The sequence below is a fragment of the Triticum aestivum genome, chromosome 1B (genome assembly GCF_018294505.1).
Source record: "Triticum aestivum cultivar Chinese Spring chromosome 1B, IWGSC CS RefSeq v2.1, whole genome shotgun sequence".
NCBI lineage: Eukaryota > Viridiplantae > Streptophyta > Magnoliopsida > Poales > Poaceae > Triticum > Triticum aestivum.
Genome location: NC_057795.1, coordinates 106,415,519 through 106,487,607, shown reverse-complemented (window position 1 = coordinate 106,487,607; position 72,089 = coordinate 106,415,519). Strand labels below are relative to the sequence as shown.

The window sequence follows — 72,089 nt, the reverse complement described above, 5'->3', positions numbered from 1 at the left end:
AGTGTTCCTCCGGTAAACGGGAGTTGCATAATCTCATAGTCATAGGAACATGTATAAGTCATGAAGAAAGCAATAGCAACATACTAAACGATCGGGTGCTAAGCTAATGGAATGGGTCATGTCAATCAGATCATTCTACTAATGATGTGACCTCGTTAATCAAATAACAACTCTTTGTTCATGGTTAGGAAACATAACCATCTTTGATTAACGAGCTAGTCAAGTAGAGGCATACTAGTGACACTATGTTTGTCTATGTATTCACACATGTATTATGTTTCCGGTAAATACAATTCTAGCATGAATAATAAACATTTATCATGATTATAAGGAAATAAATAATAACTTTATTATTGCCTCTAGGGCATATTTCCTTCAGTCTCCCACTTGCACTAGAGTCAATAATCTAGATTACACTGTAATGATTCTAACACCCATGGAGCCTTGGTGCTGATCATGTTTTGCTCGTGGAAGAGGCTTAGTCAACGGGTCTGCAACATTCAGATCCGTATGTATCTTGCAAATCTCTATGTCTCCCACCTGGACTAGATCCCGGATGGAGTTGAAGCGTCTCTTGATGTGTTTGGTCCTTTTGTGAAATCTGGATTCCTTTGCCAAGGCAATTGCACCAGTATTGTCACAAAAGATTTTCATTGGACCCGATGCACTAGGTATGACACCTAGATCGGATATGAACTCCTTCATCCAGACTCCTTCATTTGCTGCTTCCGAAGCAGCTATGTATTCCGCTTCACATGTAGATCCCGCTACAACGCTTTGTTTAGAACTGCACCAACTGACAGCTCCACCGTTTAATGTAAACACGTATCCGGTTTGCGATTTAGAATCGTCCGGATCAGTGTCAAAGCTTGCATCAACGTAACCTTTTACGATGAGCTCTTTGTCACTTCCATATACGAGAAACATATCCTTAGTCCTTTTCAGGTATTTCAGGATGTTCTTGACCGCTGTCCAGTGATCCATTCCTGGATTACTTTGGTACCTCCCTGCTAAACTTATAGCAAGGCACACATCAGGTCTGGTACACAGCATTGCATACATGATAGAGCCTATGGCTGATGCATAGGGAACATCTTTCATATTCTCTCTATCTTCTGCAGTGGTCGGGCATTGAGTCTTACTCAATTTCACACCTTGTAACACAGGCAAGAACCCTTTCTTCGCTTGATCCATTTTGAACTTCTTCAAAATTTTGTCAAGGTATGTGCTTTGTGAAAGTCCAATTAAGCGTCTTGATCTATCTCTATAGATCTTAATGCCTAATATGTAAGCAGCTTCATCGAGGTCTTTCATTGAAAAACTTTTATTCAAGTATCCCTTTATGCTATCCAGAAATTCTATATCATTTCCAATCAGTAATATGTCATCCACATATAATATCAGAAATGCTACAGAGCTCCCACTCACTTTCTTGTAAATACAGGCTTCTCCGAAAGTCTGTATAAAACCAAATGCTTTGATCACACTATCAAAACGTTTATTCCAACTCCGAGAGGCTTGCACCAGTCCATAAATGGATCGCTGGAGCTTGCACACTTTGTTAGCTCCCTTTGGATCGACAAAACCTTCTGGTTGCATCATATACAACTCTTCTTCCAGAAATCCATTCAGGAATGCAGTTTTGACATCCATTTGCCAAATTTCATAATCATAAAATGCGGCAATTGCTAACATGATTCGGACGGACTTAAGCATCGCTACGGGTGAGAAGGTCTCATCGTAGTCAATTCCTTGAACTTGCCGAAAACCTTTTGCGACAAGTCGAGCTTTGTAGACAGTAACATTACCATCAGCGTCAGTCTTCTTCTTAAAGATCCATTTATTCTCAATTGCTTGCCGATCATCGGGCAAGTCAACCAAAGTCCATACTTTGTTCTCATACATGGATCCCATCTCAGATTTCATGGCTTCTAGCCACTTTGCGGAATCTGGGCTCACCATCGCTTCTTCATAGTTCGTAGGTTCATCATGATCTAGTAGCATGACCTCCAGAACAGGATTACCGTACCACTCTGGTGCGGATCTTACTCTGGTTGATCTACGAGGTTCAGTAGTATCTTGATCTGAAGTTTCATGATCATTATCATTGGCTTCCTCACTAACTGGTGTAGGTGTCACTGAAACAGTTTTCTGTGATGAACTACTTTCCAGTAAGGGAGCAGGTACAGTTACCTCGTCAAGTTCTACTTTCCTCCCACTCACTTCTTTCGAGAGAAACTCCTTCTCTAGAAATGATCCATTCTTAGCAACGAATGTTTTGCCTTCGGATCTGTGATAGAAGGTGTACCCAACAGTTTCCTTTGGGTATCCTATGAATACACATTTCTCCGATTTGGGTTCGAGCTTATCAGGTTGAAGCTTTTTCACATAAGCATCGCAGCCCCAAACTTTAAGAAACGACAACTTTGGTTTCTTGCCAAACCATAGTTCATAAGGCGTCGTCTCAACGGATTTTGATGGTGCCCTATTTAACGTGAATGCGGCCGTCTCTAAAGCATATCCCCAAAATGATAGCGGTAAATCAGTAAGAGACATCATAGATCGCACCATATCTAGTAAAGTACGATTACGACGTTCGGACACACCATTACGCTGAGGTGTTCCGGGTGGCGTGAGTTGCAAAACTATTCCACAGTTTTTCAAATGTACGCCAAACTCGTAACTCAAATATTCTCCTCCACGATCAGATCGTAGAAACTTTATTTTCTTGTTACGATGATTTTCAACTTCACTCTTAAATTCTTTGAACTTTTCAAATGTTTCAGACTTATGTTTCATTAAGTAAATATACCCATATCTGCTTAAATCATCTGTGAAGGTGAGAAAATAACGATATCCGCCACGAGCCTCAATATTCATCGGGCCACATACATCGGTATGTATGATTTCCAACAAATCTGTTGCTCTCTCCATAGTACCGGAGAACGGTGTTTTAGTCATCTTGCCCAAGAGGCACGGTTCGCAAGTACCAAGTGATTCATAATCAAGTGGTTCCAAAAGTCCATCGGTATGGAGTTTCTTCATGCGCTTTATACCGATATGACCTAAACGACAGTGCCACAAATAAGTTGCACTTTCATTATCAACTCTGCATCTTTTGGCTTCAACATTATGAATATGTGTATTACTACTATCGAGATTCAATAAAAATAGACCACTCTTCAAGGGTGCATGACCATAAAAGATATTACTCATATAAATAGAACAACCATTATTCTCTGATTTAAATGAATAACCGTCTCGCATTAAACAAGATCCAGATATAATGTTCATGCTCAACGCTGGCACCAAATAACAATTATTTAGGTCTAATATTAATCCCGAAGGTAGATGTAGAGGTAGCGTGCCGACTGCGATCACATCGACTTTGGAACCGTTTCCCACGCGCATCGTCACCTCGTCCTTTGCCAGTGCCCGCTTATTCTGTAGTCCCTGTTTCGAGTTGCAAATATTAGCAACAGAACCAGTATCAAATACCCAGGTGCTACTGCGAGCTCTAGTAAGGTACACATCAATAACATGTATATCACATATACCTTTGTTCACCTTGCCATCCTTCTTATCCGCCAAATACTTGGGGCAGTTCCGCTTCCAGTGACCAGTCTGCTTGCAGTAGAAGCACTCAGTTTCAGGCTTAGGTCCAGACTTAGGTTTCTTCTCTTGAGCAGCAACTTGCTTGCCGTTCTTTTTGAAGTTCCCCTTTTTCTTCCCTTTGCCCTTTTTCTTGAAACTAGTGGTCTTGTTAACCATCAACACTTGATGCTCCTTCTTGATTTCTACCTCCGCAGCTTTCAGCATTGCGAAGAGCTCGGGAATAGTCTTGTTCATCCCTTGCATATTATAGTTCATCACGAAGCTCTTGTAGCTTGGTGGCAGTGATTGGAGAATTCTGTCAATGACGCAATCATCCGGAAGATTAACTCCCAATTGAATCAAGTGATTATTATACCCAGACATTTTGAGTATATGCTCACTGACAGAACTGTTCTCCTCCATCTTGCAGCTATAGAACTTATTGGAGACTTCATATCTCTCAATCCGGGCATTTGCTTGAAATATTAACTTCAACTCCTGGAACATCTCATATGCTCCATGACGTTCAAAACGTCGTTGAAGTCCCGATTCTAAGCCGTAAAGCATGGCACACTGAACTATTGAGTAGTCATCAGCTTTGCTCTGCCAGACGTTCATAACATCTGGCGTTGCTCCAGCAGCAGGCCTGGCACCCAGCGGTGCTTCCAGGACGTAATTCTTCTGTGCAGCAATGAGGATAATCCTCAAGTTACGGACCCAGTCCGTGTAATTGCTACCATCATCTTTCAACTTTGCTTTCTCAAGGAACGCATTAAAATTCAACGGAACAACAGCACGAGCCATCTATCTAGAATCAACATAAACAAGCAAGATACTATCAGGTACTAAGTTCATGATAAATTTAAGTTCAATTAATCATATTACTTAAGAACTCCCACTTAGATAGACATCCCTCTAATCCTCTAAGTGATTACGTGATCCAAATCAACTAAACCATAACCGATCATCACGTGAGATGGAGTAGTTTTCAATGGTGAACATCGTTATGTTGATCATATCTACTATATGATTCACGCTCGACCTTTCGGTCTCCGTGTTCCGAGGCCATATCTGCATATGCTAGGCTCGTCAAGTTTAACCTGAGTATTCTGCGTGTGCAAAACTGGCTTGCACCCGTTGTAGATGGACGTAGAGCTTATCACACCCGATCATCACGTGGTGTCTGGGCACGACGAACTTTGGCAACGGTGCATACTCAGGGAGAACACTTCTTGATAATTTAGTGAGAGATCATCTTATAATGCTACCGTCAATCAAAGCAAGATAAGATGCATAAAAAGATAAACATCACATGCAATCAATATAAGTGATATGATATGGCCATCATCATCTTGTGCCTGTGATCTCCATCTCCGAAGCACCGTCATGATCACCATCGTCACCAGCGCGACACCTTGATCTCCATCGTAGCATCGTTGTCGTCTCGCCAATCTTATGCTTCCACGACTATCACTACCGTTTAGTAATAAAGTAAAGCATTACATCGCGATTGCATTGCATACAATAAAGCGACAACCATATGGCTCCAGCCAGTTGCCGATAACTCGGTTACAAAACATGATCATCTCATACAATAAAATTCAGCATCATGCCTTGACCATATCACATCACAACATGCCCTGCAAAAACAAGTTAGACGTCCTCTACTTTGTTGTTGCATGTTTTACGTGGCTGCTACGGGCTTAAGTAAGAACCAATCTCACCTACGCATCAAAACCACAACGATAGTTTGTCAAATAGACTCCGTTTTAACCTTCGCAAGGACCGGGCGTAGCCATACTTGGTTCAACTAAAGTTGGAGAGGCAGTCGCCCGCAAGCCATCTCTGTGCAAAGCACGTCGAGGGAACCGGTCTCGCGTAAGGTTGGTCCGGGTCGTCTCGTCCAACAATACCGCCGAACCAAAATATGACATGCTGGTAGGCAGTATGACTTGTATCGTCCACAACTCACTTGTGTTCTACTCGTGCATATAACATCAACATCAATAACCTGGCTCGGATGCCACTGTTGGGATTCGTAGTAATTTCAAAAAATTTCCTACGCACACGCAAGATCATGTGATGCATAGCAACGAGAGGAGAGTGTTGTCTACGTACCCAACGCAGACCGACTGCGGAAGCAATGACACGACGTAGAGGAAGTAGTCGTACGTCTTCACGATCCAACCGATCAAGCACCGAAACTACGGCACCTCCGAGTTCGAGCACACGTTCAGCTCGATGACGATCCCCGGACTCCGATCCAGCAAAGTGTCGGGGAAGAGTTTCGTCAGCACGACGGCGTGGTGACGATCTTGATGAACTATAGCAGCAGGGCTTCGCCTAAACTCCGCTACAGTATTATCGAGGAATATGGTGGCAGGGGGCACCGCACACGGCTAAGGAATCGATCACGTGGATCAACTTGTGTCAACTTGTGTGTTTAGAGGTGCCCCTGCCTCCGTATATAAAGGAGCCAAGGGGGGAGGAGGCGCCGGCCAGGAGGAGGTGGCGCAGGAGGAGTCCTACTCCTACCGGGAGTAGGACTCCCCTCCAATCCTATTCCAACTAGGATTCCCAAGGGGGAAAGAGGGAGAGGGGTGGCCGGCCACCTCTCCTAGTCCTAATAGGACTAGGGGAAGGGGGGAGGCGCGCAGCCCCCTTGGGCTGCCCCTTTCTCCTTTCCACTAAGGCCCATGATGGCCCATATGGCTCCCGGGGGGTTCCGGTAACCCTCCTGGTATTCCGGTAAAATCCCGATTTCACCCGGAACACTTCCGATATCCAAATATAGGCTTCCAATATATCAATCTTTATGTCTCGACCATTTCGAGACTCCTCGTCATGTCCGTGATCACATCCGGGACTCCGAACAACCTTCGGTACATCAAAATGCATAAACTCATAATATAACTGTCATCGTAACCTTAAGCGTGCGGACCCTACGGGTTCGAGAACAATGTAGACATGATCGAGACACGTCTCCGGTCAATAACCAATAGCGGGACCTGGATGCCCATATTGGCTCCTACATATTCTACGAAGATCTTTATCGGTCAGACCGCATAACAACATACGTTGTTCCCTTTGTCATCGGTATGTTACTTGCCCGAGATTCGATCGTCGGTATCCAATACCTAGTTCAATCTCGTTACTGGCAAGTCTCTTTACTCGTTCCGTAATACATCATCTCACAACTAACATATTAGTTGTAATGCTTGCAAGGCTTATGTGATGTGTATTACCGAGAGGGCCCAGAGATACCTCTCCGACAATCGGAGTGACAAATCCTAATCTCGAAATACGCCAACCCAACATCGACCATTGGAGACACCTGTAGTACTCCTTTATAATCACCCAGTTACGTTGTGACGTTTGGTAGTACCCAAAGTGTTCCTCCGGTAAACGGGAGTTGCATAATCTCATAGTCATAGGAACATGTATAAGTCATGAAGAAAGCAATAGCAACATACTAAACGATCGGGTGCTAAGCTAATGGAATGGGTCATGTTAATCAGATCATTCTACTAATGATGTGACCTCGTTAATCAAATAACAACTCTTTGTTCATGGTTAGGAAACATAACCATCTTTGATTAACGAGCTAGTCAAGTAGAGGCATACTAGTGACACTATGTTTGTCTATGTATTCACACATGTATTATGTTTCCGGTAAATACAATTTTAGCATGAATAATAAACATTTATCATGATTATAAGGAAATAAATAATAACTTTATTATTGCCTCTAGGGCATATTTCCTTCAAGCTTGTCTTCTCGCGCATCTTTGCAGTGGACTTGGGCCAGACACACAGCAACATCTGCACCGCACCGAGCCGAGGACTTTTTCCACTCCTGCACTCGACCAGGGACTGTGTTCAAGCGAGCCATCAGCGACTCGAGGTCGTGCTGGAGTGTCTCCCCGGGCCAGAGCGTTGAGTCGATGCGAGATGTGGCGACCTTCAGCCTTGCGAGATAGTCCACGACAGCTGCGACACGGGACTCTAGTCGGAAAACATTCATGGCAACTTCGTCGTCCACCGGAGAATTGACGGGGTCAAGGTTTGGTTCCAGCCGGCTAGTCGCTTCTTCAAAGTCTTGACAAAATTCTGCAAGGGCGATCACCGAGTCAAGGCAACGGTCGAATGGAAAAATCATAGTTGAAAAATTGTTGAGCATAAAGGTTTACCTTCAAGTATAAGAAACAGCTTCTTGGCAAGACCACTCAGGAAGGCCTCCAGATCATTTTTCTTCCCAAGAGCAGCTTTCAGATTGGTATTTTCTTGTTCAAGCTTGGTGACTGAAGCTAACTTCTCGTCAGCAAGCTTGATCTTCTCAGCTAGTTCAAGGTCTTTTTTCTATTGGGCCTCCTTCACCTTACCTGCAAGTTACTGCAAGATCAGATTTTGAAACAAATAAAGGGAAAAGCAGTCGTCGAGGTCTCACCAAACATACCTTTGGTCTCCTCCTTTGCCTTCGCCAGATTCTCCTGAGCCAGCTTCAAATCCAGCTCAAGCTGAATGTGCTTGTTTTCCAGCTCAGTGTAGCGAGCCGCAAGGTCACAGGATCTCTGCGAAGAATCAATCGACTAAATGTCAAAGATAATTCACTTCCGAGTGGAACAGGAAAAATCATGCGTTTCTAAGACTACAGCCGAATACAAGCATTCGACCGTAGTCTCGGGGACTACACCTAGTGGGTGCACTCAGCGTGCCCCCACTAATCCTATTGAAGACAGAGTCGACCAGTCGACCTCAAAAAAAAACAAGATGTATTCTTTAAGACTGTAATCGACTGCAAGCAGTCGACCATAGTCTCGGGGACTACACCTAGTGGGTGCACTCAGCGTGCTCCCACCGGTTTGCGAAATCCATTCGCCATAGTCGAATGACGGAAAGACTGAACTTATAAAGCCTAAGGCCGACTGCCAGTAGTCGACCTTAGCCTTGGGGACTACACCCAGTGGGTGCACTCAGCGTGCCCCCACCGGTTTGCGAAATCCATTCGCCATAGTCAAATGACGGAAAGACTGAACTTATAAAGCCTAAGGCCGACTGCTAGCAGTCGACCTTAGCCTTGGGGACTACACCCAGCGGGTGCACTCAGCGTGCCCCCGCTAACACGGAGTTTAAATCGACACACCCACTGGGTGATTACTATAAATTCTGGAAAGAAAACAAGCGGTGGTCGACTGACCTGAACATTGCTTTGAAGGGCGGAACTGGCGTCGTAAGCTGCCTGGCTCGCATCCCGGATGGTCTTCAACTGCTCCATCATGATCCCTGCCTGACGTATCGCCTCCTTCGCGGCGCCAGCTTGGTCCTCTGGGACGTGGTGCGTCGTGAAGAGGGAGGGCTGCAGAGCACTCGTCAGTGGATCTGCGAAGGACACAGTGTGTCGAGTGGTGTTCTCCTCCTCCGCGACCAGAGTCTCAGGCACCGTCACATCCTGGGGCACCCTGCCGGCAGACGCTTTCCTACTCCTTCTGTGCTTCAGCGGTTCCTCATCTTCATCATCATCAGGGAGAGTGATAACGACATTGGATGGAGCTACAGAAAAGAATCAGAGTTAGAGATCATGAGTCAGTCGACTAGAAACGGTGTTAAGAGTATAGTACCAGGTTTTGAGGTTGCTGCGTCCTCCATCTCATGGTCGTTAGCCCGGGCTGAGGTCTCAGAAGTAGCAGCACTGCAACTCCAAAGAATCAGTCGACTAACTCCAGCGCCAACCAGAGATAAAGTTCGCACAAAACAAGAAGACTTAAGCAGCATGATTACCCTAATATGGTGGGGATGGACACCTTCATCTTCGGCAGGAGCTTGGTCGGCTTTGATGGGGCCGCCCTGGGCTGCTTCGACGCCTTTTCAGTCGGTGCCGGAGAGGTGGTCCGAGGGCGCTTGGTCGACTGTGTGACAGTCGTAACCCCCTTGCCACGTTCAGTCGCAGGGTCATGGACAAGCTTCGACCGCCTTTCCGAGCGCGGTGGTACAACCTCCTCCTCCTCCTCCTCTTCCTCGTCCTCATCATCATCATCATCGTCATCATCATCATCATCCTCAGCGGCGTCCGAGTCCCACTCCTCCTCCTGGCTCTCACCCCCGCTCGCTTCTCCCTCCTCAGTCGGAGCCTGTGCTCCATTGGGCATCGAGTACAGCTCAGTGAGGGCCTGATAGACAACAAGACAAAGATCAGTCGACCGATCGGCAGAGAAAACAGAAATAAATATGACAAGAATACAATGGGAAGTGGAGCAGGCATACCTTGTTTGGATCACTGTGGTGGTCGAGCGAAGGAATCCTTCTGGCTCCGCGAGGGTTATCCTTGTTCCCAGTAACAGCGGCCATCCACCTTTCCAGAGTGGCATCGTCGACTGCTTCTGGATTGACCCGAGTCCATCCTCAGTCCCGCAGTACAACCACATGCAATGGCTCCGGAACTGAAGAGGCTGGATACGACGCCTAAGAAAAACCTCCAGGAGATCCATACCCGTCACTCCCTCCCGAACCAACTGAACTACACGCTCCATCAGCATCTTCACGTCAGCTTTCTCCTCCGGAATCACCTTCAGAGAGGAGGGCTTGTTCACTCGGCCCATGGTGAACTGAGGGAGTCCACTCGACTGCCCCGGCGTCGGCTGATCCTGGCAGTAGAACCAGGTCGACTGCCAGCCTCTGACTGACTCGGGAAATGTCATGGCTGGGAAGGTGCTCTTGTTCCTCACCTGGATCCCCAGACCCCCACACATTTGGACAACTTGGGTTTTTTCGTCGCCTGGGCTCGCCTTCTTCACGGTCTGAGAGCGACACGTGAATATGTGCTTGAACAAACCCCAATGCGGTCGACAACCCAGGAAAACTCTCACACATGGACACAAACGCGGCAAGATAGGCGATAGAATTCGGGGTGAAGTGGTGGAGTTGCGCTCCAAAGAAGTTCAAGAAACCACGGAAGAAAACGCTCGGCGGCAAAGAAAATCCGCGGTCGACATGGGTAGCCAGAAGCACGCACTCACCCTCTTCCGGCTGGGGCTGCCACTCTTTCCCCGGAAGCCTTGCAGCTCCATGAGGGATCAGGCCCTCGTTGGCCATGTCGAGGAGATCCGTCTCCGTGATGGTCGATTGGATCCAATCTCCCTGGACCCAGCCTTTCGGCAGGCGAGATCTAGACGAAGACCCGCCACGACTGGTGGATCTCCCCTTCGCCTTCTCCGTCGCCGACGCCTTCTTCGCGCGTTCCAGCACCGCCGTCTTCTCCTTGACCATGGCTGCCGGCGAGACGCGCGAGGAGAAGTTGTGCGGAGGCGAGAGCGAGCGCGTTGGGCGAAGACGAAGGGAGCAGAGAGAGAATGCTGAAGCACTGCTCAAAAAACCCTCGCCGGGCGCGTTTATAAGATCCCTTCCGAGTGGATGACAGGTGGGCCCGGTCGATCTAATCATATCCTGAAACAGTTGCGCGGACGCGATACGTGGTGAAAAAAGCGGCGCGGGGATCGAGGCGTCTATGCCCTGTCCCATCCGAGCGCCGCGGTCCGCTCCGCTTCGCGCGCTTCCCCAAATTTCGTATCCCGCGGAATCCGCGAACGACAGATCGGTCTGCCCGACGCGGGATTTCTTGCGATCCGTCGCTCGGAAATCGGCGAAGTCCAAAAGATCACTTGACGAAGGAAAAGAATGGATCGAGTCGACCGAAGAAAAGTTGTTCACTATCAACAAAGAGATTTTTTGGTTCAAAACAACGCACGGCCAGTATGCGAAGGCTAATCGGAAACAGCATCAACTCCTTCATCACTCAAGCCTCAATCCATTCGGGGGCTAATGATGGAGTCATGTACCTAGGGTAGGGTCACAGACCTGATCTAAGTACCCTGCCCAAGGACACCCTTAGAAGAGATCACCTTCCAGTCGACCTACGAGGGACTCACTCGACTGACTTGAAGGACTCGACCACGAAGACTCACTCGACCACCAGAAGGTCAAGAGGCACTCTGCACTGCAACGGTCTGTAATTAAGTAGACTTTATGATAGTAAAGACACTTTATGTGGGGCGTTACCAGTAACGCCCCGGACTTAATGTACCTTAAACCCTTCATTACGTGGGTTGGCTGGGGTCCTGGCGCACTCTATATAAGCCACCCCCGTCCACAGGCAGAAGGGTTCGGCACCTTGTAATCCATATACACATAATCCACTCGATCGCCTCCGGGCTCCAAGACGTAGGGCTTTTACTTCCTCCGAGAAGGGCCCGAACTCGTACATCTCTTGTGTTTACAACGTCTCCATAGCTAGGACCTTGCCTCTCCGTACCTACCCCCCACTCTACTGTCAGGTTTAGATCCACGACAACCGGCTTCCAGTGGTGCTCCCCGACAGGATCTCACAATGTTGTCCACGGCTCACGGGCACCGCGTGCATCTCATCCGGCCACGGTAGCCAGTCCAAGATCTCCGACGATGCCAATGACTAGCAGCGCCGTGCATTTCATCCGGTGCGGTAGCTGTTTTAGGAATCGATGCCAATAAGCAACGATCTGATCGTTTGGTCCAGGTTGTGATTTTATTATTTTGTACAACCTTGATGGATGAAGCTTTCTTCCTGGATTTCTCTCTTGTTTTCTGCAGGTTACAACAATGAAGTCGAGCGGCCGGGCGTCCTGTCGACAAATGGGTGACGCAGCCAGCCAGCGGCTCCATGATGAAGAGGAGATGCAGGCAGCCGGCGGTGGCCAGAGGTACGACATGAAGTCGACATGGAACCGTGGACGGCGGTGCGGCCATGCGTAGTCAAGCGACTTCATGCATGCAGCCATGCACGATACCCAGAGACTCATGTGGACATTGGTGCAGTCCAGCTTTCCTTGCATCAATCTTCTCTTCTGCTAATCTAACATGTACGATGAAAGGAACGTGTTGTCACATGCAAATGAAAGTCAATCTGGACATTGGTGCAGTCCAGCTTTCCTCGCATCAATCTCCTCTTCTGCTAATCCAACATGGACGATGAAAGGAACGTGTTGTCACATGCAAATGAAAATCAATCTGCATCCAATCAATATGTATATACTTCTTTATGGAGAGCATATACTTTTTGAGAGAAATCCTTATTTAACACTGTCTAAAAAATTTGTTCCTTATTTGACACTGAAAAAATATTTCTTCCCTATCTAACACAACTTTTAAATTTTATTTCCAATATAACACTTCCATCCATTTTTTGTGCAAATAGTGTTAAATGGCACGTAAAATGACAATTCTGCCCTCAGACATCTATTCAATCATTTTCTTTATATTAGACTTAGGTTTTCTAGTTCTAATCAAGTCTCTGATAGTGCATAGACGTGCTTACTGTCAAGACTGCTTTGTGCTTACCGTCAAGACTGCTTTGTACAACAGAAAAAAGATTGAGAAGTGTAAAAAAATGCAGGAGCGACATGACCAACAAATCTCTTCGACCTGTTTGTTCTATTCACCAAGCTAACGCAAGCAAGACTCAACGCTCAAGTACGTACGTACATACGCGGCTAGAGACAAGCACGTTCTGCATCTAGGAAAAAATTAATCAAGCTGCATGTATTTCTGAGCTAGCATTGCACGTACGTGCGCTGCTTGGGTGAATCGACTTGGCATTCTAAAACTGACACTTCACCACGGGCTCACGCAAACACTCATCCGCTCCTGTCCGCTGCGCCTTCGACGTCCCCACCACCATGTCTTGAGAAGTTTTTCAGCCAGAACCAGGGGTAAATTTGTCATTTCACGTGTCATTAAACACCGTTAGGTCAAAAAATGTACGAAAGTGTTATATTAGGAATAAAATTTAAAGTTGGTGTTAGATAGGGAAGAAATATTTCTTCAGTGTTAAATAGGGAAACGAAATTTAAAATAGTGTTAAATAAGGAATTCTTTTATACTTTTTTTGCGCTATGTGTATTCCTTGGTCCATCCAACTATCAATATGTATATACTTCTTTATGGAGAACATATACTTCTTTTTAGGTTGTGTGTATTATTTGGTCCATCCAACTATCATATATATACTTCTTTATGGAGAGCATATACTTCTTTCTGGGCTGCGTGCATTCTTTGGCCCACACGGTATATACTACATGCAAAAGACCAAGAAGTATGATGCAAAAAACGAAAGACCAAGAAGCATACACTCCATACAAAAACATGTATTTACACTTAATTTAAGTAGATGATGTCTCATTTTGGATTCTTGACACTATATACCACTTGAATGGAAGAAGTAGTATATATGCTAAAAAGAGTAGTATATATACTACCTATGAGAAAACCAGTATGTACACGCCACATAATTAAAGTAGTATATATACTACCATACATGCACAGTGAAGTATATACTATCTATATACATATACTCCGTCACAAAATAATGTGGCACATACCACACCACAAAAATGTAGTACTCCCTCCAGTCCTTTTTACTCTGCACATTGAATTTGCCGAAAGTCAAACTTAGCTAAGTTTGACCAAATTTATATTAGAAATTATTAGCATCTATAATATCTAATAAATATAATATGAAAATATATTTCGAGATGAATCTAATGATGTTGGTGTTGTTATGTAAATGTCAATAATTTTTTACATAAAATTGGTCAAAGTTGGATGAGATTGACTTCAGACAAACCTAATATGCAGAGTAAAAATGACCGAAGGGAGTACATACTCGCATCTCCAAGCATGTGGCATATACTTTATTGCAAAAAATGAATATACAGTTTATTGAAAAATACGGTTTGTACGACATCACAGAATATGGTGTGTACTTTAGTACAAAAGTTGCACTCCACAATGCACAAAATTAGTATATACTTCGGGCGCATATACTACAACCCTTAAAGGTATATACTTGGAGTATCTTTTGGCGGGGTATATAGCGTATGGATAAGCACGTGATCCCAATCCTTAATTCCAGGATTAAGCACCTAGGCACGGTGAAAAGGGAAGTAGTTCCATGTTACACGCTGGCTAGAAGGAAGTCTATGCATCGGTTTGTTCTCTTTTTTCTTTTGTCTGTTAGTTTGTTAGACCGGTTAAGGGTGGGAGTATGTACTCTTAGGAGTATAAAAAAAGAGTCATATATATATATATATATATATTGGGTCTATTATGATATAACATCCTTAAGAGTCTTATTTTAATAACATTATGCTTATTCTGCTAAGACTTTAACACTGCGCGAAACATCAAACCGAACCACATCAAATAGAAAAAAGCCCACGCCCCACCCACCTCCTTCCCCCACTCCACCCCAAACCTCTCTGCCACATCAACCCACTCCCGACCCACCTCCTTCCCTCGTTCTACCTGCCGGCGGTGGATCCGGGCAGCGCGCCTACCGGCAGCGGATTTGGGCCAGCAATCGCCCCATCGTGCCTCCTGTGGCGCATCCGGGCCACCAACTGTCGCCGTCCTCCCCTGCCTCTCGCCGGAGCACCACTGCCTCCCCTACCAGAGTACCACCGCCACCCGCCCCTCCATGCCCGGCCTGCGGCCTTGCTCCCCTCACAGGCGAGCCGCGAGGTCCTCGCACCCCCAGGCCACCTCCCAGCACAAGATGCCGCCGGATCAAGGCCGCAACGGCACCCCGCGATGGCTCGAACCGAATCCAGGCCGCGGCGGCTCCCCTCGATGCGCCGCCGGATCCAGGTCGTGAAGGACCCTCCATGTCATCCCGTCGCCGGATCCTGGCCGCGGTGGCCCCCGCTGCTTCCCTTTCACGCGGCCCCTACCACGGGATGGCCTCCAGCCATCCCCCCTTCTTTGTCTCCACACCTCCTGCTGGCCGCCACGGCTGGATCCATCCTTCCCACTCCCGGATCCGCGGCGGCCCTGCAGCTCCGACCTCCTCCTGTCCCGTGCCGGCGCCCTCGGATCCACACCTTCTGGATCCACCTGCCCCGCGACCTTCCACCATGTGAACGCCGCCAGGGGCCAGGGCCTTCCTCTCCCTCTCTTGCAGGGCGGCCCCATCGAGCAACTCCCCTCTTCACGGGTTGCTATTGTCGGCGTGGCTGCAGTACACTCCCCGCTCGCTGGAGCCCGCATGGTGGTCTCCGGTCTGCGGCTGCAGTGCACATCACCGTGAGGGTGCGGTTTAGAAGAGTTTTTTTGCTTTTTTCTAGATTTTGCTTATGCAATTCTGCCGGATCCCGCGAGCAGTGCGCCGCACCCCCGATGTGGTTCATCCATGGCCACCTCGCATAGTCTCTATCGCTGGCGCCGGGACTCCGAGCGGATGGCAGGTGGAGCTGGCAAACCTTGCAATTCAGCATGGTGTTTCGGTTTCCGCCACGGGGACTTGATCATCCTATGATCCCTTTTCCTTTCTTTTAGTTACTGTGCAGTTAGCCCGAACGCCCCTCGCAGCTCTCTCCTCGCCGGAGAAGTATGGTAGCGTGCCGGCTTGCAGTCCGGTTCTTGAGGAGAATTGTGACGCCCGGATAATCAGGCTACAGTAATCCCACGTTAGCGATGCCATGTCACCCCGGTTTCTATGCTAATATCGTTTTAGTTCGAAACCGATCCAAATTAAAATTTAAAATAAAAACAAACGACAAAAGTTTTCAAACGCTAAAAACTAAAATGTTCACAATATTGCAAAAATTACCAAAGCTGTTATAAAAATAAAACCAACACTTTAGAAGCTCCAGAAATGCCCCTAGGAATTAAAACAGTGGACCAACAGCACATCACTTGGCCTTTTCACTATCTAAAAATAATTAAACCTTTTCGGAAGACCTTCAGCTTTTTGTGGCATTGTTGCTATATAATGCAATGATGTTCATGTGACAAGCTACATGATTTACAAAAGTCTTTTGGTGGTTAAGCAATTAACAAACCAGAGCAAAAATAAAATAAAAACTATAGAAAAGGAAAAAGAAATAAAAGACACCCCCCCCCCCGACTGGGCCTTAGCCCAGTTGGCCGAAGGAGCCAGTCGGCCCAGCCGACCCACTCCCGCACCCCCTGGCCTACTAGGCCTCCTCCCCTCCCCGTGACCTAGCGCCACCCCCCCACTACTCCCACTCGTCCCCACTCCTTCCCCCTCGCCCCCTCCTCTGCCTTCCCCCGATCCAGATCGGATCGGCGCATGGGGGCCCGACCTCGCCGCCTCATCCCTACGCCCGTCTCCGCCGGCGCCTCTTCGTCTCCTCCCCACGCCGGCGCCTCCTCGTCTCCTCCCCATGCCGTCCTCCCCATGCCGGACCTCCTCGACCTCCTCCCCAACGGCCTCCCCAAGCCACGTTGCGCCCCGTCGCCGCCCCACCGCCTCTTCCTCTCCGGACCGCACCGAGCCTCGCCGGCCACTGCTTCCTCGTCTTCGTTGTCACCGTCGCCACCTCGAGCCCACTATCGCACACCTGCAGGGCCCAGTGAGCATCGCCCCTCTCCTCTCCCCCTCTGCTTCCCTCACCGGAACCGAGCGCCCCCGTCGTTCATGCCGTGGCCTGCTGCCGTCCCTGATGGCTACCGGCCTCGTGCTGCTTCGCCACTGCCCGCGCTCCTCTCGCGCCCATGCCGCCGCGTCCGCCTGGCCGCACCCTCTTTGCCCCAGCCCTGCTCGAGTCGCCACCCGCGCGGCCCCTGGCCGCCGGCGCTCGCGCCCGCGAGCCCCGTGGCTCCGCTCCACTCCCCGTTAACCCGAGCCCAGTGTACCGCGCCCGCTTGGCCTTTGGGCCAATGACAAATGGGGCCCACGTCCCTGAGAACGAAAATGGATTAAAAAGAAAAGGTTTTAGAAAATGATAATAAGAAATAAAATATATTAATTAATTAATTAATTAACAAATTATTTAACTTAATTAATCTAGTTTAGTTAAACATAACTAATCCGGCTTAATTAAACCCTAATTAACATGTTTAGTCTATGACAGGTGGGTCCCACTGGACCCACACGTCAGTTTGACCCAGTCAACGTCCCGTTGACTGCTAATGTCATGCCGATGTCAGCATGCACTATTCTGGATAATGTTAGAATTAAATAGATAATAATTTAGAAAATGTTTTGAAACTTTAAAAATTAATAGAAAATAAACCGTAGCTCGAATGAAAATACTTTGTACATGAAAGTTGCTCAGAACGACGAGACGAATCCGGATACGTAGCCCGTTCGTCCGCCACACATCCCTAACCTATCCAACTCGCGACTTTCCCCCTCCAGTTCATCTGTGCGAAAACGCGAAACACCGGGAATACTTTCCCGGATGTTCCCCCCTTCACTGGTACAACCTCCCACCGCATTAGGGCACACCTAGCATCGTTACTTGTCATGTCATGCATCGATATGCATCTGTTTGCATGGTATTCATTGTTTCTTCCCCCTCTTCTCTCCGGTAGACTACGATACCGATGCCGCTGCTGCCCAGTTCGACTACGGAGTTGACGACCCCTCCTTCTTGCCTGAGCAACTAGGCAAGCCCCCCCTTGATCACCAGATATCGCCTATTCTCCTCTATACTGCTTGCATTAGAGTAGTGTAGCATGTTACTGCTTTCCGTTAATCCTATTCTGATGCATAGCCTGACATTGTTGCTACCTCTGTTGATACCTTACCTGCAATCCTAAATACTTAGTATAGGATGCTAGTTTATCATCATTGGCCCTACATTCTTGTCAGTCTGCCTTGCTATACTATTGGGCAATTATCACTCGGGAGGTGATCACGGGTATATACTATACATACATACATACTGTGCAGATGGTGACTAAAGTTGGGTCAGCTTGATGAGTACCCACAAGTGATTCTGATGAGGGGGCTGAAAGGACAGGTGGCTCCATCCCGGTAGAAGTGGGCCTGGGTTCCCGACGGCCCCCGACTGTTACTTTGTGGCGGAGCGACAGGGCAGGTTGAGACCACCTAGGAGACAGGTGGGCCTAGCCCTGTTCGGCATTCGCGGATACTTAATACGGTTAATGAGATATTGGTATTTGATCTAAGTCTGGCTACTGGCCTATACGCACTAACCAACTACGCGGGAACAGTTATGGGCACTCGGCGTCGTGGTATCAGCCGAAGCCTTCTTGATGTCAGCGAGGGAGCGACGCGCGCCGGATTGGACCGCGTAACGTGACTTCCTTTGTAATGGAGGTTGCTAGGTCTGCTTCTGGCCACCCTCGCAATGTGCAGGTGTGCAATGGGCGATGGGCCCAGACCCCTGCGCGTATAGGATTTAGACCGGCGGGCTGACCTCTCTGTTGTGCCTAGGTGGGGCTACGACGTGTTGATCTTCCGAGGCCGGTCATGACCCAGGAAAGTGTGTCCGGCCAAATGGGATCGAGCGTGTTGGGTTATGTGGTGCACCCCTGCAGGGAAGTTAATCTATTCGAATAGCCGTGATCTTCGGTAACAGGACGACTTGGAGTTGTACCTTGACCTTATGACAACTAGAACCGGATAGTTAATAAAACACACCCTTCCGTGTGCCAGATACAACCCAGTGATCGCTCTCTAACAGGGCGACAAGGAGGGGATCTCCGGGTAGGATTTTTGCTATGCGATGTTACTTGGAGGACTTCAGTCTACTCTCTTCTACATGCTGCAAGACGGAGGCTGCCAGAAGCGCAGTGTTCGACAAGATTAGTTATCCCCCTCTTATTCTAGCATTCTGCAGTTCAGTCCACTGATATGGCCCTTTACACATATACCCATACATATGTAGTGTAGCTCCTTGCTTGCGAGTACTTTGGATGAGTACTCACGGTTGCTTTCTCCCCCTTTCCCCCCTTTCCTTTCTACCTGGTTGTCGCAACCAGATGTCGGAGCCCAGGAGCCAGACGCCACCGTCAACGACGACTACTACACCGGAGGTGCCTACTACTACGTGCAGCCCGCTGACGACGACCAGGAGTAGTTTAGGAGGATCCCAGGCAGGAGGCATGCGCCTCTTTCGATCTGTATCCTAGTTTGTGCTAGCCTTCTTAAGGCAAACTTGTTTAACTTATGTCTGTACTCAGATATTGTTGCTTCCGCTGACTCGTCTATGATCGAGCACTTGTATTCGAGCCCTCGAGGCCCCTAGCTTGTATTATGATGCTTGTATGACTTATTTTATTTTAGAGTTGTGTTGTGATATCTTCCCGTGAGTCCTTGATCTTGATTATACACGTTTGCGTGTATGATTAGTGTACGATTGAATCGGAGGCGTCACAAGTTGGTATCAGAGCTGACTGCCTGTAGGAATCCCCCTTTCCAACTCCTTGGCCGTAGTCGAGTCTAGACGTTGCAAAAACTTTTACTAACATGGTTGTGTGTCTTACCGGCACATGTCGCCATTGGGTGGTAGTAGGATCTTTTATTCCTCGACCTATACTCTGGGACTCTGACATCTCTTCTATTCGGGTTAAACGATTTTACTAACTCGGACTCTAGGTCCTCGATAATACTTTCTCCCGGAGAGCCCCTTATTACAGATGATCGTCCGCTGCACCAGAAGATTTCGAAGATACTCTCCGATTTTCTCTCCAGACCTTGTGCCCGTTGCTTTTGCAATTCCCTTCCACCGAAATATCCCTATGGATAAATACTTACACCTATCGTGCTTACTTTTATTCCCAGTCGATCTTGTTATTACAAGATACCCCGAGAATATTTTGTGCCTACTGCCTTGCAGTTCCTTGCCACATGAACACCCCTAAGAATAATTTCTCGCACTTTCCGAGTATCCGCTCATCCCCAGTTGTTTAGGTGTTTCACAAAAGTCTTTGAAATACTATTCAATCATCCGAAAATCCTTAGCAGCTTTATTGCTATGCATATACTTGTCTACTTGCATTATGGATGCTTCCCATATATATGGCAATATTCACTAGTATCTTTTGACACCGTCATTTTGATCCTATTGATTCAACATGTGTGTGAATGCACACAATCATCTACCAACCCTTCTAAATTATCTTTCCGGCTCAGACGTCCTTTTAAGCATGAGCTGGGTCTCGACCAATCCAATTGTCGTTGATTGTACCCTAAGGATATTCCACTTATCCATCCCTAATCAGAGCATTGCTTCTGGTCCCTTGATTTGGAAATCATAATTCCTTTGCATTTGAGATTTGAGTTAATCAGTTGTTTCTATAATCTGATCTCCTTGCATTCTTCTTCCTCTAGTTAAGTACCGATGCTCACGTCAGATCCCTTGTGGACCATCAGGTCCATTGTTGGATTTTATCCGTCAGCGTCCTTCATATTCAATAACTTTGTGAGACCTTCCCCTGATACATAATGCCTTTGGTAAATTGTATCCTCTGCTTTGTCGACCATGCTCTACCTCCGAGCTTGAGTTATTTACCCCTGAAGTTGATGGTATACGTTCCTAAGATGCATTGATGGGTTGAACTTATGCCCTCCCTAATATGTGTGAACTCGAAAATTTTCACGAGTCATACTCTTCCAGTGTTTTGCTAGATAAAACTTAAACATTACAACTTCTCCGAAAAATGAGAAGTGAATGGAAGGTTATGCATTGAGGAAGTGGGAGTCGACCTTGAACCTTTGTGTTCATGCCCATGGACACGATGTAGATCCTATCATGGAAGCTTCTTGAAATAATAACTATTCCCTTGGTATAAGTTCATCTTATATCTGGGATTTAATCATTTATGATCGTGGTTTCCGACCATGTTCTCCTTTAAATACCATTTCTCGTGCAAGTTTAAACACTTGCCTTCTACAGAGTAATACCCCAGTCCAACCTCTACTTTGATTTGTCGTCGAGTATTACCCCCCTGGTATCTCAAGATTATCACGGAACTGCATAACTTCTTATGAGTTCTTCATCAAGTGCTACATTCTCATTGATTCCAATTTTTCATGGGCTCTGAGTTATTTAACACTCAAAGACACCGATAACTGACTCGAGTCCGCATCGCGATTAAGCAACTCTTGGTAACCTTCATTACTTACGAGTTTGAACTCAATCACGTCATTCCTAGCCTGTTTGGCTATATCCTTGTCGTGCCGATTTTAACTGTGCTACCTGGTCCTTCTTCCCGGAGCACAATTTTTGACGATGAACTAACCTTACGTCAATCCTCATTGTCATATCATTTCTCCTTGAACAACAAGCTTGGTTCCGTGTTTGTGCCATACCCGTGGTTCCAATAACCTTTCGCTTCATCATTCCTTTGACTTGATGCCATCACCGATCGATTACATCTTGAAATCTCTCGACTGCTATGTCGTGATCATCATCAGCATTCCGAGCTCTTCCAAGATATCAATTGAATTTATGTTGAGAAAGACCATCCTTGCCCTCGTTGATTAGTGTTATCATCGACCACTCTACTGCCTTCCCTCCAACACAAACTTGTTCGTGTTTCGTGTTATACCTTGAGATCCTTACCATCCAACATTTGTTCTTCTTTAGCTTGGAGTATTACCATCTTTTATGACAAGAATGTCATGAGGATTACTCCACCTCTTAAGAATTCTTGGTATAGTGATACTTCTCACCATCACCATTCTTTCTTGGTTCCCGTGTTGATTCCAACCGGGGTACCTACATGTGAACGGTGTTGTTTGGATTCTGTACTTCTGGCAACCCTAATGCTTTGAAGTTAATGATTGATAGTTCATTCTGAGACCAATGGTTACCGAATTACCATTCCAATCTTGATCGTGCTATCGAGCCCATATTTCGGGTGCAACTTTCAACCAATGTTTAAATATGTATGTTTTGCTCGAGCATATATCATTATATCATTTTATCTGATAAATGATATCTCCTTGTTCACATAATTGTGGAAATACATCATTTTGGAAATCTCGATGAGTTGTCGCTGAGTCCATCAGCCACCTCCTCATCCTCTCCTTAGTTTAATGATGAACTCTCGTTTCGGAACTCACTCCCATAGTTCATTCCTCGAGTCCGAGTTATCCTCACACCAATCAGATCTGTATCTCGGTCAGATATGATGGTTGGAACATTTTCCAAGAGTCATAGCATTGGTCTTTCTATAACCCAATAAGGTGATGTCATGCCTAGCACACCTGGTTGGAGGACCTATTGCAAGACTTATTCTATGAGTTGTTCCTGATGGATCCTTTGTGTATCCAAAGTTTGACCTTTGCTTGAAGAACATGTCAGTGCTATCTTGAAGCATGTCTATGGTACTCTGATTTTCAATAAGAACATTTGAAGCACCATGCTAAATGTTCTTGTTGAAATTACCCAAACACCGTTGTATGGGTAATGTCATGAAATTTCTCTCCTCTTATCAAAAGGGTTTTCTACTTTCTATCCTATCTTGGATATCATGCTCTATTTGTCCTTGGGAAGGATATATCGCTGAAACATGTGTTTAACCACATTTTCCTTTCCATTGTTCTGTTTAATCTGATGATCACCTTTTCCTTTCCGTTGTTTTGTTTAACCTTTCTGGTGAGCTATATGATCTAAGCAGTAATATTCTGCTGCTTATGTAAACACCTTGGTGTACAACTTTGTCAGTAAGACCCTGTTTCTATTGTTGATGACATTCTGGTACCCACCGATGGACGAGAACTTTGCCTAATGGTCCACCTCGTTCAACGAGCAGGAAGATGGTTCTCTTCGTCCCTCGCTCTTGGTACCGATGTTGTTGCCGACATAACCGACAGACTATCCTCTGACATGCCTTGCTTACATGATCGTGCAAGATGTCACCGACCTTCCTACTTTCAGACCACATGGTGGGCCCATAACCCACAGTTCCACAGGATCGAAACCCGACTCTCATGTACACCCTGTTTCCAAAGATATTCCTCACGCTTGGTATGTAATTCACGAGCCGCCTTCCGTGTGATCCGCAGTTCTGGTATTAAACACAATACTTAATTCCGTTGCTTTGAACCCCTTTCACACTCTGTTTCAGGCAACGAACGATTGCCTGCCAACTCGAAACTTCCCATAATACCTCCTTACTTTGCTCTCGATATTTTCAGAGGTTTCAATTCGAGAGTTACTTTCCACCTCCTTCCCCGATGTTATCTACCAGATAGTCAACCTTGCCGAGGTCCATTCTTCCGGAATGCTCCCCCTTTATTCTTTCGTAAGTGCGATGAAGAACCTCAAGAAAGGATGCCGACTTCATCATGATGCATTGGAATAAAGAATGAAGACATCAACGAAAGGGATTAACTTCTTCGAGAAGAGCAGCTAAGACCGAGAAGACTCGTTAGGTTTTTCGCTACCAGCACCTTCCCCCCCTTACTCCACCGCTTAAATCTCGGGACGAGATTTCTTGTAGTGGAGGAGAATTGTGACGCCCGGATAATCAGGCTACAGTAATCCCACATTAGCGATGCCATGTCACCCCGGTTTCTGTGCTAATATCGTTTTAGTTCGAAACCGATCCAAATTAAAATTTAAAATAAAAACAAACGACAAAAGTTTTCAAACGCTAAAAACTAAAATGTTCACAATATTGCAAAAATTACCAAAGCTGTTATAAAAATAAAGCCAACACTTTAGAAGCTCCAGAAATGCCCCTAGGAATTAAAACAGTGGACCAACAACACATCACTTGGCCTTTTCACTTTCTAAAAATAATTAAACCTTTTCGGAAGACCTTCAGCTTTTTGTGGCATTGTTGCTATATAATGCAATGATGTTCATGTAACAAGCTACATGATTTACAAAAGTCTTTTGGTGGTTAAGCAATTAACAAACCAGAGCAAAAATAAAATAAAAACTGTAGAAAAGGAAAAAGAAATAAAAGACCCCCCCCCCGACTGGGCCTTAGCCCAGTTGGCTAAAGGAGCCAGTCGGCCCAGCCGACCCACTCCCGCACCCCCTGGCCTACTAGGCCTCCTCCCCTCCCCGTGACCTAGCGCCACCCCCCCCCCACTACTCCCACTCGCCCCCACTCCCTCCCCCTCGCCCCCCTCCTCTGCCTTCCCCCGATCCAGATCGGATCAGGGCATGGGGGCCCGACCTCACCGCCTCATCCCTACGCCCATCTCCGTCGGCGCCTCCTCGTCTTCTCCCCACGCCGGCGCCTCCTCGTCTCCTCCCCACGCCGGACCTCCTCGACCTCCTCCCCGACGGCCTCCCCAAGCCACGCTGCGCCCCGTCGCCGCCCCACCACCTCTTCCTCGCTGGACCGCACCGAGCCTCGCCGGCCACTGCTTCCTCGTCTTCGTCGTCACCGTCGCCACCTCGAGCCCACTATCGCACACCTGCAAGGCCCAGTGAGCATCGCCCTCTCCTCTCCCCCTCTGCTTCCCTCGCCGGAACCGAGCGCGCCCGTCGTTTACGCCGTGGCCTGCTGCCGTCCCTGATGGCTACCGGCCTCGTGCTGCTTCGCCACTGCCCACGCTCCTCTCGTGCCCATGCCGCCGCGTCCGCCTGGCCGCACCCTCTTTGCGCCAGCCCTGCTCGAATCGCCGCCCGCGCGGCCCCTGGCCGCCGGCGCTCGCGCCAGCGAGCCCCGTGGCTCCGCTCCACCCCCCGTTAACCCGAGCCCAGTGTACCGCGGACGTTTGGCCTTTGGGCCAATGACAAACGGGGCCCACGCCCCTGAGAACGAAAATGGATTAAAAAGAAAAGGTTTTAGAAAATGATAATAAGAAATAAAATATATTAATTAATTAATTAATTAACAACTTATTTAACTTAATTAATCTAGTTTAATTAAACATAACTAATCCGGCTTAATTAAACCCTAATTATCATGTTTAGTCTATGACAGGTGGGTCCCACTGGACCCACACGTTAGTTTGACCCAGTCAACGTCCCGTTGACTGCTGACGTCATGCTGATGTCATGCTGATGTCAGCATGCACTATTCTGGATAATGTTAGAATTAAATAGATAATAATTTAGAAAATGTTTTGAAACTTTAAAAATTAATAGAAAATAAACCGTAGCTCGGATGAAAATACTTTGTACATGAAAGTAGCTCAGAACGACGAGACGAATCCGGATACGTAGCCCGTTCGTCCGCCACACATCCCTAACCTATCCAACTCGTGATTTTTCCCCTCCAGTTCATCTGTCCGAAAACGTGAAACACCGGGAATACTTTCCCGGATGTTCCCCCCTTCACTGGTACAACCTCCCACCGCGTTAGGGCACACCTAGCATCGTTACTTGTCATGTCATGCATCGATATGCATCTGTTTGCATGGTATTCATTGTTTCTTCCCCCTCTTCTCTCCAGTAGACTACGCGACCGACGCCGCTGCTGCCCAGTTCGACTACGGAGTTGACGACCCCTCCTTCTTGCCAGAGCAACCAGACAAGCCCCCCCTTGATCACCAGATATCGCCTATTCTCCTTTATACTGCTTGCATTAGAGTAGTGTAGCATGTTACTGCTTTCTGTTAATCCTATTCTGATGCATAGCCTGACATTGTTGCTACATCTGTCGATACCTTACCTGCAATCCTAAATACTTAGTATAGGATGCTAGTTTATCATCATTGGCCCTACATTCTTGTCAGTCTGCCTTGCTATACTATTGGGCCGTGATCACTCGGGAGGTGATCACGGGTATATACTATACATACATACATACTGTGCAGATGGTGACTAAAGTCGGGTCAGCTCGATGAGTACCCGCAAGTGATTCTGATGAGGGGGCTGAAAGGACAGGTGGCTCCATCCCGGTAGAAGTGGGCCTGGGTTCCCGACGGTCCCCGACTGTTACTTTGTGGTGGAGCGACAGGGCAGGTTGAGACCACCTAGGAGACAGGTGGGCCTGGCCCTGTTCGGCGTTCGCGGATACTTAACACGCTTAATGAGATCTTGGTAGTTGATCTAAGTCTGGTTACTGGCCTATACGCACTAACCAACTACGCGGGAACAGTTATGGGCACTCGGTGTCGTGGTATCAGCCGAAGCCTTCTTGACGTCAGCGATGGAGCGGCGCGTGCCGGATTGGACCGCGTAACGTGACTTCCTTTGTAATGGAGGTTGCTAGGTCTGCTTCCGGCCGCCCTCGCAATGTGTAGGTGTGCAATGGGCGATGGGCCCAGACCCCTGCGTGCATAGGATTTAGACCGGCAGGCTGACCTCTCTGTTGTGCCTAGGTGGGGTTGCGACGTGTTGATCTTCCGAGGCTGGGCATGACCCAGGAAAGTGTGTACGGCCAAATGGGATCGAGCGTGTTGGGTTATGTGGTGCACCCCTGCTAGGAAGTTAGTCTATTCGAATAGCCGTGATCTTCGGTAACAGGACGACTTGGAGTTGTACCTTGACCTTATGACAACTAGAACCGGATACTTAATAAAACACACCCTTCCAAGTGCCAGATACAACCCGGTGATCGCTCTCTAACAGGGCGACGATGAGGGGATCGCCGGGTAGGATTATTGCTATGCGATGTTACTTGGAGGACTTTAGTCTACTCTCTTCTACATGCTACAAGACGGAGGCTGTCAGAAGCGTAGTGTTCGACAGGATTAGTTATCCCCCTCTTATTCTGGCATTCTGCAGTTCAGTCCACTGATATGGCCCTTTACACATATACCCATGCATATGTAGTGTAGCTCCTTGCTTGCGAGTACTTTGGATGAGTACTCACGGTTGCTTTCTCCCCCTTTCCCCCCTTTCCTTTCTACCTGGTTGTCGCAACCAGATGTCGGAGCCCAGGAGCCAGAAGCCACCGTCGACGACGACTACTACACCGGAGGTGCCTACTACTACATGCAGCCCGCTGACGACGACCAGGAGTAGTTTAAGAGGATCCCAGGCAGGAGGCCTGTGTCGTGGTTCTAAGTCTGACAGTAGAGTGGGGGGGGTAGGTATGGAGAGGCAAGGTTCTAGCTATGGAGAAGTTGTAAACACAAGAGATGTACAAATTCAGGCCCTTCTCGGAGGAAGTAAAAGCCCTACGTCTCGGAGCCCGGAGGCGGTCGAGTGGATTGTGTGTATATGAGTTACAGGGTGCCGAACCCTTCTGCCTGTGGAGGGGGGTGGCTTATATAGAGTGCGCCAGGACCCCAGCCAGCCCACGTAATGAAGGGTTTAAGGGACATTAAGTCCGGGGCGTTACTGGTAACGTCCCACATAAAGTGTCTTAACTACCATAAAGTCTACTTAACTACAGGCCGTTGCAGTGCAGAGTGCCTTTTGACCTCCTGGTAGTCGAGTGAGTCTTCGTGGTCGAGTCCTTCAAGTCAGTCGAGTGAGTCCCTCGTTGGTCGACTGGAAGGTGACCTCTTCTAAGGGTGTCCTTGGGCAGGGTACTTAGATCAGGTCTGTGACCCTACCCTAGGTACATGACTCCATCATTAGCCCCCGAATGGATTGAGGCTTCGAGTGAGGAAGGAGTTGATGTTGTTTCCGATTAACCTTTGCACACTGGTCGTGCGTTGTTCTGGACCAAAGAATCTCTTCGTTGATAGTGAGCAACTTGTCTTCAGTCGACTCGATCCATTCTTTTCTTTCGTCGAGTGATCTTTCGGGCTTCGACGATTTCCGAGCGACGGATCGCAGGAAATCCCGCGCCTGACAGACCGATCTGCCGTTCGCGGATTCCGCGGGATGCGAAATTTGGGGAAACGCGCGAAGCGGAGCGGACCGCGGCGTTCGGATGGGACGGGACATAGACGCCTCGATCCCCGCGCCGCTTTCTTCGCCACGTATCCCGCCTGCATAACTGTTCCAGGATATGATTAGATCGATCGGGCCCACCTGTCATCCACTCGGAAGGGACCTTATAAATGCGCCCGGCGAGGGTTTTTTGAACAGTGCCTCAGCATTCTCTTTCTCTGCTCCCTTCGTCTCCGCCCAACGCGCTCGCTCTCGCCTCCGCACAACTTCTCCTCGCGCGTCTCACCGGCAACCATGGCCAAGGAGAAGACGGCGGCGCTGGAACGCGCGAAGAAGGCGTCGGCGACGGAGAAGGCGAAGGGGAGATCCACCAGCCGCGGCGGGTCTTCGTCTAGATCCCGCCTGCCGAAGGGCTGGGTCCAGGGAGATTGGATCCAGTCGACCATCACGGAGAAGGACCTCCTCGACATGGCCAACGAGGGCCTGATCCCTCATGGAGCTGCAAGGCTTCCGGGGAAAGAATGGCAGCCCCAGCCGGAGGAAGGGTGAGTGCGTGCTGCTGGCTACCCATGTCGACCGCGGATTTTCTTTGCCGCCGAGTATTTTCTTCCGTGGTTTCTTGAACTTCTTTGGAGCGCAACTCCACCACTTTACCCCGAATTCTATCGCCTATCTTGCCGCATTCGTGTCCATGTGTGAGGGTTTTCTGGGCTGTCGACCGCACTGGGGCTTGTTCAAGCATATATTCACGTGTCGCTCTCAGACCGTGAAGAAGGCGAGCCCAGGCGACGAAAGAACCCGAGTTGTCCAAATGTGTGGGGGCCTGGGGATCCAGGTGAGGAACAAGAGCACCTTCCCAGCCATGACTTTTCCCGAGTCAGTCAGAGGCTGGCAGTCGACCTGGTTCTACTGCCAGGATCAGTCGACGCCGGGGCAGTCGAGTGGACTCCCTCAGTTTACCATGGACCGAGTGAACAAGCCCTCCTCTCTGAAGTTGATTCCGGAGGAGAAAGCTGACGTGAAGATGTTGATGGAGCGCGTAGTACAGTTGGTTCGGGAGGGAGTGACGGGCATGGATCTCCTGGAGGTTTTCCTTAGGCGTCGTATCCAGCCCCTTCAGTTCCGGAGCCATTGCATGTGGTTGTACTGTGGGACTGAGGATGAGACTCGGGTCCATCCAGAAGCAGTCGACGATGCCACTCTGGAAAGGTGGATGGCCGCCGTTACCGGAAACAAGGATAACCCACGCGGAGCCAGAAGGATTCCTCCACTCGACCACCACAGTGATCCAAACAAGGTATGCCTGCTCTGCTCCCCACTGTGTTCTTGTCATATTCATTTCTGTTTATTCTGCCAATCGGTCGATTGATCTTTGTCTTGATGTCTATCAGGCCCTCACCGAGCTGTACTCGATGCCCAATGGAGCACAGGCTCCGACTGAGGAGGGTGAAGCGAGTGGGGGCGAGAGCCAGGAGGAGGAGTGGGACTCGGACGTTGCTGAGGACGATGATGACGATGACGACGATGACGGTGATGAAGATGATGCTGAAGACGAGGAAGAAGAGGAGGAGGAGGTCGTACCACCGCGCTCGGAAAGGCGGTCGAAGCTTGTCCACGACCCTGCGACTGAACGTGGCAAGGGGGTTGCGACCGTTGCACAGTCGACCAAGCGCCCTCGGACCACCTCTCCGGCGCCGACTGAAAAGGCGTCGAAGCAGCCCAGGGTGGCTCCGTCAAAGCCGACCAAACTCCTGCCGAAGATGAAGGTGTCCATCCCCACCATATCAGGGTAATCATGCTGCTTAAGTCTTCTTATTTTGTACGAACTTTATCTCTGGCTGGCGCTGGGGTTAGTCGACTGATTCTTTGGAGTTGCAGTGCTGCTACTTCCGAGACCTCAGCCCGGGCTGATGACCATGAGATGGAGGACGCAGCAACCTCAAAACCAGGTACTATACTCTTAACGCCGTTTTTAGTCGACTGACTTATGATCTATAATCCTGATTCTTCTCTGTAGCTCCACCCAATGTTGTTATCACTCTCCCAGATGATGATGAAGATGAGGAACCGCTGAAGCACAGAAGGAGTAGGAAAACGTCTGCCAGCAGGGTGCCCCAGGATGTGACGGCGCCTGAGACTCTGGTTGCAGAAGAGGAGAACACCACTCGACACACTGTGTCCTTCACAGATCCACTGACGAGTGCTCAGCAGCCCTCCCTCTTCACGATGCACCACATCCCAGAGGACCAAGCTGGCGCCGCGAAGGAGGCGATACGCCAGGCAGGGATCATGATGGAGCAGTTAAGGACCATCCGGGATGCGAGCCAGGCAGCTTACGACGCCAGTTCCGCCCTTCAAAGCAATGTTCAGGTCAGTCGACCATCGCCTGTTCTGTTAGGATATGCTATCAAAATTTTTTCTTTCCAACATCTACGGTAGTCACCCACTGAGTGTGTCGATTTAGACTCCGTGTTAGCGGGGGCACGCTGAGTGCACCCGCTGGGTGTAGTCCCCAAGGCTAAGGTCGACTGCTGGTAGTCGGCCTTAGGCTTTATAATTTCAGTCTTTCCTTCATTCGACTATGGCGAATGGATTTCGAAAGCTGGTCGACTGGTCGACTCTGTCTTCAATAGGATTAGTGGGGGCACGCTGAGTGCACCCACTGGGTGTAGCCTCCGAGGCTAAGGTCGACTGCTGGCAGTCGTCCTTAGGCTTTATAATTTCAGTCTTTCCGTCATTCGACTATGGCGAATTGATTTCGGAAACCGGTCGACTGGTCGACTCTGTCTTCAATAGGATTAGTGGGGGCACGCTGAGTGCACCCACTGGGTGTAGTCCCCGAGACTGTGGTCGACTGCTTGCAGTCGATTACAGTCTTTTAAAGAATACATCATTTTTTAGGTCGACTGGTCGACTCTATCTTTGATAGGATTAGTGGGGGCACGCTGAGTGCACCCACTGGGTGTAGTCCCCGAGACTACGGTCGAATGCTTGTATTCGGCTGTAGTCTTAGAAACGTGTGATTTTTCCTTTTTCACTCGGAAGTGAATTATATTTGACATTTAGTCGATTGGTTCTTCGCAGAACTCCTGTGATCTTGTGGCTCGCTACTCTGAGCTGGAAAACAAGCACATTCAGCTCGAGCTGAATTTGAAGCTGGTTCAGGAGAATCTGACGAAGGCAAAGGAGGAGACCGAAGGTATGTTTGGTGAGACCTTGACGACTGCTTTTTCCCTTCGTTTATTTCAAAATCTGATCTTGCTGTAACTTGCAGGTAAGGTAAGGGAGGCCCAACAGAAAAAAGACCTTGAATTAGCTGAGAAGATCAAGCTTGCTGACGAGAAGTTAGCTTCAGTCACCAAGCTTGAACAAGACAATACCAATCTGAAAGCTGCTCTTGGGATCGCCAACAAGGAAGTCAGTCGACTGAAAACTGATAAAGCTGCCCTGACCGACCAAGTCAGTAAGTTGACTGGGAAGAAAAATGATCTGGAGTCCTTCCTGAGTGGTCTTGCCAAGAAGCTGTTCCTTATGCTTGAAGGTAAACCTCTATGCTCGGTAATCATTTCCAATCGTGGTTTTTCCATTCGACCATCGCCTTGACTCGGTGATCGTCCTTGCAGAATTTTGTCAAAACTTTGAAGAAGAAACTAGCCGGCTGGAACCAAACCTCGACCCCGTCAATTCTCCGGTGAACGACGAAGTTGCCATGAATGTTTTCCGACTGGAGTCCCGTGTTGCAGCTGTCGTGGACTATCTTGCAAGGCTGAAGGTCGCCACATCTCGCATCGACTCGACGCTCTGGCCCGGGGAGACACTTCAGAATGACCTCGAGTCGCTGATGGCTCGCTTGAACACGATCCCTGGTCGAGTGCAGGAGTGGAAAAAGTCCTCGGCTCGGTGCGGTGCAGATGTTGCTCTGTGTCTGGCCCGAGTTCACTGCAAAGATGCGCGAGAAGAGAAGCTGGCGGCCCTCCGGGTGGCCAACACCAAGAAACACGACTTCAGGTCCTTTATGGAAACTTTCCTTGCGGCTGCCACTCGGATCGCGGATGGAATTGATCTTGATGAGTTTGTTGCACCTTCCTAAGCTCGACGCTTTAAATTTGCCTCGGTATGCCGAGTGGAGTTGTAACCGATAAACTTTAACAGGTCTAGTGCCTGAGCACTTTCGGTTCCTTTTGGTATCGATCCCAACTTGAACTTGGTGTTTGAATAAGATTGCTTTTGGCTCGAAAATGTCTTTTGCAAGCCCAAAGCAAGACGCTTACTGCAGTCGACTTATTCCTTAGTCCACTTAGGCGAGCACTGGGCTGCAGCTAAGCCCCCGAGTGAGAGGTTTGCTCTTCACTCGGTAGGATTTTGATAACTTAGGCGAGCACAGGGCTGCAGCTAAGCCCCCAAGTGAGAGGTTTGCTCTTCACTCGGTAGGATTTTTATATCTTAGGCGAGCACTGGGCTGCAGCTAAGCCCCCGAGTGAGAGGTTTGCTCTTCACTCGGTGGGATTTTGATAACTTAGGCGAGTACTTAGACTGCAACTAAGCCTCTGAGTGGAAGTCTGGCTTACCACTCGGTAGGATTTTCATAACTTAGGCGAGTACTTGGACTACAGCTAAGCCTCCGAGTGAGAGGTTTGCTCTTCACTCGGTAGGATTTCGATAACTTAGGCGAGTACTTGGACTGCAGCTAAGCCTCCGAGTGGAAGTCTGCCTTACCACTCGGTAGGATTTTCATATCTTAGGCGAGCACTGGGCTGCAGCTAAGCCCCCGAGTGAGAGGTTTGCTCTTCACTCGGTGGGATTTTGATAACTTAGGCGAGTACTTGGACTGCAGCTAAGCCTCCGAGTGAGAGGTTTGCTCTTCACTCGGTAGGATTTTCATAACTTAGGCGAGTACTTGGACTGCAGCTAAGCCCCCGAGTGGAAGTCTGGCTTACCACTCGGTAGGATTTTGATAACTTAGGCGAGTACTTGGACTGCAGCTAAGCCCCCGAGTGAAAGTCTGGCTTACCACTCGGTAGGATTTTAATAACTTAGGCGAAACGGATTCGTAGCTAAGCCTCCGAGTGGGAGTCTGGCTCACCACTCGGTAGGATTTTTTACAAACTTAGGCGGAACGGATTCGCGGCTAAGTCACCCACTGAGGGGGGATTTTATTGGACAAAATAAAAAGTGACAAAAATTATGGAGGAACTATGACACTATTATTTTGAGGTCCATGAACTACAGAAGTACTTTATTGCAACTCATCCGAGTGATAAAACTTAAGTGTAAAATGGGCGGAGTAGTTCCGCGTTCCAAGCTCGGGGCTCGTCGATATTATGCTTGACGTTGTAAAGACGGTACGCCCCGTTGTGAAGAACTTTGGTGACGATGAAGGGTCCTTCCCAAGAAGGAGCAAGCTTGTGTTGTTTCTTCTGATCCACTCGGAGAACTAAATCTCCTTCTTGGAAGGCTCGACCTCTCACATTTCTGGCGTGGAAACGACGCAAATCTTGTTGGTAGATGGTCGACCGGATCAGAGCCATCTCCCTTTCTTCCTCTAAAAGGTCGACTGCGTCCTGCCGCGCTTGTTCAGCTTCTGCTTCGTTGTAGATTTCAACTCGAGGAGCATTGTGGAGAAGATCACTCGGCAAGACTGCTTCAGCTCCGTAGACCAAGAAGAATGGAGTTCTTCCGGTCGACCGATTAGGTGTGGTCCGCAGTCCCCAAAGCACTGAGGGAAGTTCGTCGACCCAAGCTCCAGCTGCATGCTTGAGATCACGCATCAGTCGGGGTTTCAATCCCTTGAGAATCAGGCCATTGGCTCGCTCCGCTTGTCCATTCGACTGCGGATGGGCGACTGAAGCGTAGTCGACTCGTGTGCCTTGAGAGTTACAGAAATCTCTGAATTCCTCCGAGTCAAAGTTCGACCCATTATCCGTAATGATGCTGTGAGGGACTCCATATCTGAATATTAGTTCCCTGATGAAGCTAACAGCAGTACCGGCGTCAAGGTTCTTGATTGGTTTAGCCTCAATCCACTTGGTGAACTTGTCGACTGCCACCAGCACATGCGTGAAGCCACTTCGCCCTGTTCTCAAAGGACCGACCATGTCCAACCCCCATACTGCGAAAGGCCAGACGAGTGGAATGGTCTTCAGGGCTGATGCAGGCTTGTGCGACATATTCGAGTAAAACTGACATCCCTCGCACTTATCTACTATCTCCTTTGCCATCTCATTCGCCTTTGGCCAGTAAAATCCGGCTCGGTATGCTTTGGCCACGATAGTCCGAGAGGACGCATGATGACCGCAGGTCCCCGAGTGAATATCATTAAGGATGATTCGACCTTCTTCTGGCGTTATGCACTTCTGACCAACTCCAGTCGCGCTTTCTCTGTATAACTGTCCTTTGATTACGGTAAAGGCCTTAGATCGACGGACGATCTGTCGAGCCTCTTCCTCATCCTCCGGGAGCTCTTTTCTCAGGATATATGCGATATATGGAACTGTCCAATCGGGAATGACCACCAAGATCTCCATAACCAAGTCGACTACTGCTGGGACTTCAACCTCAGTCGGATCTGTGGCACTCTTGGGCTGTGGAGCTTCTTCGGTGAAAGGATCTTCTTTGACTGACGGAGTGTGTATATGCTCCAAGAACACACCACTCGGAATGGCTTCTCTCTTGGAACCTATCTTTGCTAGATCATCAGCTGCTTGATTTTTCAGTCGGGGTATATGATGGAGCTCCAACCCCTCGAACTTCTTTTCCAGCTTCCTCACTGCACTGCAGTATCCAGTCATGGCTGGGCTTCTCACATCCCACTCCTTCATCACTTGGTTGACCACTAAATCCGAGTCGCCATAGACCATCAGGCGACGGACGCCGAGTGAAATGGCCATGCGCAACCCGTATAAGAGGGCCTCATATTCTGCCTCATTGTTGGAGGAATCAAAGTGAATCTGGAGCACATATCTGAGCTTATCTCCTCTGGGGGAAACCAGGACAACCCCAGCACCGGAACCATTCAACATCTTAGAGCCATCAAAGAACATGGTCCAATGCTCCGAGTGAACTTCAGTCGGCTGCTGCTGTTCAATCCACTCGGCGAGGAAATCTGCTATTGCCTGGGACTTAATGGCTTTCTTTGCCTCAAACTTGATATCAAGGGGAAGAAGTTCAATCGCCCATTTAGCCACTCGACCAGTTGCATCTCTGTTGTGCAAAATCTCTGATAGTGGAGCGTCGCTGACGACTGTGATGGAGTGATCAGAGAAATAATGAGCAACCTTCTTTGTGGTCATGTATATTCCATACACAAGCTTCTGATAATGAGGATATCTCTGCTTGGATGGAGTCAAGACTTCAGACAAATAATACACTGGGCGCTGAACTTTGAGAGCTTTTCCTTCTTCTTCCCGCTCGACCGTAAGCACAGTACTGACGACTTGTCCTGTGGCTGCGATATAGAGCAACAGAGGCTCTTTGCTGATTGGAGCAGCAAGCACCGGCTGGGTGGAGAGCAGAGCTTTTAGCTCGGCAAACGCTGCATCAGCTTCTGGAGTCCACTCGAACTTGTCTGCCTTCTTCATCAGTCGGTAAAGAGGCAATGCCTTTTCACCGAGTCGTGAGATGAATCGACTTAATGCGGCCAAGCATCCAGTAAGCTTCTGGACATCGTGCACTCGCACAGGGCGTTTCATTCGGAGAATAGTGCCGATCTTCTCTGGATTAGCGTCGATTCCTCGTTCGGAAACGAGAAAACCGAGTAACTTGCCACCAGGAACTCCAAATGTGCACTTTGATGGATTGAGCTTGATATCATACCTTCTGAGGTTGGCAAATGTTTCGGCGAGGTCAGCGAGCAGGTCGGAACCTTTTCGTGACTTGACGACGATATCATCCATATACGCTTCCACATTCCGACTGATTTGAGTGAGTAGACACTTCTGAATCATTCGCATAAATGTGGCTCCGGCATTCTTGAGGCCGAATGGCATGGTGATATAGCAGAAGCACCCGAATGGAGTGATGAAAGCTGTTTTTACCTCGTCGGGTCCATACAGACGGATCTGGTGGTACCCGGAGTAGGCGTCTAGAAAAGACAGTCTCTCGCATCCCGCGGTCGAGTCAACAATTTGATCTATGCGAGGGAGAGGAAAATGATCTTTCGGGCAGGCCCGGTTGATGTGCTTGAAATCAATGCACATTCGGAGTGATTTGTCCTTCTTAGGAACCATGACGACATTAGCGAGCCACTCGGAGTGGTATATCTCTCGGATAAATCCTGCCGCCAACAGTCGAGCCACTTCCTCACCAATGGCTTTTCTCTTCTGGACGGCGGACCGCCGAAGATGCTCTTTGACTGGTTTTGCAGATGAGTCGACTCTTAGGCGATGCTCAGCCAGTCCCCTGGGAACACCTGGCATGTCAGCGGGCTTCCATGCAAAAATGTCCCAGTTCTCACGGAGGAACTGGATGAGCGCTTCTTCCTATTTCGGGTCGAGTGTTGTGGAGATGTGGGTCGGAGCTGCATCGGGGTCGGTCGGGTGAATGTGAACAGGCTTCGTCTCACCGGACGACTGAAATGCAGACTCTGTGGCGGGTTTCTTGGATCGCAGCAAGTCACTCGGATCTGCGTTTTGCTTGTATTCTTCGAACTCGACCGCTGTCACCTGGGAATCAGCAATCTTTGAGCCTTTCTGGAAGCACTCTTCTGCCTTTTTCCGATCACCGATGACAGTGATCACTCCTTTGGGGCCGGGCATCTTCAATTTGAGGTACACGTAACATGGTCGAGCCATGAACCGTGCATAAGCTGGTCTCCCCAAAATGGCATGATATGCACTCTGAAAATCCACGACCTCGAACGTCAACTTCTCTTTGCGAAAATGTTTCGAATCGCCAAACACCACGTCCAGAGCTATTTGGCCGAGTGACTCGGCTTTCTTTCCTGGTATAACTCCATGAAAGCTCATGTTACTGGTGCTCAGTCGGGACATCGGAATGCCCATTCCTTTCAGTGTGTCTGCATACAGCAAATTCAGCCCACTACCACCGTCCATAAGCACTTTCGTCAGTCGAGTGCCTTCAACAACTGGATCGACCACCAAAGCTTGCCTCCCAGGGGTGGCAATATGAGTCGGGTGATCAGATTGGTCGAAGGTGATGGGTGTTTGGGACCATTTCAGATAATTTGCTTTTGCTGGGGCAACCATGTTCACCTCACGGTTAATAACTTTCAATCGACTCTTGCTCTCCACATCTGCAAAGATCATCAGAGTAGAGTTGATATGCGGATATCCTTCCTCACTGTCCTCCTTGTCTTCGGCCTTGTCCGACTCCTTCTCCTTGTTATTAGACTGTTTTCCCTGAAACTGCTGGATCAGGAGTCGACATTGGCGAGTGGTGTGCTTCGGGTAGATGATATTCCCCTCTTCGTCTTTCTTCGTGTGGATGTGACACGGCATATCCATCACGTCGTTCCCTTCTTTATCCTTTACCTTCTTAGGGTTCCAGGATCCTTTTGGTTTCCCTTTAAACTTTCCCTGAGTCACGGCCAGAGCCTCTCCAGGAGCTGCCGGTTCAGCCTTCCGCTTCTGTTTCCGACTGGTGTTTCCCTTTTCCGACTGACTCGGCTTGTGCTTGCCGCTTCGGAGTCGGTCTTCTTCTTCGCCGTTGGCGTACTTGGTAGCAATCTCCATCATCCGACTCAAGGTCATGTCACCGGTTCGACCAAACTTCAAACTCAATTCTCTGTTCTTGACGCCATCTTTAAAGGCGCAGACTGCCTGATGATCAGACACATTCTCCACAGTATGGTGCAAAGTGATCCATCTCTGAATATACTCTCTGAGAGTCTCATTGGTCTTCTGCACGCAGACTTGCAACTCCGTCAGTCCAGCCGGTCGCTTGCAAGTTCCTTCAAACGTTCTGATGAACACTCGGGACAGATCTTCCCAAGTGTAAATGCTGCTAGGAGGTAATTGAGTCAACCATGCCCTGGCAGAACCTTCCAGCATGAGGGGCAAATGCTTCATGGCCACCTCGTCGTTCCCACCACCAATCTGAACCGCCACAAGGTAGTCCTCAAGCCAAGTTTCAGGCTTAGGCTCACCAGTGAACTTGCTGACTCCTGTTGCCAGCCTGAAATTGGGAGGGATAACTGCGGCTCTGATAGCTCTGCTGAAACATTCAGGACCAGAAACATGCACTCGACTGCTTGTGGGCGCATCTCTGTCGAGTCCGCCTCGATGGGCTCTGTTCCGGTCGACCAAACCTTGCACGATAATGGATCGCGCGTCGAAGCCTGGTTCTCTGGGGTCGACTGGAACTCTTCGCCCCGTACTGAGCTGACGTCTGTCATCTTGCTGCCGAGGAGCGTAAGACCCACCCCTCGGAGGGGAATTGGGCACTCGACGCCTATCATCTCGGTCGAGTCGGTCACCATATTGGTCTCGCCGATTCTCGCGCCCTTCACGCCGCGGAGGCGATCTGGGACTGTGAGCCGACTGAACCGTATTCGCAGCGACGGATCGACTGTGAATTCTGTTGCGCGACTGCGACACGGCCGAATTCTGATCTCCTGCTGCCCGGAGCAGATCCCTGATCTGCATCAAGCCTCTGCCAGCTTCCGACTGAGAGGGCTGGATGGACTCTGCTATACGGGTCGCAGCTGCCAAATTCTGGATTGGGGTTCGATATACCTGAGTCGGCGGGAAGAGTTGACGTCGACTGGTGTCGGGAACTCCTTGCCGCGCGCGCTCGTCGAGTGCTCGGTGAAGATTCTCCAGTCGAGTGCGTTCGGCCAAATTAGCCAAACGTGCCTCCTCCAAGGCGCGAGCCTCGGGGGTTTCTCCTGCGATGGGAGTACGCAGGACATCCACGTTCCTGCGGCGAAGTTCTTCTCTTTGCAGAGAGTCGAGTGGCTCGGGCTGGTACTCTTCGTGGTCTCGTGCGGGGTCGCCTCCGTCGCCTGCTCCACCATCACGGGCGAAGCCAGGGGGACTGCGGGGCCCGTCGACCATCATGATTTCCGCCGCTGGATCACTGCTATCGCAGTCGGATGCGGTCTCTACGGAGCCAGTCGACAGATCGAACAGGCCATAGAGAGATCCGTCGAGCTCGATTGCCGCAACTTGGGTGGTGGCCGTTTGGTGAGCTACCGCGTGCCTCACCCACCGCTGAATCCTCGAACGGCCCGAGCGCTTGCGCTGGCGGGAGACCGGGAGGGTGGTCGATGGGGATGTCGACCGATACGGGGTCGACGGTTGCCGCAGCAGAACACCGCGGACACATGCGCGAAAATGCGTCGCACCGCGGACGGGGAGCGCATCAACGTCGAGTGGAGCCTCCTGGAGCCAGGCGGAGTCGTCGGCGATGAAGGTGAGAGCGCCGAGACGGATCTCTCGACCCTCTACCAAAACTCCAGCAGCCACCATAATGAAAGTACTCGGAAGAATCGCAACTTCTCCACAAAATTGCTAAAAACACCGGCCCCACGGTGGGCGCCAACTATCGTGGTTCTAAGTCTGACAGTAGAGTGGGGGGTAGGTATGGAGAGGCAAGGTTCTAGCTATGGAGAAGTTGTAAACACAAGAGATGTACAAGTTCAGGCCCTTCTCGGAGGAAGTAAAAGCCCTACGTCTCGGAGCCCGGAGGCGGTCGAGTGGATTGTGTGTATATGAGTTACAGGGTGCCGAACCCTTCTGCCTGTGGAGGGGGGTGGCTTATATAGAGTGCGCCAGGACCCCAGCCAGCCCACGTAATGAAGGGTTTAAGGGACATTAAGTCTGGGGCGTTACTGGTAACGTCCCACATAAAGTGTCTTAACTACCATAAAGTCTACTTAAATACAGGCCGTTGCAGTGCAGAGTGCCTTTTGAACTCCTGGTAGTCGAGTGAGTCTTCGTGGTCGAGTCCTTCAAGTCAGTCGAGTGAGTCCCTCGTTGGTCGACTGGAAGGTGACCTCTTCTAAGGGTGTCCTTGGGCAGGGTACTTAGATCAGGTCTGTGACCCTACCCTAGGTACATGACTCCATCAGCCTGCGCCTCTTTCGATCTGTATCCCAGTTTGTGCTAGCCTTCTTAAGGCAAACTTGTTTAACTTATGTCTGTACTCAGATATTGTTGCTTCCGCTGACTCGTCTATGATCGAGCACTTGTATTCGAGCCCTCGAGGCCCCTGGCTTGTATTATGATGCTTGTATGACTTATTTTATTTTAGAGTTGTGTTGTGATATCTTCCCGCGAGTCCCTGATCTTGATCGTACACGTTTGCGTATATGATTAGTGTACGATTGAATCGGAGGCGTCACAGGCGGCCATCGTTGGCAAATCCCGCGTGCGTAGCCCATGCGCTTCCGCAAGCAAAATGTGCAACTCAGGCACAACAGAACATGCAGCTCCCCTAGCGTGCACTTGGGGTTCGCCAGCTAATCATGCATGCCCCTGCGGTTTGCCAGTGGCCATACTGCAATCCACCGTCGCTGACGTGTGTTGTTTTGCAGTGAGCAATCCACCATCGCTGACGTGTGTTGTTTTGCCTCTCACGTTTTTTTTTCTTCTGGAAATCATTTGAGGTGCACTCAGTAAGAAAAGAGAAGAGAACATCAATGTTCATATGTAGTCCATTTTGTTTATGAGATACGCAGAGAGAAAAAGAGTAATAAGAATGTATGGTCATTTTGTATAAGCAAGTTTTTGGCTAGTGTAATTTAGTTGGGTATTGTGTCGTCGATTCTGCTGTGTACTGGATGTTTGTGTGGCTGTGTAAAAATAATGAGTGGATATGTATGTTTTGAATCTCACTTCGTTCTCTCATGCAGTTAGCTATAAAATTCCTTTGTGGTTCACTTGGTACCTTGAAACAATGGAAGAAGCTCGCTTCTCATTACATGTAGTTCTTTCGCTCAATCCACGAGGTTCACTTTCGGTAGTGTCGCAACCCGTTTATGGTAGTCTCGAGGTTCACTTTTCATAGTATTGCGTTTCACCAACACTTACATGAAGTGCACTCCATCTCGTTTGAGAAAATTTACATCCCACAAAAAAGAAAAATTACGTCTCACTTTTCATAGTATTGCAGTTCACCAACACTTACATGAAGTGCACTCCATCTCGTTTGAGAAAATTTACGTCCCACAAAAAAAGAAAAATTACGTCCTACAAAAAAGAAATCATGCAGTGCACTTGTCTGTCCAATGAAGTGCGGCTTTTAGTCTAAATAAGTGGGGTTTTCTGTAGTACGGCTCGTTTATGTTAGTCTCGAGGTTCACTTTTCATAGTATTGTGGTTCACCAACACTCGACATGAAATGCACTCCACCTCGTTTAAGAAAATTTACGTCCCACAAAAAAGAAATCATGCAGTGCAGTTGTTTGTCCGATGAAGTGTGGTTTTGCGTATGATGCAGTGCGATTTTCAGTCGGATGAAGTACCCATGTCGATTTAGGTGTCGCGAAAAACAGAGTACCCGCATTTCGGTAATTTCAAAACTGCTCTTAAACCGTAAGGAATTAGAGAGAGTGTGTTACATGAAAAAGTCGCGCCTCGTTGATATCTTTCCATCGGCGTGTAATTTGAATCATTTCAACCAGCGGTTTGTGACAATTTCACAAAAAAATGCCCGCTGCCTCTCATCGTCAGCCGTACGATTTTCAAAATTAACTAAAAACCATACGGATTCTCAAAACCATTCCAACATATGAAAGTTGTACCTCGTTCGTAGCTTTCCAACGGCATATCACACGCCTTGTTTCGGTAAATGGTTCAAAAACTGGAGCGAAAACAGTATGAAAATTGCTAAAAATTCAAAAAACAGAATTCCGCGATTTAGCAAATTTAAAAATGCTCTTAAACCGTAATGAATTACAGAAAATAATAGATATGAAAAATATGCGCCTCGATCATATATTTCCAGCGGCGTATCATTTGCTTTATTCCGATGAATGGTTTAGAAAAATCGCGAAAACACGCTCGCTGCCACTCGTCGTCCGTCGCGCCGTTTTTGAAACTGCTCTTAAACCGCAAGGAATTTCGAAAAGTGTTCAACATGGCGAAGTTGCGCCTAATCCATAGCTTTCCAACGGTATATTATACGCCTTGTTTCGATAAACGGTTAAAAAACTAGAACAAAAACAGTACCAGAAAAATACTGCATGCAATTTTTTTTAACGCGAAGTTCACTAGTTTGTATTGCAGTGCTTGTCGTCAAAATATTACAGTGCGATTCTATTAAGCATGCAGTGCTGAAGTGTTATCATAATAACTATTCTATTAATATTAGCAGAATAGATCGGTTAATATTCTTGCGTTTTGTATGTTGTATGTAGTATCTGTCGAAACCGAGAATATGTACGTGTAGTATGTAGTATATAATAATGATTAGGTAGTATATATACAAATTTTTAGATAGTATGTATTATTTTTTGAGTATGCTCTTTTTTACATACAAATATGTACGTATTTCACAAATATAACAAAAACTATGGGCTCATGTGTAGTTTTTTCATGTAATTTATTTTAAAATATCTTAAATATAGTATATGAAAATATTTAAAATAATAAAATAGTATATATAGTACGATATGCTAGTATATGAGACATGTGGGGTAACTATCACCGGGTGGTAGGATGGATTTTCCATATATATATATATATAACGATTTTTTCCTAATACCGGGTGTAGTTACTCCCATTTTTGTTTCATGCGTTTTAGGTAGTATCTATCATATCGGAGAGTATGTACGCGTAGTGTGTAGTATATAAGAATGTATAGGTAGTATATATACTACTTTTTTGGTAGTATGTATCATATTTTGTGCATACTCCATTTCACATACAAATATGTATGTATTTCACAAAAACAATAAAACTATGGGCTCACTTGCAATTTTTTCATCGAACTCACTTTGGAGTATCTTAGATATAGTATGTGAACATACTAAAAATAATAAAGTAGAGTATATATATATAGGGAAAATGCATTCTACTACCGGATGTAGCTACACCCATTTCTCATATACTACCATGTGGTAGTATATACTCTACTTTTATTATTTTTAATATGTTTATATACTACATCTAAGATACTCCAAAGTAAGTTATATGAAAAAATTTCAAGTGAGCTCATGGTTTTATTGTATTTATGAAATACGTACATATTTATATGCAAAATAGAGTATGCACAAAATATGATACATACTACCAAAAAGTAGTATATATACTACCTAAACATTCTTATATAATACATGCTACGTGTACATAGTCTCCAATATGATAGATACTACCTAGAACGTATCAAAAAAAAGTGGGAGTAACTACACCCGGTAGTAGGAAATATTTGTCCTATATATATATATATATATATATATATATATATATATATATATATATATATATATATATATATATATATATATATATATATATATATATATATATACATATATTATTCTGTTACCCTTTTTAAACTGACAGTTTCAGGTGGTTGTACTAATGTTTTCGAAGAAGTTGAACTGACGCTTTCAGTTGTGTTTAACAAATCGTTTTCTTTAATTCAAAAACTTTTTATAATTTTTTTGTCGGAACGAGGCGTGTAATATATCATTGGAAAGCTCTTGACAACCATATTTCAAGTATATTGAACGTTTTTGCAAAATCATTATGGTTTAAGAGCAGTTTTGAAAAAAATCGTTTTTTTCAAAACCAAACGTGAATCGTATTTTGGACTCAATTTTCAAACGGTTTGTCGGAATTGAGCAAATAAGATGGCGTTGGAAAGCTGGTGAAAATCCACATCTTTCATATATGTATTGTTTTTTCTAATTCAATATGATTTAAAAATAATTTGAAAAACGGTGAAATTCTAGGCGAAACATATTTTCACGATTTTTTGCAAACGGTTTGTCGGATTGACACAAATAATACGGCGTTGAAAAGCTACGGAAAATGCGCAACTTTTTTGTATTTAAATGTTTTTCTAATTACTTACGGTTTCAAAACAAATTCGAATACGGTCAAATTTGATTTTGAATGCGATTTTTTTAAAAGTTTATTGAAATGGGGCAAATAATATACCGTTGGATAGCTATCGAAAATGCGAAACTTAGTCATGCTGAACGTTTTCTCATATTTGCAGCCGTTAAATAGTAATTTGGATTACGGTGACACCCATCATGGTGTGTTTCCTCCAAAAAAAATAGAGTAATCGTACTGATATATTTGTGTGTTTGTATTGAGATATTTTTCACAGTAGTTTTGAATGGTTCCAAAAAAGTACTTGAATGGATGTCTATATGATTTTGTACTGAGCGTGTTTCCACATACTAGACTTACTTTGTATTTATTTAAAAAGTTTTCAATACGGCAAGACACATCCTGTTCTTTTCCCGTCTGATAAACAAAGTACTCGCACTGATATATGTGCGTGTTTGTACTGAGCTATTTTTCACAATCCGGAATGTTCAGGGGGTTGAACTGATTATAAAATACATACTGAACTGTTGGACATACGGTAACGCATGAAAACAATTACATAATCATCGAGTGGTTGTACATGTTGCAAACAATTATCAAATGCTAAGCTACAGTCTGTACACTTCTTCTTTTTTGAACTCAACATTTTTTTGACAACGATGTTCTGAACTTCTCTCATTTTATGACTTGTACTGACGTACTTACTAAGCGGGATTTTCATGGGGATTTCTTTTTTTGCTTGGATTTTTACAATTTGAATTTCGGCCATTTCTTTTATTCCGAACGGACCACCATTTTTAACTCGTACTGAGGTACTTACTACGACCGAACTAGGGTGGCTGTCGAGTGTCTCAGTGAGGAAGAAGACGAATCTCGAGAGCGCAGCTGGATTTGGCTAGCGGCTGGGACGACGCGGGGCGCGGCGGCGGAGGGAGGCTAAGACGGCGCGTGGCAGCCGCCGGAGGCGGGGACGGGCCACGACAGCCGTCGATGGGGAGGTGCGCATGAAGGGAGCGGCGCCCGTCGGAGGGAAGGCGCGCGGGGAGGGGCCGGCGAGCCCGTCGGCGGTGAGGCGTGCGGACGGCCAGCCGGCGGCAGCGCGTGTGTCGGAGGAGCTACCCGTAACGGCGCCGCGGGCTCCCTCGCTCCGGCTGCTGCTGTCGCTCGCTCGCCCGCAACGGCTGCCTCTGGCGGTAGGAGGCGGGTTCGATTGGGGATGGGTCGGGGAGTTTCTCGTGTCGTCTGCGCGTCGCGCCCTTATAGGGACTGAGGGTAACAGAATAATATTTTGTTACCGGTAACAAAATAGTCCAGCCCTATATATATATATATATATATATATATATATATACATCTGGGCTATTCTGTTACGCGTAACAGAATATTATTCTGTTACGCGTAACAGAATATTATTCTGTTACCCTACTTGAACTAATAAATTCAAGCTGTTTAACTGATGAAATTCGAGCGGTTAAATTGATGCTTTCTCTTGCGGTTAAAATCGTCTTTTTTTGTTCAATTTTTTTAATTTTTTTGTCAAAATGGGGCGTGTAATATATCGTTGGAAAGCTCTTGACATCTACATTACAATCTTATAATATTTTTTTCCAAAAAAATTATGATTTAAGAGCAGTTTTGAAAAAACCGTTTTTTCAAAACCGAAAACGTGAATCGTATTTTGGACTTGATTTTCAAACGGTTTGTTGGAATTGAGCAAATGAAATGGCGTTGGAAAGCTTGTGAAAATCCGCATCTTCCATATATCTACTATTTTTTCAAATTCTGTATGATTTAAAAGTAATTTGGAAAACGGTGAAATTCTGGGCGAAATGTATTTTCATTGTTTTTTGCAAATGGTTTGTCGAATTGACACAAATTATACGGCGTTTGAAAGCTATGGAAAATGCGCAACTTTTGCGTATAGAAAGTTTTTTTCTAACTCCTTACGGTTTAAATACGAATTCAAATATGGTTAAAATTGGTTCTGAACGCGGTTTTTTTGAAAAGTTTGTCGAAATGGGGCAAATAACATATCGTTGGACAGTTATCGAAAATGTGAAACTTAGTCATGTTGGACGTTTTCTCTACTTTGCAACCGTTTAAGAGTAATCTTGAATACGACATGACGGATCCTGCTGTTTTCTCGTCTGAAAAACAGAATAGTCGTACTGATATATGTGTATGTTTGTACTGAGCTATTTTTTGTAAAGTAATTTTAAATAATTCCGGAAAATGGTACTTGTACTGATGCTTGCATGGGTTTGTACTAAGCGTGTTTTCACTAACTAGACTTTTCTCTGTTTTTTGGGTATTATTTTTCTCGTAAATTTTCAACGGTTTACTGTATCCTAGCCCTAAACTTGCATGGTTTATATTGTTGAACTGAATGCTATTGTATCGTCGGTCCTGTACTTGCATGGTTTATATCATCGAGCTGAATGATATTTTTTTTCAAAAATAAAATGTTTTTTATTCTTTTTTTGAACTAAACATTTTTTTACAACGATGTTCTGGACTTCTCTTATTTTATGACTTGTACTTTTACCATTTTTTTACAATTTGAATTTCTGTCATTTCTTTTATTTCGAACGGACCACCGTTTTTAACTTGTACTGATTAATATTTTTAATTAAACGAATTTTCCTTTGTAGAACGGACCACCGTTTTTGTTTGTACGGATCAGTTGTAGAACTTGGACGTCAATGTCACAGAATTAATTTGTGAGCTTCTCATGTTTCCTTCTAAAGTTGTTTTTCCCTCGAACTTTATTGGCACCAAATTATCTTTTCCTTGCCTCTCGAACTAATGCAATTTTGTTCGACGAGTACGTACCAAATTTCTCTGTACTGTTATGTTTTTAACACACACACATATTGAATTGTTCCCACATTTCATTATGAATTTATTATATATAAAAGTTGAACTATATGACACTTTTTAAAAGAATCTAACGAGTATTTTTGCTCGCTAGACTTCCAAATGTTTTTCCGTTGTAAACTCAAGTCTGAACAATTGTAAATACTTCTAAATTGAACTGACATAAAATATAGGAACACTCGAGTTTGAACAGTTGCAAATAGTTCTAAATTGAAGTGAAATAAAATATAGGAACTGAACTAAGTGTATTTTCAGATTTCTGCTAGCATGCATCAGATATGTTTTTACAATAGAACATATACTAATTTTTATGTCAAGTAACCTCAAACAAAATAAAAGTGGAGCTTCATTTACAAGAATAGAACAGAACATATGCTAGTTTCGATCCATACAAGGGTTTCTCAAATGCTTATTAAGCATAACACACAACTCCTAATGTGCTATATGAAGAACACTTAAACAGGGGAAATTGGACATAGAATCGTTAAGTAGGTGTACTAAAAAGCACACAAAACATGTACTGAAAAAGAACAAAACATTCTTAGCGTTGCATCGGCCTCCTGTGGCAGAGGTGAACGTTCTGATAGTTGCGTCGTCGCACGGCCTCGTGTGGCGGAGGTGAACGACTTGTGGTGGTAAGGGTGAACGGCTTGAGCGCTGCGTGTCCAAAAAAATTGGTTTTATTTGACAACACAAAAACATAAAAAGGATGATTTCAGTTTCATAAATTAACTCAGGAGGCGGTACCTCTAGCAATGGAAGATTACTGGGCCAAATGCCCATTCCGTGGCTACAAAAAACTGATTATTTTGTTTTTCTTAGTGGTGCCACTACCTTCAGATTAGAAGGACATACATAATACTCATCCGCTGAATTGCACCTATTTTTTACATCATTTTCACGGCCTGATAATACATCCATCTCATTTATTCAGTTTATCAGTTAACAAAAAGTATCAGCTATCAGTCCACAAAGAGCATCAACTATCAGTTCACAAAAATATGAAACATCACAGGAACATAAAAAGAATGTTTATTAGTTCACAAACCTATCAGCAATAGTAGTCATGCGGCTTCAATGCAGCCGCCATTGTTGGTTTTTTTTCTTAAAATACACACTGAACTGTTGTAACAAAAAAGAAACTTTAAACCACAAGATTTAGCAAGATGAACCACTAGTCTACTAACCAGAGAACTGAATGAATTTCCAAAATTGAATTTTTTTTCTAATGCTCTGCAGGCCGGAAAATGGGGGATTAAAGTTTGTAGCAATAGTGCTCATGCATATATAGGCTCTCCCAGGGCAAGCCCTTGTGTATAAAAAAGCTAGTGGTTTAAATTCAAAATGTGGACAATGCCACCACACATTTTATTAGTATATATTCTCACCTTATCCTCCGGTGCCTGTTTTGTGTTATATGAAGATGCAAAACATAAAGGGAATTGTACTTACGATTCAGAATTAGATGAACCGAATAGCACACAAAAGATGGACTGAAAAAACTGAACTAGCTCAACCATTCTACTTTTTGGGAATCTAATGCTCTGAAGATGAAGTGAACTCTTTGACACATATCTTTAGTTTGTAAACATATCCAACTCACACCCTCCTGTATATTGTGTTGAACTACTGTTGCATTTTTTATGTGGTGAACTTTTTTGTAAACAAAACTGACTATTGTTTTGTAATTTACAACAATACTTGACTGCTTTTTTGTATGAATTGTTTTCTATAATGCACATTTGAACAATTGTTTTGTTTTCATTAACCAATTACATCAGACTTAATTCAGAGAATGTACTGCTCGACAGAGACACAATGAACCTCCAAGAAAATTAGATTTGTACTCCACTTATTCTCCAATGTCACTAGCCATCCTAACACAAAACATAATTCAGGGGCAAAAAATTCTTCTCTTTTCAGCCATTAACACAAACACCTTACTGGCATAAAATATCTGCGGCGAGAGCAGCAAGAGCCAAGGGGCAGCGACCTCGATTTTGTGGTGACCCACGGCGCCAGCGGCAGGAAGTTGAACGGCCCAGTATGTTGCTTGTGCAGCGGATAGCAGTTCAGGGAGCGGCGGTGACAGAGGCCGAAAGGCGTCGAAGAATACTGCAGAAAGAAGAGAGGTAAGCGAACATGCAATAAAATTTCATAGAAGAGAGAACAAATTCTTAGCGCTACAGTTTGAACAGTGGTGAGCATTCAGTTGAGTATATGCCATCACACGATGGATGAGCAACCACCTGCGAGGAGTTCCTGAGATTGACAGGGGAAGCAAAAGAGGGGCAGAGCACCGCTGGCTACACCAAGAAGAGGAGGGGCGGTGGAGGAAGGTGGTGAACCGGTTCGGGTGGTGGCGTTGAACGGACTGGAGTGGTGGATGTGAACGGACAGGGCGCTTCGGCGGCGGAGTCCCACCGGGAGACGGCATTGTGGTGTGGGAACCGGGAGACATGGGGGCAGCGCGAGATGCAGGAGGTTGGAGGGGGGGAGGCGTCCGGAGAAGAACGAAGACGCTGCCTGCGATGTGGAGAGGGTCGGGCGGCGGCGCGGTGGAGAGGAGTCCGGGCGGCGGCGCGGTGGGGAGGAATCCGGGCGGCGGCGTGCTCGGGGAGAATGTTGGACGGCGGCGCGATGGGAAGAAGGCCCGCCGGCGGCACAATTGGGAGAGGAGGTCGGGCGGCGGCGTGCTAGAGGCAAGGCCGACCAAAGGCGCGCTGGGGGGCGGTGGCCGAGGGGAAAGGTGGGGGCGGTGGCGCGGTGGGGGAAGGTGGTTGTGCGGCAGCGCGGCGGGGGGAGGTGGCGCGGCAGGGGAAGGTGGCAGGGCAGCGACGGCTCGTTGTGGGTAGCAGGGACGGGTGGTTTTTTTTCTAGTCGGGCCGGTCGGTGTCTGATCAGTCGTATCGCTCCTATATAGGGTGGAGGGTATATTCTGTTACGGGTAACACAATAGTCCAGCCATATATATATATATATATATATAGGGTCGCGCTATTCGTCACTCAGGGTGAAGAATTGCAGCCAACTTGCACGCCTGGGAACCTGTTTGTCTAAGCTGTCGTAAACTTACGACAAGCAAAGGTGTCTAATCTGCCGTAAACTTACGACAAGCAAATATAGCCGAACCATCCACGCACCCATGCATGTGGTGTATTTTTTTTTGTGAGGTAAACTTACGACACCAGCCCACCTGTGATGTAAACTTACGACACCAACCCACGTGTGACCCAAACTTACAACACTAGCCACCCAAACTTACAACACTAGCCACGCTCAATGCATCCTTTGCAGTATGCATGCGACATGAGTTTACTTGCACAGTATGCATGTGACGTACGTTTTCGTACCCATTCCATGAAAAACGTAATTTTTGTAGCCATTCCAGGGTGAAAACTTAGCTGTGATCAATCGACAAGGAATCTTACATAGATTGAGCCAAACCAACATAAAACTTGTGTCATTTATCATTGATGCCGAGCATTGCATAGGAACAGCGGAAAGGTGGATCATCTCTACTACTATTAAACAAGAGAACATATTCAACGCTAAACACACCCAGCCTAATCTACACATAACATTCCCGATCAATTGGAGCCTCACGATCAAATCGCTTAATTAGATCTAGCCATCACGATTACACCAACCCACAACTGAAGTGCGTTTAGCAGATTTCCAGGGCGGACGAAAACTCTGGCAACGCCCACACCAGGAAACATCCCACGCCCGCAGAAAGGATACATCCCACGTCCAATTTACACGGAGAGTCATATACGGAAACAAATGTGCTAACTCAGCGGGAGTATATCCACGGAATCAATCCAGGCGTCCAGCTTACGTGCGCCATCGCTGCCCTGCGCAGCCGCCGAGGCACCCGACGACGGCCGCGACGACGAGCTCGCCGAGTCACCCGACGACGGCGAGCTATTCCCCAACACGGGTGCAGCCGCCCAGGCGCCCTGCCATGGCGGCGATGACGAGCTCTTCGCCGGCACAGGTGCATGGTCTTCTCTGATCTGAAGTCCGTAAGTCTTTTACACGCCGCTGCCACCAAGACTTTGTTAGGCTAGAAGACCCCTCTGCTCCGCAGATGCATGCTCATTTGTCAACCTGTTCATGTGATCCATCAATTGCTTTGATTGAATTTATGAAAAACAAGAGCAATTATAGAAGGAAAATGTAGGAACTGGTGACTTATGGCATGACCACATGCTAACATGATTCCTGATGTGCGTACCTCACCTAAACCTGACGTCGTTCCATGAGTCCTTGGCAAATGAGCATTGTACTGACTTCACCTAAATGCCTCATGAAGCTGCATATGGATCGTTCAATGCTCAGTTCCAATTTATATGAACACAAATAAAGTCACCCTGAGATATACCTACATGAATAGTGCAAAATGAATTCAATTGGTTGCAGAGGCACCATAATTAAGAAAGCTTTGATGGTAAACAGTGGGATGAAGTTGAACATAAAACTGTACTCTGTCTGCGTTGTGCTAATACTATTCCTTCCGTTACAATTGTGTGATACATTCTTGACATTCACAGGGTTGAAGGACTTCGTATGGTCCCGACCAATCCCAATGGGACGCGCACCCGTTCCAGGATATAAGCAACACCCAGTCCTTGGGTGATGAGCATTACACAAGCACTCAATTTCAGTTTTTGTAGCTCAACTGCTGAATTGTGCCATTGATTGCAGACCCTAAAGAAGTAAAAAGGCATGGGGATAGAGAGCGGTATGCACAAAACAAGGATGAGATTAATAAGAGACGACGTGAGGCCTATAAACAGAAGAAAATTGCCTCTGCCGAGAGCAGTGGGGCACAAACACAGCTGGCTGTATCACAAGGTAATGAACATGAACTTCATCCTACATGGCCCAGTTATATTGCTATATAATGATCTATGCTTCATCTACTCAGGCCATGATGAGATTAAGAATTGGATGGAAAGGGAGCGGTATGCACAAAATAGAGAGGGAATATTAAAGCGACAATGACAAGCCCGCGAGCAAAATAAGCATATTGCTGCCGTCCTTTCCACCTGATTACTAGAGAGAATAGTCACGCAAGTTAGTCTCGAAAAGTTGACTGAACAATTAAAAAAAGAAATAGATAGTGAAATTTAGTTGGAAAGGATGTCCTGATACCACTATGTTAAGTAAACATAAGCAAATATGTGCATACAGTTGTGATGTACTCCCTACGTCCCAACATATAAGATCGATTTTCAAGCTAACAAAACATAAGGGCTGAATGTGTACCGCGTGATAATAATATATGCTTTGATTTTTAGGAAAACATCAACAAAGGAGCGAAGGACGAGCATACACAAAATATGCAGATTGAATGCATGATAACCAAAGATGAGGATATGAACACCAAGTCAACAAAGGCAATAGAAGAACAAGGCATCATGGAAGATACAGAAAATATGCAGATTGATGAGTTGATACCCTAACACAAGCATACAAACCCCAAGCTGACAAAGGCGGTTTTTAATTTCACATGCCATTATTATTATTCTTATGCAGGAGGGACAAAACAATATGTAATCTGTAGTATAATAATATCATACCTACGATTCTTTATTCGTCTTCATAATATTTGCTCTTTTATAAGTATTGGAGAATATTATATTATCGTGTGTTTTAGTTACTAAGCAATGAAGAATCAATAAGTACCAGGTAATATTATATTATGTGTGTTTCAGGTACGCAGCGAGGAAGAATCAAATGGAATAGACGACGGCGATGAAGTAGAGAAAAAGAAGAGCACACCAGCCACAGATTGCGAAGTGGCAAAGGCATGCTTCTATTTCAACTATCCCAAATAGTTCTAATTCTCATTATATTATAATACTACATATGGATTATTCCTTGTAATGTTGCTCTCAGGGATTAACCGTCAAGGAAACAAGTGAAGAAATGCAGCCAGCTCAAGACAATGAATTAGCACAAACATCCGACACCGAAGGGGCAGAAACTGTAGGGGACAAGCTTGCAGAATTAAATGGAATAGCCGACAAAGATGAAGTGGAGAAAAAGAAGAGCACGCGGTCCACAGATTCCGAGGTGACAGAGGCATATTTTCTTTTCCAACTATATGTCCCAAATAGTTCTAATTATAATTATATTAAACCCTGCATACTGATTTTTCTTTGTAATCTTGCTCTCAGGAATTAACCTTGAACAAATGCAGTCAGCTCTGGATGAGGAATTAGCACAGACATTTGGCACCGAAGGGGCAGACACTCTAGGGGACACGCTGAGAGAATCAAATGGAACAGCCGACAAAGAAGTGGAGAAAAAGCAGAGCACGCATTCTAGTGATTCCGAAGACTTCGAAGTGACAGAGGCATCTTTTCTTTTCCAACTATGTCCCAAATAGGTCTAATTGTAAGTATATTATATCATGCATACCCATTATTCTTTGTAATGTTGCTTCCAGGAATTAACCTTCAATGAAACAAGTGAACAAATGGATGCAGCTAAGGACATAGAATTAGAACTAACGTCTGGTATGGAAGGGGCACATACATGGAAGCCTATCAGAGATGGGTATACCTTCTAACTCAAAGGCTCAAAGCAATCGGCATTATGTGTTTTTTTGTATTTCCCCATTAGTTGCATCACAAAAGAAGTTTCTGCACAATTAAGAATAAAGTATGCACATGTCAAAGTATACAAGCTGAAAGTATACAGATATGCACAGTTTGACGGGGACGAGCAGGCGATGGGGTCGGCGAGACTAAGCTGGACCCGGACGAGCGAGGAGAAGCATAGGGAGGGTCCCGAGCGGCAGCACAGCACACAAGGTCATCTTGGTGATCCTAATCAAGAAGGAGGTCGCGAGCAGCAACTGCTCCTGCTCCTGACCGAAATGAACAGGGAAATCCAGGTTAATTCAGCAGCAGCTAGAGCAATACTCCGATATTGAAGATGGGGTGGAAGAGCAGAGCATCCCGATCGAGGGGAGAAGAAGAGTTGGAACCGGACCTTCATGGCGTCTCTAGCAGCGGGGAGGGGGTGAGGGAAGTTCCTGGGCGGCGAGTGCATCAGCACGAGGGAAGGCCCCGGCGTCGCGGGCGAGCATGCCCAGCTCGACCGCCCCGCTGTCGCCAGGAGGAGGGAGGGCCCCGACGTCGCCGGCGAGCATGCCCGGCCCGAGCGCCCCGCCGTGGCCAGGAGGAGGGAGGGCCCCGGCATCGCCGGCGAGCATGCCCGGCTCGAGCGCTCCGCCGTGGCCAGGAGGAGGGAGGGCCCGGGCGGCACCAGATAAGAAGAAGGGGCGGGCAGAGCTGGGCCTGCGCGTCCGCCGGTGGTGGTGACGAGGGGGAGAGGCGGGGCGGAGCAGGGGCCTGCGCCTCCGCCGGCGTTGCTGACGAAGGGGAGGTGCGGCCAACGGAGAGCTTTGGCTGTGGATGGGGATCGCAAAGTGGAGGGGATGCCAGCAGAGAGCTCCATTGTAAGTGGATTAGGAGAAGTGAGGAAGAATGGGGAAGAGATAAGCGTGAGGGGCGGTGGAAGGTTGACTCAGATTTTTTTAATCTCTATACTATACTACTCCCTCGTGATACATCCTTTCCCTAAGACAAGAATTTTGAGATGAATGAAGTACTACGTAATACTGTAAGCCAGTGACCCATTGTAAGTGAGTGTGGCATTTTTTCCAAACAAAATAAAAATATCTTTAAATTTCAAAGGGCATGTCCGGTTCACATGCTGTGTGGGTGAGATTTTTGTTTTCATGACTGCTTGTTACAGTCATCATTTTATGATTTTAAAAATAATATGAATCCCTATAAAGATGATAAAAATTTATTGAGTATATTTAAGTTTTGTAATCATGCAGGTCATCTTGTGGTATGTGGGTGATAAACTTTATGGAGTACTTCACGGGAGATATTTTGTCTGACATTCCTACACAGGTACATTTCATTGTGTACATGTTTGGGCTATTTCTTGGATCAAAATAACAAAGTTGTTTCAATTTTCGATCTCTTACCAATACCTACTTCGGGGAATAATGTACTTAAAATAGTGGCCGACAACCTAAACCTTGCGCTTGAAGTTGCAAACCCCGCATTCAAGGATGATATCTCTAAATGGGAATGCTTAGTTCTTGTTGCTCCAACAAACTCACACTGGTGTGAATCTTTTAAACGCATTACAATATTAATTGATTCATTCAACGCACATTATGTGTTTATTTCATACATGTAGTGCCCTGTCCGGCTATTTGGTTTTTAATTACATGCACTCATTTGTATACACAATGCACATGCATCTTGCTATAACAATGTTGTATAATGCATATGTAGGATGATTTTCAGTTGAGGAACCAATTTTTGGTGCATATTTTAAAGTATGAAGAGAATGAAGCTCAAAACAATATCCCATACATTGAACGAAGCATCATTGATCGCATCTATAGATGGACCTTCATTGCTTCAAAAGATGGACCTTCAAGACATGCTTAGTTGCGGTTTTTAAAATATATTTTTGTAACAGTTAGAATACATTTATTATGTGATAGTGAATTTTATGCGGAGACATGTTTCTGGATCGTGCATTACACACGCGCTCATATCGTGCATAAGACACATTTAAATGGCTCGGTAAAAGAACTCACTAAATAAAATTTAGATCTAGAATAGATGTTTTTACTATAGATATGATACATGTGTTGGATCAAACATGTCACACTTTTTGAAAATACAATTTGAGTGACATGACAACATTCTGTAGCGATTTGAATTTTTTATAAAAATTATTTTAGTATTATACCATGTGAACTTGTTTTGTTAAAAGATGGACCTTCAAGACATGCTTAGTTGCGGTTTTTAAAATATATTTTTGTAACAATTAGAATACATTTATTATGTGATAGTGAATTTTATGCGGAGACATGTTTCTGGATCGTGCGTTACACACGCGCTCATATCGTTGTGCATAAGACACATTTAAATGGCTCGGTAAAAGAACTCACTAAATAAAATTTAGATCTAGAATAGATGTTTTTACTATAGATATGATACATGTGTTGGATCAGAAACATGTCACACTTTTTGAAAATACAATTTGAGTGACATGACAACATTCTGTAGCGATTTGAATTTTTTATAAAAATTATTTTAGTATTATACCATGTGAACTTGTTTTGTTAAAAGATGGACCTTCAAGACATGCTTAGTTGCGGTTTTTAAAATATATTTTTGTAACAATTAGAATACATTTATTATGTGATAGTGAATTTTATGCGGAGACATGTTTCTGGATCGTGCGTTACACATGCGCTCATATCGTTGTGCATAAGACATATTTAAATGGCTCGGTAAAAGAACTCACTAAATAAAATTTAGATCTAGAATAGATGTTTTTACTATAGATATGATACATGTGTTGGATCAGAAACATGTCACACTTTTTGAAAATACAATTTGAGTGACATGACAACATTCTGTAGCGATTTGAATTTTTTATAAAAATTATTTTAGTATTATACCATGTGAACTTGTTTTGTTTGAGACGTGCGTTGCACGTGCATACTTACTAGTCTACTATTAATTCACAAAGTATATATTCCAATTTCTATTTTTTGACAATTTATACATCGAAAAAGCCCAAAACAGGAACCCAAACTCTCCAATTTCCTGAGTCCTGACCATCATTACATAGTACTCCCTCTGAAAGAAATATAAGAGTGTTTAGATCACTAGCAAGTGCAACACCAACTGGAGCGTCAGGGTGAGCACCCCATTCATCAGTCCATGATCCATCATATACTAGTATGTAGCAACATCGGTCTTGCCAAGGCGATGAAGACCCTAAAATGGGAATGTAAGTTAGACACAATTTTGCATCCGCAAACGAAATCTAGGGATCTCAAGCTGCAGCTGGACTTACCAAACCCAATACACATGATGTCACATCGGCACCGCAACAGGTAACAAGAGGTTGACCAGGTGATTAGGCTTAACAATGTATGTAATGTTAAAAGGTTAGTGATTCGTCCTGTATCACGGTTGGGCGGGGGGGGGGGGGGGGGGGGAATGGATAATAGATACACAAAATACAAAAGCTGCAATTATTTACTTGCATATTTTAGAATCTCAAAAATACTATGACGAGAAACTAAAGAAATAAGTCTGTTGAGTATAATTTTGTTTTATCGCTATGTCATATCTATGAGGTGCACTGCAGTACTATAACAATCTATTTAGCTACTGAATACTTACCAAATTCAAAGACTTCCTGTTGTGTTTAAAAAAGCATTATTTACCATAGTTGCACAGCAACGAGGACAAAAATAGAAAACTGAAGTGCCTCTTGAGCCAACATAATCAGCACAATACGAAACTGAACCATAAGAATTAAGGCGAAGGTTTTATATAGCACATAAATCTGTAACCATAAGAGTATTTATAAGTTGATGCGTGTCAGATTTGATATTCTCTTTCACCAGAGTAAATTATGTCCATTGGTTATGTTCAACACGCAGAATGGATTTAGTGAATTGTGTCATGGCGACTCAGTGGGGAAAGTTAAGACATATTTTTGGCCCCGTAGAACTTCTAACCTGATCAAGATTCCAAAGATGGGGCTGTAACTTGGATTGAAATGTGGAGGGGCCAACCTACATAGAATAGATATATAATATAATTTCTGTCATAACTAAAAATTGAAGAGAAACACCTAGTACAATAGTAGGTATCATAATTAAGAGGTCGATAAGTCACTAGTGCTAGTAAGGTTCATTGAGATTCCAAACGAAGTTTTGCCAAAATAAAAAATGCGAAGAGGTTTAAAACAATAAACCAACTGCCCCTGATAAACTTTTCGATTGCTTCGCTAGCAGCCTTAGCTTTTAATATAGCATCACAAGAGGCAATTGGTTCGACGTCACACCCATAAACACACCATTGGAGCAAACACCCATCGAAAACATATACTTGTTCATGTCCATAAGCATGAAAGATCGTCATGTTATCGAAGAAATAAAGCATCACACACACTCTTAAGTATCAGAACAGATACAATTGAAACATATTGCAAATCACTGGTAATGAACCTATACTCATTTAAGAATAACAGACAACAAGAATCGTCTCTTGTTCTGCCAAAATTCTACTCTAACTTGATTTACTTAGTTTCATGGAAGGAAAACAAAGCACCTTACCAGTTACCACCAAACACGGCCAGCAATAAAACCAGCGCTTCCATCGTGATATTTTATCCCATCTTTGATGTACTTGCCAAGGGAAGACACAGTGGAAGAAATAATTTTTCATATGGCAGCATGTGTTGCAGCGGACTCGGAAAACAAACAAATTCAGTGCACGTGAAGAACATGATCACAAAGATGACGTATGTGCACCTCTAATTGATGCCCTAGATTATTGTTCTCTCATCACTTCCAACAACACTACAAAAAAAAAGGAAGAAATCCTCCTAATTATCAACCTGTATTGTGAAAAGCATCAGAAAAAAAATCTTAGGAGATGCACTCCAATTTCACAAGACTTCCGTTGTATAAATCTCATTTTAAAAAGTTTCCTATTTTGGAGAGGACGAGATGTTGCTGCTGCAACCATGCATATTTGGCAGAGGAAGGCGATGATGAGCTTGCTGGATGATTGCCAGCGACGACCACCACCTCGTTAGTGCTCTGGAGCAGCCGTAAAGGCGAGCTGGCGAGCGTGGCTCCCATTACGGCCCTCCTTCTGTTTCCTTGCGTAACGAATAGGAAAGGAGAAGGCGGTGGCGCCGCCGGCGCAGCAATGAGAGAATGGCAAGATTTACCTTGTCGGATGAAATCTGAGGATTTCCGAAGCTAACAACACCAGATGAAAACAGTAACACAACTTCAAGTATTAAAAAAGTCCCAAGATCCAGGCTGAATAAATCGGGCTTGAGCTCACCTTGTGCCACATTAGGCTACAACAGAAACATATACCACACAAAAAATCTGAAATCTATGAGCTTCTTCGTGCATTCAACAGCTAGTAGGCAATGTACAAAGTGGATTAAAGTGTTTTCCAATGAATATGTGTTAAGTATTGTAGAAATTGGACTCCAATAACTCAAATAAAATTTGACTCTGCCTCGAGCTTTGTTCTGTGAGGTTAGCACTTGAGACAGGCCCTTTCGACCCCGTGAAAATATACATTATAAAGTTGTAAGCTACTCCAAAAGCAAACATGACCAATAGTAAAAGCATTGGAGGCCTACTCTTGTTGCCAATTGCAATACAAAGCTGCAAGTCGATTTTCAGGATAACATCAAGGAAATCAGATCCGTATTAACTTCCCTTAAATTTATTTCAGCTATGTTGGCCAGTTGATTTAAACAAGACGAGCTCTTGCAACCAAGTCTCCCTAAATCTCCTCTAAAAAAGTCTACCTAAATCAGGTCATTTAACAAATTACAAGTACAGGTAGATCAATCATACAACCAACGTAATCTTATTCTGAATTTCTGATACACCATATCAAATAATTGGGTCAAACAGTTAAATATAAGAAGAATTTGACACAATTAGTGATCTTTCACAAGTGAGACTACTCCTATAGTCACCAGAAATCATTCAGAAGTAGAAAAAATACCTAACCTTTTGTTCGATCCATTCATGCGGCTTCTAGTGGAGAGCGAGCTCGGGAAGCTGCCTTGTCGATTCCAATTGGGGATGAGGTCGCAGAGGAGAGCGAGGCGCTGCTTCTCCTTCTATCAGCCATTGCGACACGCACACGTGCGCGCATCGTGAGCGCCGAAGAGCCGAGATAAACGCCAAAGGAAAGAAATGCTGCCCCAACGGACCTGTCGAGCCATCCACAACGCCCAACGTTGCCGAGGACACCGGCCGCGCCGCAGGCTACACACCACGCCGCGGAGCCTCCCGCGAGGCCGCCGGCCAACGAGGCCGCACCCTTCGCGAGGCCTCCCGCATCGCCGCTCGCCACGACGTTGCCGCAGGCAAACGCTGCGAACCCCGGCCTCCCAAGTAGCCAAGTCCACTGGTAGCTTCCGCCCGCTCGCCGACGAATCCTGCCACCGCTGGCCACTGGCCGCCGAAACCGCTCGCCGTCCGCTCCCAAATCAATCGATACAAAAACTGCGGGGAGACCCTAAGAAAAAAAAGTACGGGGACGTCGTGGGTTAGCTCCACAACGGTGACAAAAAAAAACTTGCAGAAGGACGTAATAAAAGGATAATTGAACCAGACGACCGGCTGGCTGCGTCGTTCGACCAGAGTGAAGAATTTTTATTCTTCACCCAGGGTCATTAATAGAATTTCTATTACCGCCCATAACAGAATATTATTCTGTTATCCTACTTGAACTGATGAATTCAAGCGGTTGAACTGATGAAATTCGAGCGGTTGAACTGATGCTTTGTGTTGCTGTTAAAAATCGTCTTCTTTAGTCTAAATTTTTTTGGAATTTTTTTTGTCGAAAGGGGCGTGTAATATATCGTTGGAAATCTCTTGACATCCACATTATAATCTTATAAAAAAAGTGCAAAAAAAATTATGATCTAAGAGCAGTTTTGGGAAAACCGTTTTTTTCAAAACCGAGAACGTGAATCGTATTTTCAACTTAATTTTCAAACGGTTTGTCAGAATTGAGCAAATGAGATGGCGTCGGAAAGCTTGTGAAAATCGCATATTCCATATATCTACTATTTTTTCAAATTCTATATGATTTAAAAGTAATTTGAAAAACGGTGAAATTCTGGGCAAAATGTTTTTTCACTGTTTTTTGCAAACGGTTTGTCGGATTGACGCAAATGATACGGTGTTGGAAAGCTATGGAAAATGCACAACTTTTGCGTATAGGAAGTTTTTTCTAATTCCTTATGGTTTAAATACGAATTCAAATACGGTTAAAATTGGTTTTGAACGCGTTTTTCTAAAATTTGTCGAAATGGGGCAAATAATATACCGTTGGATAGCTATCGAAAATGCAAAGATTAGTGATGTTGAACGTTTTCTCTACTTCGAAACCGTTTAAAAGTAATTTTGAATAAGGTGAAACCCATTGTGTTGTTTTTTTGTGTCAAAAAAACAGAGTACTCGTACTGATCTATGTCTATATTTATACTGAGGTATTTTTCACAGAGTAGATTTGAATGGTTCTGAAAAAAGAATACTTTAAACGAATGTCTTTATGATTTTGTACTTGCTCCCATCTTTTAAGAGTAATTTTGAAATATGGTGAGACTCATCGTGCTGTTTTTCTGTCCGAAAAAAGAGTACTCATACTGATCTATGTGTGTGTTTGTACTGAGAAATTTTTCAGAGTAATTTTGAATGGTTCCAAGAAAAGTGTACTTGCATTGATGTTCGTATGATTTTGTACTGAGCATGTTTTCACATACTAGACTTCACTCTATTTTTTGGGTATCATAATCCCCGAACTTGCATGGTTTATATCGTTGAACTGAATGATATTTTTTCAAAAGGAAATAATTTCGTGTGTTTGTTTTTTTAACTCAATTTTCTTGCAAGATGGTTTGGACTTCTCTTATTTTGTGACTTGAACTTTTACCAGTTGATTTTTCATTGGGTTTCATTTTGTTTGAGCTTTTTTCTCAAACTTATATGTGACGTCGTGTTGAACTTACAACTTTTTTAATTGTGAACTTGTTGTGTTTTGCAATGCCAATATTTAGGAGAGCAGGGCGAGGACAAAGAAAATAATTTCATGTGTTTGTTTTTTTAACTTAATTTTTCTTGCAAGATGTTTTGGACTTCTCTTGTTTTGCAACTTGAACTTTTATCATTTGAGTTTTCATTGGGTTTCATTTTGTTTGAGCTTTTTTCTCAAACTTATCTGGGACGTCGTGTTGAACTTACAACTTTTTTAATTGTGAACTTGTTGTGTTTTTGCAAGGGAATTTTTTTTACCACTCTAGATTTTGCCAATTTTCCTTATGCCACTCTAGATTTTGACATTTCACTTTTGCCACTCTTAGTTTTTGACAATTATCACAATTGCCATTTTGTGGCAAAAGCAAAATTATTTTATTTTATTTTTGCCACTCTTAGATTTTGACAATTATACAATTGCCACTCGGAAAATTTTGCTTTTACCACAGGAATGGCAATTGTGATAATTGTCAAAAACTAAGAATGGCAAAAGTGAAGTGTCAAAATATGGAGTGGCATAAGGAAAATTGGCAAAATCTAGAGTGGCAAAAACAAAATTTTCCCTTTTTGCAATGCCAATATTGAGGAGAGCAGGGCGAGGACAACGATAGAAGGAAGCTGCGTGTGGTGATCGTGGAAACACTACAGGGCTGAGCCACAACGGTGGTTGATAGCAAGGCGGCATGACACGACATGCGACGGAGAGGCATGGCCACGGGTGGGCGACGCACTGACATGACACTTGAGATGCGCCTGCTGGACTGACCTCCTTGTCCCATGTGGACGGATCAGTTGCAGAACTTGGACGTCAACGTCACAGAATACCAAAACCTAACCATCTTTTGTTTTCTCAACTGCAAACTGGATCATCCCCTATTTCTCAACTGCAAACTTTTGTTTTCTCTGAACTTGTTGTATCCTCGAGTTTGAACGGATGTAAATACTTTTTGCCAGACTGCTCCAAATTTCGGTATGGTACAACCTTGATGAGCCGATGTACAAGAACATATAAACAATGTATACTTCAGTACATAGCGCACCATTAAATTGCTCCACAACCATTTAAAAATGCATAAAAACCTGCCAAAGATGCATAGTGCACCATTGAGGTATTAACCATTCATACTTCCTAGATGCATTACGGTGCATCTACAGACCAAAGGTACGTGTAGAGCAAGAATGTGAAAACAGAATCTGAATCCCTCTCATGCTTTACTACTTGCTATTCTCACATTTATCTCATTTTTCACATTACTTCTTCCTCTTCTACTAGCACCTCTTCCCGTGCTTCTCTCCTTTTTTTCATCTCTGATGATGATTGGGCTTCTTGATTCTGCACCCAGCAAACCCAAGATGTCCATAAATGAAAGAGAAACCAACAAACACTGCACAAAAAGATGTTGTTAATAGGGTTGCAAGAATGCTAAAAAATACAATATAATTATTCAGTGTAATTTCACTATTACATTTTTAGTGAAATGTGATTCAGGATCCATGCAAAGTAAAGTAGCATCTATTTTCGAAATGGATGATTATAGGTTTAGACAGAAGTTAAGTTTCAGGAATGCCCTTGCGGCAAAGCAAAACTAAAATGTATCTTTTGCCTCAGGACTCAGCTCATTTAAAGCATAATATACTAAAAAGAACACACAACTTGAACTGAAAATCAAAATAAAAGTTGGGGTAGCATGCCTGAGAGGAAGGAGGTCGAGGGAAGCAGGGCGCACAATGGGCGAAGGACACACAAGGAAGATGAGTTACCTCGTTGCTAGGCTGCGAGGCGGCCTCCATCATGGAGATCCTCGGGGTTGGAGTGCATCGGCAATGAGTGATGGGGCTGCGACAGCGGACATGTTGGAGCATGCACGCATGGCGACGTCGTCGATGTACATGAACCTGCTGTGCAGAGAGATGAACTGTAGTACATTAGTCTTGCTTCATTTCAGCTAGAGAGAAACATGAAAAAATGTTAAGTTTTTTGGACGGCTTTCCTCTTTTTCTTTCTCCAATTCTGCGCCACCACTGCCACCATCCTGTATGCAAGCGTAAAATTAATTGAAGCCACCAACACACACTTCCATGAGATTTTGCTACTATAAGTCAGCGAACAGATCTTTTAGTATTAAACCAAAGGCACACTTATTACCCAGCACTCTTGTTCAGTTCAGAGCATCATCAGTAAGATAAAGATACGAAAACTTTAAGCCAATATAGAACAACTAGATTGATTTGATTCAAAAATTTATTTTCAATGCATTGTAGGCAACAGCCGATCCGGGTCAGAACTGATGTGATTTATTCCATCGAACTGATACGGAAGTTTATCTATATTGTTCTGTTTTTAACACGCACACGTTTTGAACTATTCCTGCTTTTTTCATTATGAATTGATGACATAAGACATGTTGAACTGTTACACAAGAGCAAAATGTTGGGGAACGTAGCAGAAATTCAAAATTTTCCTACGTGTCACCAAGATCTATCTATGGAGAAACCAACAACGAGGGGAAAGAGAGTGCATCTAAATACCCTTGTAGATCGCTAAGCGGAAGCGTTCAAGAGAACGGGGTTGAAGGAGTCGTACTCGTCGTGATCCAAATCACCGGAGATCCTAGGGCCGAACGGACGACACCTCCGCGTTCAACACACGTACAACCCGGTGACGTCTCCCACGCCTTGATCCAGCAAGGAGAGAGGGAGAGGTTGAGGAAGACTCCGTCCAGCAGTAGCACAACGGCGTGGTGGTGATGGAGTAGCATGGCAATCCTGCAGGGCTTCGCCAAGCACCGCGGGAGAGGAGGAGGAAGAGAGGTAGGGTCGCGCCAAGAGGGAGAGAAACTCATGTGTTGGGCAGCCCCTAGACCTCAACTATATATAGGGGAAGGGGAGGGGGCTGTGCCCCCTCTAGGGTTCCCTCCCCAGGGGTGGCGGCAGCCCCCAGATCCCATCTGGGTGGCGTCCAGAGGGGGAGAGAGGGGAGGCGCACCTGGGGTGGGCCTTAGGGCCCATCTGCCCTAGGGTTTGCCCCCTCCCACTCTTCCCTGTGCCTTGGGCCTTGGTGGGGGGGCGCACCAGCCCACATGGGGCTGGTACCCTCCCACACTTGGCCCATGCAGCCCTCCGGGGATGGTGGCCCCACTTGGTGGACCCCCGGGACCCTCCCGGTGGTTCCGGTACGTTACCGATAAAACCCGAAACTTTTTCGGTGACCAAAACAGGACTTCCCATATATAAATCTTTACCTCCGAACCATTCCGGAACTCCTCGTGACATCCGGGATCTCATCCGGGACTCTGAACAACATTCGGTAACCACATACAAACTTCTTTTATAACCCTAGCGTCATCGAACCTTAAGTGTGTAGACCCTACGGGTTCGGGAACCATGCAGACATGACCGAGACGTCCTGCGGTCAATAACCAACAGCGGGATCTGGATACCCATGTTGGCTCCCACATGTTCCACGATGATCTCATCGGATGAACCACGATGTCAAGGACTCAATCTATCCCGTATACAATTCCCTTTGTCTAACGGTATTGTACTTGCCCGAGATTCGATCGTCGGTATACCAATACCTTGTTCAATCTCGTTACCGACAAGTCTCTTTACTCGTTCCGTAACACATCATCCCGTGATCAACCCCTTGGTCACATTGTGCACATTATGATGATGTCCTATCGAGTGGGCCCAGAGATACCTCTCCGTTTACACGGAGTGACAAATCCCAGTCTCGATTCGTGCCAACCCAACAGACACTTTTGGAGATACCTATAGTGCACCTTTATAGCCACCCACTTACGTTGTGACGTTTGGTACAACCAAAGCATTCCTATGGTATCCGGGATTTGCACAATCTCATGGTCTAAGGAAATGATACTTGACATTAGAAAAGCTGTAGCATACGAACTACACGATCTTTGTGCTAGACTTAGGATTGGGTCTTGTCCATCACATCATTCTGCTAATGATGTGATCCCGTTATCAACGACATCCAATGTCCATGGCCAGGAAACCGTAACCATCTATTGATCAACGAGCTAGTCAACTAGAGGCTTACTAGGGACATGGTGTTGTCTATGTACCCACACATGTATCTGAGTTTCCTATCAATACAATTATAGCATGGATAATAAACGATTATCATGAACAAGGAAATAATAATAATAACCAATTTATTATTGCCTCTAGGGCATATTTCCAACAGTCTCCCACTTGCACTAGAGTCAATAATCTAGTTCACATCGCCATGTGATTAACAATCACACGTCACATCGCCATGTGACCAACATCCAAAGAGTTTACTAGTGTCATTAAATTAGTTCACATCATCATGTGATTAAGACTCAGTGAGTTCTGGGGTTTGATCATGTTTTGCTTGTGAGAGAGGTTTTAGTCAATGGGTCTGCAACATTCAGATCCGTATGTACTTCGCAAATCTCTAGGTCATATTGTAAATGCTGCTTCCACGCTCCACTTGGAGCTATTCCAAATGGTTGCTCCACTATACGTATCCGGTTTGCTACTCAGAGTCACTCGGATAGGTGTTAAAGCTTGCATCGACGTAACCTTTTACACCGAACTCTTTATCACTTCCATAATCGAGAAACATGTCCTTATTACTCCAAGGACAATTTTGACCGCTATCCAATGATCCATTCCTGGATCATTCTTATACCCCTTGACTGACTCATGGCAAGGCACACTTCCGGTGCGGTACACAGCATAGCATACTATAGAGCCTACGTCTGAAGCATAGGGGACGACCTTCGTCCTTTCTCTCTCTTCTGCCATGGTCGAGCTTTAACTCTTAACTTCATACCTTACAACTCAGGCAAGAACTCCTTTGACTGATCCATCTTGAACACCTTCAAGATCATGTCAAGGTATGTGCTCATTTGAAAGTATCATTTAGCGTTTTGTTTTTGATCTATCCTCATAGATCTTGATGCTCAATGTTCAAGTAGCTTAATCCAGGTTCTCCATTGAAAAACACTTTTCAAATAACCCCATATGCTTTCTAGAAATTTTACATCATTTCTGATCAACAATATGTCAACAACATATACTCATCATAAATTCTATAGCGCTCCCACTCACTTCTTTGGAAATACAAGTTTCTCATAAACTTTTGTATAAACCCAAAATCTTTGATCATCTCATCAAAGCGTATATTCCAACTCCGAGATGCTTACTCTGATCCATGGAAGGATCGCTGGAGCTAGCATACCTTTTAGCATCCTTAGGATCGACAAACCTTTCTGATTGTATCACATACAACCTTTCCTTATGAAAACTGGTAAGGAAACTCGTTTTGACATCCAATTGGTTGATTTCATAAATGCAGCTAATGCTAACATGATTTCGACGGACTTAAGCATCGCTACGGATGAGAAAATCTCATCGTAGTCAACTCCTTGAACTTGTGAAAAACTCTTCGCCACAAGTAGAGCTTCACAGACGGTGACATTACCGTTCACGTCCGCCTTCTTCTTAAAGATCCATTTATCTCAATGGCTTGCCGATCAACGGGCAAGTCCACCAAAGTCCATGCTTTGTTTTGATACATGGATCCTATCTCGGATTTCATGGCTTATAACCATTTGTTGGAATATGGGCCGACCATTGCTTCTCCATAGCTCGTAGGTTCATTGTTGTCTAGCAACATGACCTTCAAGATAGGATTACTGTACCACTCTGAAGTAGTACGCATCCTCATCACCCTACGAGGTACGGTAGTGACTTGATCCGAAATTTCATGATCACTATCATACGCTTCTACTTCAATTGGTGTAGGTGCCACAGGAACAACTTCCTGTGCCCTGCTACACACTATTAGAAGTGACGGTTCAATAACCTCATCAAGTCTCCACCATCCTCCCACTCAATTCTTTCGAGAGAAACTTTTCCTCGAGAAAGGACCCGATTCAAGAAACAATTACTTTTGCTTCCGGATCTGAGATAGGAGGTATACCCAACCATTTTGGGTATCCTATGAAGATGTATTTATCCGTTTTGGATTCGAGCTTATCACGATGAAACCTTTTCACATAAGTGTCGCAGCCCCAAACTTTTAAGAAATGACAACTGAGGTTTCTCCAAACCATAGTTCAAATGGTGTCGTCTCAACGAAATTACGTGGTGCCCTATTAAAGTGAGTGCGGTTGTCTCTAATGCCTAACCCATGGACGATAGTGGTAATTCGATAAGAGACATCATGGTACGCACCATATCCAATAGGGTGCAACTATGATGTTCGGACACACCATCACACTATGGTGTTCCAGGCGGTATTAATTGTGAAACAATTTTCACAATGTCTTAATTGCGTGCCAAAGCTCGTAACTCAGATACTCATCTCTATGATCATATCATAGACATTTTATCCTCTTGTCACGATGATCTTTAACTTCACTCTGAAATTATTTGAACCATTCAATAATTCAGACTTGTGTTTCATCAAGTAAATATACTCAACATCTACTCGAATCATCTGTGAAGTAAGAACATAACGATATTCACTGCATGCCTCAGCACTCATTGGACTGCACACATCAAAATGTGTTACTTCCAACAAGTTGCTATCTTGTTCCATCTTACTGAAACCGAGGCTTTTCAGTCATCTTGCCCATGTGGTATGATTTGCATATCTCAAGTGATTCAAAATCAAGTGAGTCCAAACGATCCATCCGCATGGAGTTTCTTCATGCGTATACACCAATAGACATGGTTCGCATGTCTCAAACTTTTCAAAAACGAGTGAGTCCAAAGATCCATCAACATGGAGCTTCTTCATGCGTTTTACACCAATATGACTTACATGGCAGTGCCACAAGTAAGTGGTACTATCATTACTATCTTATATCTTTTGGCATGAAAATGTGTATCACTACGATCGAGATTCAATAAACTATTCCTTTTAGGTGCAATACCATTGAAGGTATTATTCAAATAAACAGAGTAACCATTATTCTCCTTAAATGAATAACCGTATCACGATAGACATAATCCAATCATGTCTATGCTCAACGCAAACACCAAATAACAATTATTTTAACACCAATCTCGATGGTAGAGGGAGCGTGCGATGCTTGATCACATCAACCTTGGAAACACTTCCAACACATATCGTCAGCTCACCTTTAGCTAGTCTTCGTTTATTCCGTAGCTTTTATTTTGAGTTACTAACACTTAGCAACCGAACCGGTATCTAATACCCTGGTGCTACTAGGAGTACTAGTAAAGTACACATTAACATAATGTATATCCAATATACTTCTATCGACCTTGCCAGCCTTCTTATCTACCAAGTATCTAGGGTAATCCTGCTCCAGTGGCTGTTCCCTTATTACAGAAGCACTTAGTCTCGGGTTTAGGTTCAACCTTGGGTTTCTTCACTGGAGCAGCAGCTGATTTGTCGTTTCATGAAGTATCCCTTCTTGCCATTGCCCTTCTTGAAACTAGTGGTTTCACCAACCATCAACAATTGATGCTCCTTCTTGATTTCTACTTTCGCGGTGTCAAACATCGTGAATACCTCAAGGATCGTCATATCTATCCTTGATATGTTATAGTTCATCACGAAGCTCTAGCAGCTTGGTGGCAATGACTTTGGAGAAACATCACTATCTCATCTGGAAGATCAACTCCCACTCGATTCAAGTGATTGTTGCACTCAGACAATCTGAGCACAAGCTCAACGATTGAGCTTTTCTCCCTTAGTTTGCAGGCTAAGAAAATCGTCAGAGGTCTTGTACCTCTTGACATGGGCACGAGCCTGAAATCCCAATTTCAGCCCTCGAAACATCTCATATGTTCCGCGATGTTTCGAAAAACGTCTTTGGTGCCTCAACTCTAAACCGTTTAACTGAACTATCACGTAGTTATCAAAACGTGTATGTCCGATGTTCGCAACATCCACAGACGACGTTTGGGGTTCTGCACACCGAGCGGTGCATTAAGGACATAAGCTTTCTACTGATCGCATAATCGCTACTGTCAACTTTCAACTATATTTTCTCTAGGAACATATCTAAAACAATAGAACTATAGCACGAGCTATGACATAATTTGCAAAGGGTTTTTGACTATGTTCAGGATAATTAAGTTCGTCTTATGAACTCCCACTCAGATAGACATCCCTCTAGTCATCTAAGTGATTACATGATCCAAGTCAACTAGGCCGTGTCCGATCATCACGTGAGACGGACTAGTCATCATCGGTGAACATCTTCATGTTGATCGTATCCTCCATACGACTCATGACGGACCTTTCGGTCTCTTGTGTTCCGAGGCCATGTCTGTACATGCTAGGCTCGTCAAGTTAACCTAAGTGTTTCGCGTGTGTAAATCTGGCTTACACCCGTTGTATGTGAACGTAAGAATCTATCACACCTGATCATCACGTGGTGCTTCGAAACGACGAACTTTCGCAACGGTGCACAGTTAGGGGGAACACTTTCTTGAAATTTTAATGAGGGATCATCTTATTTACTACCGTCGTTCTAAGCAAATAAGATGTATAAACATGATAAACATCACATGCAATCAAATAGTGACATGATATGGCCAATATCATTTTGCTCCTTTTGATCTCCATCTTCGGGGCTCCATGGCCATCATCCTCACCGGCATGACACCATGATCTCCATCATCGTGTCTTCATGAAGTTATCTCGCCAACTATTACTTCTACTACTATGGCTACCGGTTAGCAATAAAGTAAAGTAATTACATGGCGTTGTTTAATGACACGCAGGTCACACAATAAACTAAGACAACTCCTATGGCTCCTGCCGGTTGTCATACTCATCGACATGCAAGTCGTGATTCGTATTACACGAACATGATCAATCTCATACATCACATATCATTCATCATATTCTTCTTGGCCATATCACATCACATAGCATACCCTGCAAAAACAAGTTAGACGTCCTCTAATTGTTGTTTGCATGTTTTACGTGGTTGCTATGGGTTTCTAGCAAGAACGTTTCTTACCTACGCAAAACCACAACGTGATATGACAATTGCTATTTACCCTTCATAAGGACCCTTTTCATCGAATCCATTCCGACTAAAGTGGGAGAGACTGGCACCCGCTAGCCACCTTATGCAACAAGTGCATGTCAGTCGGTGGAACCTGTCTCACGTAAGTGTACGTGTAAGGTCGGTCTGGGCCGCTTCATCCCACAATACCGTCGAAACAAGATTGGACTAGTAACGGTAAGCATATTGAACAAAATCAACGCCCACAACTACTTTGTGTTCTACTCGTGCAAAGAATCTACGCAATAGACCTAGCTCTGATACCACTGTTGGGGAACGTAGCAGAAATTCAAATTTTTCCTACGTGTCACCAAGATCTATCTATGGAGAAACCAGCAACGAGGGGAAGGAGAGTGCATCTACATACCCTTGTAGATCGCTAAGAGGAAGCTTTCAAGAGAACGGGGTTGAAGGAGTCATACTCGTCGTGATCCAGATCACCGGAGATCCTAGTGCTGAATGGACGGCACCTCCGCATTCAATACACGTACAGCCTGGAGACGTCTCCCACGCCTTGATCCGACAAGGAGAGAGGGAGAGGTTGAGGAAGACTCCGTCCAGCAGCAGCACAACGGCGTGGTGGTGATGGAGGAGCGTGGCAATCCTGCAGGGCTTCGCCAAGCACCGCGGGAGAGGAGGAGGAAGAGAGGTAGGGCTGCGCCAAGAGGGAGAGAAACTCATGTGTTGGGCAGCCCCTAGACCTCAACTATATATAGGGGAAGGGGAGGGGGCTGCGCCCCCTCTAGGGTTCCCTCCCCAGGGGTGGAGGCAGCCCCCAGATCCCATCTGGGTGGCGGCCAGAGGGGGAGAGAGGGGAGGCGCACCTGGGGTGGGCCTTAGGGCCCATCTGCCCTAGGGTTTGCCCCCTCCCACTCTTCCCTGCGCCTTGGGCCTTGGTGGGGGGGGGGCGCACCAGCCCACCTGGGGCTGGTCTCCTCCCACACTTGGCCCATGCAGCCCTCCGGGGATGGTGGCCCCACTTGGTGGACCCCCCGGACCCTCCCGGTGGTCCCGGTACGTTACCGATAAAACCCGAAACTTTTCCGGTGACCAAAACAGGACTTCCCATATATAAATCTTTACCTTCGGACCATTTCGGAACTCCTCGTGATGTCCGGGATCTCATCCGGGACTCCAAACAACATTCGGTAACCACATACAAACTTCCTTTATAACCCTAGCGTCATCGAACCTTGAGTGTGTAGACCCTACGGGTTCGGGAACCATGCAGACATGACCGAGATGTCCTCCGGTCAATAACCAACAGCGGGATCTGGATACCCATGTTGGCTCCCACATGTTCCACGATGATCTCATCGGATGAACCACGATGTCAAGGACTCAATCGATCCCGTATACAATTCCCTTTGTCTAACGGTAATGTACTTGCCCGAGATTCGATCGTCGGTATACCGATACCTTGTTCAATCTCATTACCGGCAAGTCTCTT

The 72,089-nt window shown here is 45.6% G+C and overlaps 2 protein-coding genes across 5 annotated transcripts; both read right to left on the bottom strand.

Annotated features, from left to right (window-relative positions):
• Positions 1 to 47,278: 47,278 nt before the first annotated feature.
• LOC123077541 (proline-rich receptor-like protein kinase PERK10) lies at positions 47,279 to 50,319 on the bottom strand. Its single transcript, XM_044499827.1, has 3 exons — positions 50,277 to 50,319; positions 49,183 to 49,848; positions 47,279 to 49,048 (listed from the first exon to the last, which is right to left on the bottom strand). Exons 1-3 carry the CDS (start codon positions 50,317 to 50,319, stop codon positions 48,828 to 48,830), a joined length of 930 nt encoding a protein of 309 aa, XP_044355762.1. The 3' UTR covers positions 47,279 to 48,827.
• A 50-nt stretch (positions 50,320 to 50,369) lies between these two features.
• LOC123110662 (uncharacterized) lies at positions 50,370 to 54,505 on the bottom strand. Of its 4 annotated transcripts, XR_006453551.1 has the most exons (4): positions 53,942 to 54,505; positions 51,423 to 53,816; positions 51,174 to 51,320; positions 50,370 to 51,046 (listed from the first exon to the last, which is right to left on the bottom strand). XR_006453551.1 is itself a non-coding variant. In XM_044531246.1 (3 exons), the coding sequence occupies exons 1-2, from the start codon at positions 54,407 to 54,409 to the stop codon at positions 53,694 to 53,696; spliced, it is 591 nt and encodes a 196-aa protein (XP_044387181.1). In that variant the 5' UTR covers positions 54,410 to 54,501; the 3' UTR covers positions 50,370 to 51,046; positions 51,174 to 53,693. The 4 variants fall into 4 exon arrangements, 2 of the variants coding, with proteins under 2 accessions (XP_044387181.1, XP_044387189.1); XR_006453546.1 differs by having other exon boundaries at positions 51,174 to 53,810; XM_044531246.1 differs by having other exon boundaries at positions 51,174 to 53,816; positions 53,942 to 54,501.
• Between the last annotated feature and the right edge of the window lie 17,584 nt (positions 54,506 to 72,089).

What these genes read in the sequence shown, in the direction of transcription:
- LOC123077541 (XM_044499827.1), bottom strand. Translation starts at nt 50,319, where the DNA reads ATGGCTACAAAAATTACGTTTTTCATGGAATGGGTACGAAAAC. An exon ending in CATGGAATGGGTACGAAAAC is followed by an intron (nt 49,849 to 50,276) that starts GTACGTCACATG and finishes CACCCTATATAG; the next exon opens with GAGCGATACGACTGATCAGA. An exon ending in ATCTCAGGAACTCCTCGCAG is followed by an intron (nt 49,049 to 49,182) that starts GTGGTTGCTCAT and finishes TTCTTTCTGCAG; the next exon opens with TATTCTTCGACGCCTTTCGG.
- LOC123110662 (XM_044531246.1), bottom strand. Translation starts at nt 54,409, where the DNA reads ATGGAGCTCTCTGCTGGCATCCCCTCCACTTTGCGATCCCCATCCACA. An exon ending in CTGCTAGAGACGCCATGAAG is followed by an intron (nt 53,817 to 53,941) that starts GTCCGGTTCCAA and finishes CATTTCGGTCAG; the next exon opens with GAGCAGGAGCAGTTGCTGCT.